Genomic DNA, 72,089 nt, shown 5'->3' with positions numbered 1-72,089 from the left:
TGATTGAGAGATGACTATTAGTAGACACATATTAAAGATGCCAGATTTGACAGTGTAAAGGCCTAGCAGTACATTCTTCTCTCCCAGATTCTTGTTTCTAATTCACCTCCGTCTCCCCCTGACAGACAGGCATACAGATAGTTCAAAGGAGCCTATACGCATCAGCTGACGAGGGTATCTGAAGCAATGCCTCACAGGAATACAGACTAGTCTAGACTGATACGCACCGGCCTGTTGCGAGTCGCCATCAGTGAGCTTCTCCGTTTTTCACGCTATTAGGATGACAAAGAAAACAAAATTGTATTTAATAATGTAATGTGTGTATATATACACACACAGCGAGAGGACTGCCTCCATATAACCCCATATTCTGTTACTCTCAAGAACTTGTGCTAAAGAAACTATATATATATATATATATATATATATATATATATATATATATATATATATAGTACCACTGATGGGTGGTGTAGGGGAAGGGGGGGTTTTTTTGGGGGTGAATGGGAAAACGTAACCAAGTACTTAAAACACTGATAAATGTTGCAACAGCAAAGAACAGAAGATTTATGGAAAAAAAAAAAAAAAATCTGAATATTACAACATAATTGTGTACACGCCGCTTATTTAGTGTTATGAACTTTTTTATAGTTGCAGCTGATTGGGGAACCTGTGTCGGCGTAGCTGAGTATTACGGCCAATGAGATAGAGGCTTCTCTGGAAATACAGTCAAAGAAATTAATTAAAATGACGTCATAAGCTCTAACGTCCAATAAAAACGCCAAAGAACGCCCAATTTTTTTTTTTTTTTTTTTTTTTTTAAAAAAGTAACAAATAGAAATTGTAGAAGAGTGGCTCGGTCAGCGAGTCAAATTTCTCAGTAAGTTATCCAATAGTAATGAAGTGTCAGAGAAGCTTCAGCAGCCAATCAGGTGTGAGTACTAGGTTGAGCCCAGCCTATAGCCGTACTGTTTGCTTAGCTATAGGACGACGTGTGTGTTGTGGGTATGAAACGTACTGTGTGAAAATAATTACAAATGCATTAATAATAAGATAACACATTCATATAGTTTTTATTCGTGTATCCTTTTGGGCCTAGTCTTCACATTTTTCTTTGGTTACGCGTACATTTGTGATGGTGAGTGAGTTCGGGTTGGGTTAAAATTGATGTTTGTTTGTTTTTTTTCTTGAATTAGGTAATAATATTAATAATATTTATAGAATATTTTTGGTTCTGGAGTCGCAATGAGATACATTTTGGACAGTAGCTGCTCGCTAGATTTCTGTTTTAATTTCGGATCGATGTTTTTATTTGTATTTTGATATGCAGTTTATTTTCATAATACTTTTTTGTATTTAGTGTATTTTATTAGGCTTTTACTAACATAAACCATTATTAGTAATATTAAATAATACTCATTCGTATGAGAATTAATATAATATCAACAGTTACTAGAAAAATAAAATAATCTGAACAATGGGGTTTAGTTGACTATCACAATTACGTTCAAATTTCGTCATTTGCTGATGCTATCCTTATGATAGAGGAAGCAATCACTTGGAGTGGGTTTGTTGTTACAATATTGAGTTTGAATCATTTCCTTCCAAGTTTTAAGCCGAATTCACTTCTGTACCTGTTGACAGTTTGTCTTTGGTTTTCTCATTCCAAAACCGTTGGCGCCATCTCCTAAAACGTTGTCATTCCACATCAATAACTGAAACTAGTTAGTCAGCACTACCACGATTAACACAATGTTGGGTATGGCAGTATCTCTGAGTATTTCTGGCGCACAGTATGGCTGGACAACAAGTAATTGTGTCGTCTATATCAATTACCTGCTAGCCTCTCTTCCCATTCAGGCTACTAGCTACAAGAAACCCTCACTGGGAGCCACTTCTCAGAGGAAGAAGACTGGCCCCAAGCCAGAGCTGACGGAGGAGATGAAACAGGAGATCCGGGAAGCGTTTGACCTCTTTGATACAGATGGATCCGGATACATTGATGTGAAGGAGCTAAAGGTAAAAACCTCAGTGGTTGGGTGATTGTGAAGGTATTGGTCTTTGCACACTAGTAACTGATGGTAGTTTTCAGTATACCTCATGCACTTTACAGTGAAGGTGCAGATTAGTAGTTGTGTTTACAGTAAGTTACAGTATTGCTTTTTAAGGATAATATGGTGAACACATTATATATGATGAAATCAAATATGGCATTAACAAATTTAAAAAAAAAAAAACAGGTTGTTTCAACACTAAGGTGATATTTAAATATTTAATCGGAGCAATCACGTACGCAACCCATAAAGTCAATAATAATAAAAACAAAACCTTAAGTCACTGTTGTGACGTTCATAGCACTGGAAAAATAACATTACAGAGGTGTAATGTGATCTCATTGCAAGTTCAGGGTTGTCTAATAAAGCTCATAATAAGTGGATCATGGTATCATTTTCTTTCTAGGTTGCTATGAGAGCACTGGGGTTTGAACCTAAAAAAGAAGAAATAAAGAAAATGATTGTGGAAATCGATAAGGAAGGGACTGGAAAGATAGACTTCAATGACTTTCTGGCAGTGATGACCCACAAAATGGTAAAATAAAATGCAACAGTAGGAACTGGTTGTAGGCCATATTCAAAAAATATATTTACATTTGGGTTATTCACTTATGGTTGGACAGATGTTAATATTGGTCTGATACTTGTTACATTTCCAGTTTCTCTTGTGGTCGTTAAAGCTGGTACATTTACATTTGCTGTGTTGGTCCAGTAGAAGGTATACCAGCTTAAACGTGTTTCTTCTTGTAGGTAGAAAAGGATTCAAAGGAGGAGATTCTAAAAGCCTTCCGCTTGTTTGATGATGATGAAACTGGGAAGATCTCATTCCGGAACCTAAAGAGAGTGGCGAAAGAGCTTGGAGAGAACCTGACGGACGAGGAGCTACAGGTTTGTCTTTGGCTCTGAACTGCTGTTTTTGTGTAAGAGTGTTGCAGCAGAAAACAAATCGGTCTATTAATGTACATGTTTGGCACAGCTGCAGTTCTCACAGTGCGCCACAGAAAATCACTTGGTGTAAAATGCTAATTTTTGCTTACGTTGTGCATATCTTTAGTGGCAGTGGCTTGTTCTACAAAGATATACATTTACACACTGTGTATAAGTTTCTGTTTCTTTCATATTGTAGGCAATTGGCTTTAACATTGTTTCCAGATAAAACAGTATATACGTTTTGACAAGGTCTACAATAGAGAACAATGATATTTTGTGGATGAAACACTTAACCTAAATGGCTTTCCAGTTACTTTTTTAACTTAACTTTTGGCAGGAGATGATCGATGAGGCTGACAGGGATGGAGATGGTGAGGTTAATGAACAGGAGTTCCTGCGCATCATGAAGAAGACCAGCCTGTATTAGCAAGAGAGATAGAGATAGATAGATAGAGCTTGCGAGTGCTGTGTCTTCAACTTCTCTTCCTTGTGTTTTTTGTGTTTATTTCGTTGTCAAAGAATACTCCCAGGTCTAGTTGCTGAACATGTTTAAAGGTGTACCGCTGTTTGAATTTAAACCTAATGTCTGCACCCCCATTTCTGAGGGAAAGAGCTTAAAGACATGTAATGACAGTCTGGTTTGAATGCGGCATGCATGGAGTTAAGATAAACGTTGTGCCAATCAAGTTCTGATCCGTTTTGGTGTGCCATCTTTCAATACAGAATAAAGGTAGGATGCCTTGATATATATTTAAATGTTGTGTGTACAGTATTGCCAACTTATATGTATTTTCATTTGTGTGTATCTTATTTTACATGACATGTTTTTACAGCTGCAAGTGCATTTGGTATTAAAATGTTGTTTTTAAGTCAAACAAGTGTAGTCCATTTTTTAGATGTAGCAGACCTGAAGGCACTAAGCTATCCCTGAATGTAATTGAATTGAGCGTTGGGAATTCGTTATAAATCAGCCACACAGGATAGATTGTGGTCTGCTGGGACCTAGAATGTGTGAGCTACACCCCTAGTTATATGCAGTCACTTTCATAGTAATACAAAATAGAAATTAAAAAAATAAATCAAAGCTGTGGTGTCCAGGTGCAAGATGGATGTAGTTTATAACACCAGAGCTTGGTGAAACAGTGGTTAATACAGACTTGTACAATGGCTGCATTTTATTCTTTAAAACCATAAGCATTACTTTGGCATTTGATCTTGCTTGTTCAGTAAGTGCTGGTAAAATGCTAAATATAGTCTTTCGACAAAACATGCTTCAGCCCATGCACATACATTTTTGCTATACACTGTCCCCAGTGTATATCTGTAGCAGTACTGACTTGTTCAGCCCAGGGAAAAGGACCTGATATGGGTAAGTGTCACATGACAGTTAATTCTTCTTATGAAATTGCCCCACTTACCAGATATGATTTCTGCTTTGAAACAAACAGTACCTTCTATATGCTGCCATATTACCTTGCATTATAGATTGTAGTGAAAGATGTGGTTTCTAACTGCTGGTTACTGGTACAGAAATTGCAATTAAATAAACATCCACAAAACATTTTATTTTTAAAACTATACAGATACAAGTAGATAGTACAAGGATATAACAGGAACAAGTTTATCATAAAAATTAAATGAAAAACACACAATGTTGTGTATCCGTGCATGCATATTCCATAAAAATGCCAGGTGGCAATTTCTAAGAAAAGCATCAGTTTTCATTTCTAACTTTGAAGCCGAACTAAGCAAAGCAGTGAGGCATTTCAAATTTTACTGGGTTACAGAAATCAAAGACTAGGGAGTTGTAACTAAATATCACAACAAATTAATTTAAGAGTCCCCCAGTTTTCCTCAATTATTTTTTCTTTCGTTAAGCTATTCAACAGTTTGGACCAGAAGAATCGTGTAGAATCTACTATTTTTGTTGTGAATGGAAAAATAACTTGGTTACAAAGCATGAAAGTACCTAAACTAAACAATCACATTTATTTATATAAGTAACAGATCTCTTACTGTCACAAAAAAGCACTTTCGGTTAAGTAGATTAATCAGATTAATTACTTGGTATTGAACAGATGAAATGTTGAAACATTTAGTCTTCAAAAAGTTTCCTGTGAAGTGCTAAACAGTTGATTTATAAAGCAATAACATCAGTAAGCTTACCAAAAATAATAAAAAAAAAACATCCATAACATTCAGACTTCACAGAGATTAGTCCCAGAATAATCATCCAGGAACAGGTACCCTGCCACATCCTATTTCCAAATGCTGTACAGTATAGTTCATTTATGCATTGTTTGCTGATATTGACTGCTCACAATAAAAACTACTGGCTTAATATGATAATAGTTTCTTATATAATGTTCCCATATATCTTAAAGATTGATAGATTACAAAAGTCAGTTGACCACTTTGAAATGCTTCTGCGGATACACAGACAATAAGACTTCCCAAGAAACACAAAACAACTTCCAGGAAACTGAGTTCAGCAACAACATCCAAATAATTTAGATTTGAGTAGTTACTTGAAAAGTGTTGCAAGTTAACCCTGTGTACAGCATGGGCTCTACATCTGTGGCCAGGGGTTTTGAATCACCCTATAAAATTAACAAATTATGTTTCATAAAGTCGAATTAAACCTTCTGGATAATGTTGACATATTTAATTAATTTGTAAATGTTTAATATTTTTTTGTTTTAGCAAGAAACTGGTTGGATCTTGTTTTGGGACAGAGGCAGAAGCTGCCACAACAGGCCCTGCAGCTCCACAGAGCGATATCCATACACCAGTGGGACCAGGGAGATTTCCTAGGTTAAAGATAGCAACGATGGTGATGTCTATACCATCCTTGTGTTTCAGGTTCTTAAAAATCTATCCATAAGCAAAGCAGCGGAGAGAAGATGAGCTGAAGGGCCTGCATACATGTCAGCAACATAGCAAGTAACCAAATAGCAGCCACAATGATCTTCTTTCTCCCCGAGCTAAGGATGGTCTCATACTGCAGTGGCCACTTGATGGCGATGCATCGGTCAACCGAGAAGGCTGTGGTGAAGACGACTGCCACTATACAGAAGTTGAAAGACAGAATGATGTAGATTAAACAATTAAGGAGCAGTGGAGTGAGGAGAAGCAGGTGGAAAAGTGCACAGTGCCGAGAAGCAGCTGCAAGTTATCGCAGATTAGGAGGTTGGCCAGAAGGATGTAGTGGAGCTTGTGCTGGACAGAGGGGTTCCTCATGATCTTGAAGAGCAGGGGTAGGCTCAGCAGAAGGTTCACTAGACAGCTAACGATGGTGATCACCAGCTTTATTTTGAAGAACAGGTCTGTTTTTATCTGCTCATACCAGACTCCCAGTCCCATTGCAGTTTTCCATCTTGCAGCAAAACTATAAAACAGATAACATGGACACAATTCACAAAAAGTAAAAAAAAAAAAAAAAAAAATACAAATAAAAAAAAAAAAAAAAAAAACAATTGATTTTTTTTGCAATCTACCCTATCCCCAGCTTTCAAGTAAACTTGCTATTTGTAGCCAAGTATAAGTTAGATTGGAGGTTTGCTTTTGATTCTTTGATGCGTAGCACATGCTTAAACATTATTTTTGACTCAAGACTTCTGTTCATTTATTTATCTGTATTCAATAAACTGCTGCTATTAACAGAACTTTCCTTGCTTCTAGTGTGGTTGTTCACAGTATGTCCTCGATCTCTCCAAACTAGTGTTGTGTTGCCAAAAGGATAACCAGCTGTTCCATATCACAGAACTTAAAAGTCTGCTTTCCTTCTGAAAGGTGCTTAAATATAAAAAGATTTTCTTTGTAAAACTAATCTGTGTCGCTCCAAAGCCAAACAATCAACTGTTTTAGATCATGTTCCAAAATGAGAAACAGACTGAATTAAAAGCTTAAATAATATAACCTTTTATTGGAGTTCAACAACATGTACAACACAGCTACAAAGGGATTATCCCAACAAGAACATTAAATCAGCTTTAAAGACACATTCACAGTATAAACATTGACTGGCTCCATAATAAAACATTTCCCACAATTGTCTTTACAAAAATGTTCTTTCCCTTTGAGTTTGAATTGAAGGTTATTACAAAAGTTTGTATGAGGGCTCAATTACTATTTTGTAACCTTTTTTGTGAAAATTTTTTTTAAAACTTAAGTTATGAATAAGTTGTACTTTCACTGGTCTTAAAAGTAATTAAGATCTATAGGCAAGAAATCAAAACAGCATGTGCAGGACTGAATCAAGAAAGGGATCTAGAAGAATGAGGTACATTTATGGATTGAAACCTTTAGAAAAGGTTAAAAGCAGTGGGAGTTGTTCATAAGCTGCCTCCCACAGATAGCTGCACTTCCTTGAAAACATGGGAGGGCAAAGAACAAAACTAGCCACTGTGCAGCGAGTTAAGACAATGCTTAAGACTCAAAGACGAGGCTAGGAGGCAAAGTCAGCACTGAGTTTACGCATGACGTCTCCATGGCTCATCCCCTCCAGCTCCTTTTTGGTCGAGCCGTAGCTCTCCTTGACAAAAGCAGCAAAAGGGTTGAGCTCAGTTCTGCCGGGAGTCACATTCTTCTGAGATGTCAACAGGACCAGCTGGCCAGTGCTGAGCACACACACAAAATGCTGCGTGTCCAGGGACTTGGAGTGGCGGCCAACTCTGTGGACGTAAAACAGCACTCATTCGCTAGAGAAGTCCTAATCCTCTCAAGATACAGCACTGACATCAACGTAGGGTAGAGGCAAGCCTCAGGATCCAAAAAGTGCTTACTTTCAAATTTGTGCAGATCAATTTCATATTAAAAATTAGTACAGTACAAAGGTAATGCTTTTTGGTGAAAATACAGTTGGACTCCAATTGCAGTTTGAGCCATTCCAGGTTTTAATGGCAAAAACACAACAGAACTTTGAAAAGCTCTAACTGCTCTGTAACTGGGGTCTTATTTCCATTCAAGCATGACCCTGAGTCACATCTCTTGGTAATATTTCAAGCAGTTCATACACACACTCTATACAGAGCCCATATCCAACAGGTTTTATAGGTGCCTCTACAAAATCAGGTTGGCTAACGAACTGGAACACCTGTTAATCTTGACTAATTAATCCAATAATTGGTTCAATTAAGTAACAGATTGGTTGAAATGAAAACCAGCAGCAGCTGGTAGCTCTCCTGGACCAGTGCTGGAGACACTTGCCATAGATCATATTCCTTGCATTTTCATTTAAAAAAGGCAAGGGCACAAATCACCATTTTAACTACTACTGTAGGTCTCGCCAAGTTCATTTTCCAGCTATAACTAAGTGCCACAAAACAATAATACCCTGTTAGCAATACCTTTATTTACAGCAAGTAACCCGCCACTCGTTTCAGTTTCTTTGGCAAATGGTTCATTCAATAATGTTTACTTGTAAAACATCCCTACCTAGGCTAAGGATAGATCATGCTTTCCAGTACCTGCAGAATCACACACTTTCTCAGAGAGCTCTATGCATGCGCATCTCTGCACCTCGACTCCACGCCGCTGCCCTGTCACACAGTACCCTGCAGTCTTCCTCATCTTCTTATTCCAGGGAGCTGCGGAGACAGAACGATGCTAGGATGGGATTCTTGTGTCTCAAATTAGGTTAATCAATTGTAAACAATAAAGCTTCCCACTTCAGGTTAACCCCCCCCCCCCTTCCCTTATTTTTAATCTCCGACTCAAACATGCCTGGTACTTCAAAGCAGACCCCTGCCTAAAATCCTTTCCTTTGGTTGCATAGTTAAAAAAATAAAAAACACAAAATGGCGATGTAAAGATCATTTCTCATTATCACTATTATCAAATGGTTTGGTTTTTACCATAGTCTACTGAATTTAAAATGAACACGATATGTAGAATCGTAGCAACACAATATCATAAATACCATAGTAAACGATAATCACGGCAACCCTAGGAATAACTATACCTTGCAATAGACTTTACAGTAAAGTAAACTAAAATATAATGGTCAACTAACTCAGCACCACATACCGAGAAGGACCGGTGCGTTTGTACCTTGCAATCAAAGATGCTGGAGTTGTAGAGAAGGTATAACCGCTTGCTCAGCTCTTCCCTCTTCTGTTTGAATCCCTTGACACAGGAAGAGCTTGGGTTTGAGAGATCACGAAGGAAACAACCTACTGTTCGACACTGTGGGTGTCTGAAAACGAAATCAAGAACAGAAAAAAAAAAATCATTAAAATTCAACAATGGTTATATTTAGATGATTTAGCACTATATACTGTACAGACTGGAATGTGGGGATGAATCTGGAAGGAACAAAGCCAGTACCTGCCAATTTTGTGTTGTGCCCTCAGCTCAGTCAGACTGACCACAAGAGTTCTCGCTGCAGGCTGGACGGGAGTCTGAACGGACACAATTTCCCTGGTGGTTGGAGCAGATCCCAGCTGTTTACCACTTCCTGGTCTCTGGGATGGGATCCTAAAAGATGGCTCATTTTGGTTGTTTTTAGATTCTGAAACCAAAAACACAACAGGGAGCTAATTATACTTCCATTCAGTAATAAGGCACTTGAGCAGAACAATGAGGAGACAGTTAAAACAAAACACAATACTTAAAACAAAAAAGCAGCATATCTGCACTAATTATATATTCAAAACGTCTTCAGACATATCTACTTTTCAAGGGAACAACTGGAATAGACGAATTACCCAAAAATGGAATCTGATAGATCACTGATTAGTGTAACCAAATAAAACTTCATCACTTGTTTTCTGAACACTACAAATTACACATGCCTTAGGGCATATTAGCTTGACATTGTTTAATACAGACATTCATCCTCACACTCCTCAAAACTCCCATCACTGTCAGAATTCACAGAATTCTTTCAACGCTTCTAGGTAAAGGCACAGCTTCCACTTATCAAACTCCTCATCCTCGCTCAAGTCGAGCGCAGCCCGGGCCTGGCGATGCTCCTTGCAGCTGGGTGCTTTTGTTACCTTTCGGTTCTTCTTGTCAGAAGAGCTTCTTCCCCCTTCGCTATCAGAGTCTGAGAGGTGGAGGTTGGGAAACACGGACATTACTGAGCGAGAGGTGGGTTTATACTTTTCACCCCCAGAATCTGGGCTGAGCAGGGCAGGCTCCCCCCCCCCCCCCCCCCCCCCCCACCCCCACCCCCACACTCTTTTTCCCCCAACATTTCATCGTCATAAATGTCATAACAAAAAACAAATTTGATCACACCAGTTAATTTGTTTAAAACTAGTGTCTTGTATTAAACAAAAATGAACTAACAGGACCGGCCCCAATATTTACAGGAAACTAACAGGATCATTAAAGACAGATGTGCATCAAATGTCCCCTGGCCTCAACATGGCAGCCAGTACCACAGTATTTAAAATAGATATTTTGCTCACCTCACAGATGCTTAATTATTGGGCTCATAGCTTCTTACCTCTTTTTCTGTTGTGTCCAGTCCACTGTGTTGGGACCAGCCCAATCTCCCTGCAACTGGACTGAAAATATCTTTTGTCTTGTCCTCCATGGATAGTCCTGTCCTCTCTCACTTGACGAGTTCCCTGGAATAATACACATATAGCGTTGTTTCTGGCACGCCATGTGTTTGTAGGTGCATCTTATTTGGGTTCTTGTATGGGGTATTATTTTGACTTCCCTGACTGCACATGTCACCCATGTTGCGGTTTGGTTGTTATCAGGAGTTAACTAATAACCAGGAAATATAGGAAATTAAACACATAAAAATACGTATACAACAAACATGCCTGTTTATGTGAGGAACTACAAGGTATCGATTACAGTATCCGTAATAATAAACTAATCTAGGACTACTGCAAACGGGGATATTATCCTTGGCTTTTGTTTTTATGTTGTGTCTTAAAAAACGCAGTCAGAACTTGCTTATACAGCGGGGAACTATCGCGCAAGAACAAGATACCTTTAAAAAAAAAAAAAAAAAAAACTTTAGTTTTGAGTTTGTAGGCAATCAATGACTTTCCCCTTTGCTGTACATTACTAGTCGTGTACAACAAACACCCGTGAATTACTATGTATTATTAAATACAGTGTTAGATTAATGTATCCATACATCTCTACTACGCATTTAAATGTTTTTGTAACAAAAACAATTTCGAAGCTGGCGTCGTGTGAAACACAGCCGTGTATAACCTCTTCGGAAAGCCTGTTACATTGGAATCGGATTTCTATGATTGAAAAACGTCACAGCACGTAAAAGTTTACAAGAAACAAGTTTCTAAACATCAACATTTATTCAAGAAGCTCCAGCAGATCTCACATTCAGATTAGTTATTTGCACATTTCAAACAATAAAAGTTAAAATGCATTAACGTAATATGGTAATATAGTATTTAAATAAAGACTATTTTAGACCTAGGTGGTGGTGCGTAAGGACCGTAAGTGACTGAATGGATGTTGAACGTATCTGTCAATAATCTCTGTGGTACACGTTTTGTGCACGCCCACCACAGGTAAGCGGTCAGTTTGCACGTGACCACCGTTGCTCTGCCTGAGTAGTCTTGAGGAAACATTCCACAGCCATTCTTGATGGGGATACTTCGCTTACAATGTCTGAGAAGTCATGCTGATAAAATTTTAATACTACAATTGCACATACGAACCTAAATAAATGTATCAAAGTGATAAGAATTTTAAATTAAGTGAAGGTAAGCTGTTGTGTCCACTCCTACAAATGATGCCTTTACTTAGATGTAGGATTCAATTCCCTTGTGAGTAGATCTTGTCAGTGGTGTTTTTTCTGCAAACGTTGCCATTCAAGACCCACCCCCGAGAATGTGTCAATGCAGCTAAGGCGGGATGAGCCGCGTTGTAAAAGCAGTCATTTTAACATGCATCATGCAACAGATCTGTCCGCTTTACCCTAACTGTTGCTCAGGAATTGGTTGCAGTTACACAGTTCTAATGCATCAATGTATGACTTACTGAAGTATTTTGTTAGCTACCTCTCAAAGGTTGCATATATGTGACGTTAAACATCAAGACAGATGCTGCTATAACAGCTTATCTTGTTTTTTCATGTCATATACTGAACATCGCCCTACTATGATAATTGAAAGGCACCTCTAAGCCATCTTTCAGTATCAATAGCTAATACCATTAGCAAGCAATGTTCTAGATATACCAGCTGACACCATGTGCAATATTAAAACACATCACTACGTTGTTCATGTATGCCAAAAGTGCATGCTGAGATTATATTTTGGTACATACTTTTATTGCCCATGTAGAATGCTCTCAAGGCTGTATGGCTGAGTTACTTCAGATACTAAATGCTTTCACCATAGGCATACTATAATAGTATATGTGCCATCTACAGATCTTTTACCCTAGAGTAATGTTATTTCACTTCTTCTGCAATGGATTGACCAGCATTGTTTTGGAATTTAAACAATCCTTCATAGGAATTTACAATGGATGTCTTTTTAATTTTTTTTTTTTTTTTTAGCACTGACATAAAATATGCCCTAGAATAAAATAGCATGCATATATATATATAAATTAAAAAAACGTTTTTTTAATTATATATAATTAGAAAAAACGTTTATTTTTTTATTTATTTTTTTACTTCAGAACAGCTTTGTTACATTTTTTTTATTTTTAAACTGGGGAGCAGGTAAGCAGCTTTGGAACCTAAGAAATGTCATCAGGAATACATTTACATTTTTAAAAGTATCTAAGACAATTTAACTTATGTTTAAAACGTGTTCATTTCCACCCAAAATTAAAATGCAGTGACAAATGTGACAAATGTAATTCAGTGGGTGTATAATAATAACAAATGACACAAACACCATATTTGTTTCCAATCATCTCTATTTACAGCAGCACATTTTAAAACATCTTTGAAGTCCAGGCCCCGCCTTTGCATGACATGCAGTTTAACATGGTTGATACGACTGCACTGGAAAAACTACATTAAATTTACGATTTAAAACTACAGGGCTATTTTAAGAGGCTCTCAAAAAAAAAAAAAAAAATAATTTACATGTATGCTGGGGAAAACTGGACCTGCCAGCCGCTAAATCTGCCGACTCCCATTTCCTAGAAATGCATTCCAAAATATGTACAACATAAGAATCAGTACTGCATTCGATAAAATGGCCACAAACAAACCAAAAATGTGATTTTCAACAGTAGCTTTGAGGCTTAACATCTGCACCCTATATAACACATCTGGTGGTGCAGACATCTTTCAGATCATGTGGGACATCTGCTTGTAGATTTTAAAAGGAAACACCAGAGTACAGACCCCGGAGGCCGAGCTATCTCTGGCAAAAAATAAAATAAAAACACACCACACAAACACAAAAAAAAAGTCACAAACCGCAAACATCTGTAGAAATAAGCACAAATCTACATAAGGCTACTCTTAAAACACATTCAAAAGACAAAATGAATTGACCACTCTTTACAAAACATTTCCCCGTAACAAAAAGATAAGCCACATACTTAAATTGTAGTTTTCCAGTGTAGTTCTTATCAAAAGCCAGTGCAGCAAAAGGTACACTAAGTCTCAAACCAGCAAAAATATTTAAATTAATTTTGAAAAGCAAAAAAATTTAAAATAGGATTTAAAAATACTTACCAGGGCCTTTCCACAAGAAGCATAGCCTGCAGATGGGATTGTTAACAAAAAAGCCTAAATAGCAACAGTAAATCTGTTACCAGAGATACATCATGTCAGTGATTTAAACCTTTGGACTAATAAAAGATGCATTCTATACAGCACTGTAAATGCTGAATAGAAACAGACATAGGGAAAGTTTGGTGACCCCCCCCCCCCCAGCAAGTACCAACCACAAGAGCACAGCATGGGCATTAGTTTGAGGAAGGCAATCTGCACTGGAAGCCTGGCAGAGCCAAGTGGCAATTACTTAGAGGGACTCCCATAAGCAACAAATTAGATTAGTATTTGTTTATTCTGTGCCCAGATGAAAAAAAGAGTTTCAACACATCAATAAAAAAGAACTAATTTACTGTGGGGTATATTTTGTTCATGAACAGTCCAACCTATTACATCTACTTTAAAGCTGAATATTTACAAATTTGGGAAGGGGGGTGGTTATCCTGGATCAAAGAAAACAGCACAATTTCTTAACAGGGTAAACAGGTAGTTTCCCCTGACATTTGAAAGGCTATGAAAAGGCTCCAACTTCAGGGGGGACAAAAAAAAAAAAAAAATCTGCAGGTTAGGATTTGAAATTTCTGTTAAAAAAAAAAAAAAAAAAAAAAAAGACAAACCCCCTTGCAGCTAGAAAGCTCTCTGGCAAATGAAGTCTCTTTCAACAAGGCTGCAGGAAAATGTGTTCACAATAAAAAACAAAGACAAAAGGAGAATGCAAGGACATGCTGGGAAACCACTGTTGCAGAGTCCCTGCTCAGGCGGTCTCCGTGGTCTCCAGTGCTTTGGGTTTGAGGAGATGTTCAGGTTTATTTCCAGCGCTGTGGTGCTCCCACATCTGTAGATAGAGCTTCTCCAGGTCCATGGTGTACTGCTTGGTGTTAAAAAGTGGACTGCAGATACGCTGCTTCCACACCTTGGCTCGGATTTTCTTCAAGCTGGTGAGAGAGAACAGGACAGCTGGTCAACAATATAGTTCTCAAATAAAAAAGGAATACGTTTTGCTCCTTAGCGATAGAGGACTTACTACTCCATATCTGTTCCCAGTTTGACTGCCACATCCTCATATTCTTGGCGGTTTTGAGCAATCAGCTCAGTGCAACCAAGGCAGGTGAGTTGGGATGCAGCTACTCGGGATGCCAGAGTCTCTCCTGGAAAAAGGGATTGTTGTTAACACTGGATACCATCTAGGTATTTTATTCCCTATTCCAAACTACAAACATATACCTTTATCAACAAATACATGTTAGTAATTACATAAAACAGAATACATCCTGATATCAATTTAAAACAGTTTGATACCTGGGTCATCAATGCTAGTGGAATGGTAATCATACTAGCTCTATTTCAGTGCAGTTTTTTTTAACCCTTTGCGGCCCGATGTCAGACCCTGTCCAACATCATCAAAAAGACGTAAAGTGCAAGTCTCTAGTCATTTTTTCTCCGGAAAAAGTCGAGAAAACCATTTAAAGGCAGAGTGAGACCAATAGGTGCCAAATGAAACCAAAAAAAAAAAAAAATGGGGCGTGCGAGTTATAGCCCTAGCAGCTGCACCACACGGAGGTAAGCAGACAAACAAAGGAGATAGCTGCTTCCGCATCCAACGCTCAGAGAATATCAGACATTTGCAGAGCTGTTATAGTAATAAAAGAATGACAAAGATCGCATTGTTGAGGAGTTTGGTGATAAAACGAGTGATCAGAAGATGATTTATTACTATGCACGTCTACAAACATGTATGTGAAAAATATAGTGAACACAGGGTGGGGCTTGGCTGGAGATGCAGTGCTGATGTTGCTTAGCATTGCAGTGCCCTTTAAACAGTTTTACTCAAGGAAAAAAAAATTAAAACAGCGCGTGTAAAAATAAACAGCGCATGTGAAAATAAATTGGACCGGACGTGCCTGACAGGCGCTGAATAAATGGACTGCAAAGGGTTAATTAAACAATACAGTTAGGAATGCATTTAAGGGAGTTCATCAGGCCACCCAGTATACCACTGCCTAAATTAAAGTCCTGTGTTAGTATCAACTGCTTGGAGTTGGGAATATTAAGAATGACACCTTGAGGTGAAAAATTACCTGGGAGAAACATCTTTCCACAGCTGATGACTGACTGTTTCCAAACTTGTCCTACCAGAACTAAAAAAAAAAAAAAAAAAAACTTCAACATCAAAACAGGAAAAGTAATCTACTCACAAGCATTTTCAAATCTACACCAAACACCATCTCCAAGCATTTAACTAATGCAGAAGTAGACTTACCATAAATCAAGATGAGATTAAGGACAGGCATTTAGTACACTTTAACCACTGTTAATTAACACAAAAAAGCAAAAATACACAACTTGGTGTAATTTAACTAATAATCTATCAAGACAAACCTATTTAAAAAGTACACATTCATGACAAAAGTATTGGCACCACTGCTTTAGTATTTTGTATGTGCTTCTTTTGCTTTAATTATATTATGGCTTTCAGATGTTTATGATCATTCTTAACTAGTATGTTACATCTTGGTTCTATTACATTTTTAAAATGTACACTTGTTTTAAACGTAGGAGGAGCCAACACGTTTGTCATGAACAAATATTAGAAATTGTGTGTGTGTGTGTGTGTATATATATATATATATATATATATATATATATATATATATAATATATATATATATATGTGTAATTTGTTCTGTTGTATTAATAGACAGCTAATGTTGACTAAATGCTTGTATTGAACTTGTAGTATTACTTATTTACCATTATATTGGTACCACTTGCTTGTTATTATTGCAACTGAAAAGTCAGCATACAAGACCTATTCTGACACTGGACATTGCAAACAAACAAGCACTTCACATTGAAGTAGACAAAATAAAAAGGAACTGAAATGGCACATTGCTAGCTGATGTAATGTATATTTTGTAAGTCACAGTTTATGTTTACAGAAAAGTTCTTTATCATATATACTATTGTTTATATAGTTAGTCCTTCAAAAATCTTGTTTACAAACATATTACCCGGCATGGTGACCATTGGTGTTCCAGCCCACAACACATCCATGCCTGTGGTATGCCCATTGCAAAGTGGGGTGTCCAGGCAAACATCTGCCAGCTGACCCCTGCGCACATGCTCCTCCTTTGGCGCAACAGGGGAGAAGATGATGCGGTTGGCTGGCAGTCCCATGTTCTGGGCATACTGCTGAATGTTGGGCTCCCCCACAGCAGGGAATCGCAGCAGCCACAGAACACTGTTTGGCACACGCTTCAGGATCTACAAGAAAACAAAACACACACAAAAGAGTCATGTCATCTCTGTTCAATATTACAAGGAACACCTGTAATGTCATCTTAAATCATAACACATTTCAACCTTACACCTATGTATCTCGGTACCAAAAACTGGTAAACAAGTACAAAGGAGCTCTAAATACTCACATTTGCCCACATCTGCAAAGTCTGGGGATCAATCTTGTACAGTTGGTTGAAGTTGCAGTACACAATTGCATCCTCAGGCAACCCGTACTGAGAACGTGTTGTCACAATGATGGAGCGAGGGACCTCCTCACCAGTTGCTGCCTTGTTATTAATCTGTGGGTATGTCAGAAAATATGCAATGTAAAACCAAGAAACAAAATACAGGAACTTGGAAATGTTTTTTGCAAAGCACACTAAGTGGCGTTCAAGACATACACTATGATAGCTCTGTATTTAACAGTGATATTTACCTGGGTTGTGGCAAGCCCATTGCTTACAGTGAAACCATTAATGGTGACCTGGATCTGGCCTTGGTTGATCATGTTAATGATGGCCTCAGCAGCTGTGTTCATGGGGATGACTGGCATTGAGAGAGCAGAGTTGCTGTCACTTTCCTGGCCATCAGGACACTTCAACTATAGAGGGATACAGCAGTAAGTAACACACAAGTCATACTCTGACAATAAAACTAAAAGAAAAAAATAAAATTCTGCACACCTTGATCACCTTCACATCTGGTAAACTGTCCAGGAAGGCCTTCAGATCAATCCCATTTAGAACAATGCGATTGTCAAATATTTGTCCGTTGGACTTGAAATCAATCACTGCCTTTTTCTGAAGGGCAAAATAAGAATGTTACCCAAAGAAAAACAACCTCTGAACTGTAAGTTTACCGTGCCAGATAAAATCCCAAGACTTTACCTTGAGGTGTGGGAACATGTTGGCATGGTCCCCAATAAAGAAAGAGTTGGGCATGTAAGCCAGTTTCTCAGAATACTGTTCTGCCACCTCTAGTGGAGACGTCTCTTTATCAGTGATGATGTAATCCATGAAGGGCGCACCACTTGTTCCAGGGTATCCCAGCCACATTGCCTGTGAAAAATAAAAAAAAGTTGAATCAAAGCATTACCCATAACTAAACCTCACAAAGAAACAAACAAAATGCAACTACATACTATAAAATATCTAAAATAATTTAGTTTCAATGGTCTGGCAGCAATAACTAGATCTATTTTGGAGTAGAAAACGAACAAAAATTACATTGATTATATTTATTCAGCAGCGTTACCTGTAACGGTGCAGCACGCAGAGCAAACAGCTCATTGCGTGCGCCCTTGGTGTAGCCATTCATGTTGATGAGAATGTGAATCCCGTCCTGGTGAATTCTGTCTGCTGCCTTTCCGTTACAAGGTATCTGGGGAACAACACAGGACAAGATGCTTGTTTTGATTATTTTTGGATGATTATTAATGTATATATTTTTAATTATAAACAGTTAGTCGTCTCTACCTGGGACAGGTCTGTGAAATGGTGCGACTCAGCCATCACTTTCACACGGAAATTAGTGCCATCATCAGGACTGAGCGCATAACAGAACACCTGAGGACAACAGAGCAAAAGACAGAGATTACCCCAAGGTCAACTTGACATTTAAAAAAAAAAAAAAAAAAATCCTCAAAAAGCAATGACCGAGTAAACAGGTGCTGTTTCCTCCTCTCACCTCAAATTTCTCTGAATTGTGCATGCCAGGGATGGACTGCATGAGATGGGAGGTCGGATGGTTTCCAAAATCAGAGCTGATGTAACCAATACGGAGACGGCCGTTGCTGGCCTTCAAATCCTTTGGGTGCTCATAAGGTGGCTTGTGAAGAACATTTATCTGTTGGGGGGGGGGAGAAAAAAAAAAAAACTTAAATCTACTGGAAACTTTAGCATCCCACAGCATACTCCAATGAGGAGTCTCAATAGGAGAGCAATAAAGCTTAGAAACAAGTGCAGGAAATCAGTCCATAAACTCCCTGTCTACAGAGCACAATGTTTTCACACACACCGACTTTTATTGATACACAGAAAAGTGCTTTAAATACTGATGGAAGTCCAGTCCTTACTTTGTCCAAACACAGGTTCCCGTGCCGCTCTGCGATGGCCTTACGGAAGGCATGAGACAGGGGGTACAGCATACTGTGGTGAGGATGCACAGAGGGAAGACGATTCTTGTCAAGCTGATCAGCCACAATGCTCACCAGCTTTTTCATTCTCTCATCGTAATCGGTCCAGTCACAGACAATCTGAGGGAACGGACACAGTTACAATAGGGAGAGCCTGTGGAGGACTGTTATATACACCCAATCTATGAACAGGATTCAACGTACAGCAACAATACAACTACATTCATTACTCTGACAGGGCATCCTGTGCAATATTTCAGCCTGAAAAAGTAATTGTACGAACTGTGACTTATTTCACTTTCACAAATGAACCATTGCAGTTCATAAGCAATTTAAAATTACAACTTCTGTTACATTTCTGGGAGTGATTATTGTGGACAGAAAAAACAACACCTGGAGCACTGAATTCTACTTTGCATTATTACACATTTGAAATCAAGACCAATAATGGATTCAAACCTTAACATACCTGCAGGCAGTGTGCCAGATTACAATAAGCATCTGGGAAATCAGGCTTCAGTTTCAGCGCAGTCCGATAAGAAGCAATGGCTTCAGGGATATTTCCAGAGTCCTGCAAAACAGATGTGTCAATACTCTACAGGTTAAATTCTTGCCAATTACAGATCATAATTTCAACAGGACTAATGCAACCATGCTCCTTGTGAAATAGCTGCACTTACTACCTTACCTAATTAACGGTCCTAATCAGAGTGCACAAAACCAGTTGCTAGTTTATTTCTGAAAGGTTCAAAACACTACAAATTTCCCCTCCCTCAAAGTTTCAATATTGAAATAATATTTTATGATGCTTCCAATACTGGATTCCATGTACATTAGTTCAAAGAAGTTAACTGTCTGGTTTTGAATCCAAGGAAACTAGTTAACCTTCAGACCACAACAAATAGAGAACATTTTGCCCTGGAACAAAGTACCTTATGAATGGAGGCAAGATTGCTGTGTGCATCTGCAAAGGCAGGGTTTATCTGGATGGCACGTGTGTAACACTGCAAAGCTCCCTGAATGTCTTGCATCTCTTTCAAAGTGTTGCCCATGTTGGAATAGGCATCAGCAAAGGTAGGGCTTATTCTGTAGGAGAAAATAAACAGTCCACAAGGTTTAAACATTTAAAAGGGATTTCAAAGCTTTTCATTTTGTATGACACTGATGTAGGCCAAACTTTTAAAAATAGTCTGACAACACAAATTAAGGTACGGTTCTTTGTGTCCTTCCCTTTGCTGAACTGTATTAAAGTGTTTGTTTCCATACCTGATGGCCTCCTTGTAATGCATTAGTGCCTCCTGCAACTTGCCCTGCTGCTGCAATACACTGGCCAAGTTTGAATGCGCTGCTGCAAACTCTGGGAACACCTGCAACCAAAGAAACATTTTGTCTAAGAGAACCAAGGCAAAATACAGACAAACAAAAGCAACATTACTTGCTGTACAGCAATTCTAGTATTCACTGCAAACTCTTATACCAAATATTTGAAAGACAGACAATTCTTTGCGGAAAATGTTCTCCCTTTCATCTCTACTAATTAGTCTCAGGAGTGACTGACGAACTTTACTAAAATTAACAAAAAGTAGGAGTACATTTTATCTTGAGAATAGGTCCCTCGATTTCAAAGAATATACAAGGTGTCAGGACTGCAGCATCCCCTACTTGCCATGCGGGCATTACTCTGGCACCGCTGAGGATCACAAACCAAGCCACCCAGTCAGGCACAACATCCCTCTTGGTGCAGATTTGCACAAATTTAGAAGTACAGCATGCATTTTCCAAGTCTGAAAAGCCAGGACATATTCAGCCCTCAGTCTTACCTCTAAGGCTTTCCTGTAGAGCCGCACTGCCTCCTCTATGTTGCCCTGCTCCCTCTTGATGTTGGCCAGGTTATTCAGGGAGTCAGCATGGGTGGGACACAGTCGTAGAGCTGTGTTGTAACACTCCTCTGCTTCAGCAACCTGAAGAGAAATTCACATTAGGATCCCCAAGAACCACATCCTTGCTATAAAATAACAATAATAATAATACAAAATATTTTTATAATAAAAAACACACACATGCCGACTATATACACATACCCACACTCAAACATGCATGTGGGTGTTTTTATTTTATGAGACACATACAAATGCTTCCTTTACAGCTGTCTGAACACACACACACCGTGTAGTTTCTTACATTGCCCTTCTCCTTGAGGGCGTTGGCCAGGTTACAATAGGCATCAGGGAAGTGTGGCTGCAGCTCGATGGCACGGCGGTATGTATCAATGGCTAGGTCAATCAAGCCCTGCTCATAATAAACACACGCCAGGTTCCCATGCACTACAGCATGGTTTGGGCTCAGACTGAGAGCTCGCAAGTAACCAGCAACAGCTCTATAGGAGAAACAAAGAGAAAATACTTTGGTATCTGCCTTCAAAAGGGGAAGTGTTTAAAATTAACACAAGCTTTAAAAAAAAAAAAAAAAAAAAAAAAAAAAACACCACAAAAACCCTCTTCTACAGGCGTGCAAAAAATACCTGTCAAAAATGCGGGCTTCTTTCAGCACGTTGCCCAAGTTAATATAGGCATCCAGGAAATTGGGATCTAAAGTTACAGCCTGAAAAACAAAATCAGTTTACCTGTTATTCAGGACACAATATTAATTCAGTTAACTTGTCATCATCTTTAAAATCCTGTTACAATGGATGTTACCATCTTAAATTAATATCAAATACCACTAGCCATTTCCTAGATTGCTTTGTGTGTTCCTTTCATTTCTGATTAAATTTAAGCCTCTTTATTCGCAAGCTGAAGTGACTCCTGTACTTGTATATTTGGAGGACAAATTCAGTGCTCCATGCACCAATACAGATCTTTGTGGCAAGCGAAACACAAATTAAAGTTGCATCCTTATCGTCTAGCTTTTCTGCTTACCTTTTCAAAGTGGTGAATGGCCAACCAGATCTCCCCCTGGGCGTTAAAGACACAGCCCAGGTTACTCCAAGCCACAGCAAAGTTTGGCTGAGTCTCAATGGCTTTCAGGTAGCAGGCCTTGATGTGTTAACAACGAGACCAGAGAAGCAGATGAAAAGGGGAAGTGTAGATTTTCAAAAACAATAGGAGATTGAATAAAAAAATAAAGGGAAGAAAGAAAACAGCTATTAGTATTCATTCTCCAAAAAGCAAAAAGTGAGCCTGCAGCATAGGCTAGCTTGCGCACGTATGTCACTGCCGCGCTAAGCTGCTTGCTTTTTCCTACGCTGCGCTGATCCGACCTGCACCCAGGCACAGGCACACATTCTTTAGTTATGGAGGATGTTTTGGAGTAGCAGCTTGCATTCTCCAGTTATACAGGAACTCTTATTAAATTTCCAACGTTAAAATTAGATGGTTAAGTATATTGGTTCCATGGATTACCAGTGTTTCCAGTAGAATTAAATAAATTAGATTTTAAATTCTTAAGCAAATACAAATTTTCATTTCAACTGGTTTAATGCTTGAAAGTTCATCTGCAATGGATTAATAAAAACCACCATGAATAGATGTTTTTTCTATTAAATCTTTCTGAACAATTCACAACCTCAAATGCAAGTTCTGTGCAAGGGTAACGGTCCCTGTAATGCAGGCGCAAAAACCCACGCTGGCGCATCTGCCGCTCGCTCGCTGCGCAGGCCACTCTAAATCGCTGGTGCAATCGCAGACTCTGCAAGTAAACCGCAGATTGGGTGCAGAAACCCCAAACCAGTTAGGCACACACTCTGTACTTCCAGCTTAAGGGACATGATGTAAAACCTACTTAGGAGCTGTCAGAAAATCACAGCTCCAGTGCATGAGAATTTGTCGCACACCAAGTTTAAGGGAGATTTACTTTTGGAGATTTGTTCTCTGCTAGTTAGGCACTGTGTTCTAATCTCCTTGACCAGCCAACTGTTCCTCAGTTTACTGGAAGGCCGCTGGGTGCCATACTAGCCCAAGACTGCATGCCAAGTCTGCAGTTTCCAGTGCAGAGATTTTTCGCATGCGCACGCTTTGAGCAATATTCGCTGCGCAGCCTTTGCGCTACTGCAGACTCACAGCGCATCAGCCCAGCAGAGCACTGCAAGTCCAAATAAAGAAGAAAAAAAAAAGAAAAAAAAGGAAAAAATAATTAACAAGCTGGAGAGTTAGAAGGTTTTTCTTTTTTGTTGTTGTTTTTATTTTGTATACTGTTTAACTATTGCCAATTTATCTTAAGGCTTTTACATGACTACTAACATTTAAAAAAGAAACAAAAAGTATACTACTGTTTTCAATTACTTGTTATGTTTTAGAAGCCACAAGATAGAAGAATTCAGGCATGGAGTGAAGTGTATTTGTTTCTTTTCGTGGCAGTTACAAACCCGTTACCATATTTTTCGACTTTGTCGGGGGCGGCCGGAGCTGGAAGAGGAGGTGAGGAGTGATGCTGCCCTAGAGTTCCTTTCAGCGAGGCACCTACGCTGGAATAGTTTCACCCACCTGAAACCTTCTAAATAACAATATCAGTTGTGAAAAAACCAAGAGAGACAAAATAAGAAAACAAGAGCGTTAGTAAGAGTCTGCAAATAGTACAGTATCTTTCTTTCGAAATACACAGAAAAAAACTAAAATGAAAAAAAAGTTACTTTGTTTCTCTAGAAGTTTCCGTCTTTTGGTTTCCATTCATGCAGTAAGAAATGGATTTGACTTTTTCAAAAGAAAAGAAAATGGTGGGGGGGCATGTACTTGGAAAGGGTAGGAAGAAAGGCTCTCATTGTCAATTTTAAACAAACACATTTAATTTTACATACACAAAAGGAGGGGGTTGGCTGGCTTGATCTTCCCAAATGAACTGACCACATGTAATTATTACGAATAACCAATCAATAAACTTTATGTTTTTGAACTTGTGTGTAATACCTGCATTCTTTTCTGTCCTGTTTTCTTGAATCCTGGCCAACGGATAGAAATCTGAATATGTAAAACTGAATCTAGATGCCTCCACAGCTCTGAAATAAAGAAGTCAGTGCTTGCTGCGTGCGCACTCTCTCACTATCCCAGTCGCTCTGAAGCGTGCAGTGAAGTGCAAAATGACGTTAGCTGTCTGCTTGGCTCAATGAGAATGGGCACAAACTCATCACATTCAAGAAAGGGACCTTTTTACAAATACCAATAGAAAGTTAGCCCTTTTTTTGGTTAGCTTTATATGAAAAGCTTTGACTCTCTCCCACGCCACAAAGTTTTCCCCAAAACAGAAATCTAGTCCTTTCTTTTGTAATTTAATAAAGATTCAATGAAAACTATTGACAGCTTCTGGCCATAAACGTTTGTGTGTGTGGGGGGGGGGGGGGGGGGGGGGGGGGGGGGGGGGGGGCAGGGGGGGGGGCGGGGGCGGGCATAGCGGGGGAATGTAAAAGGCCAGCACATGTCAATGTTCTTTTACTTTAAAATGCTTTATTTTTGTAAATGAGGGCATTGAAACCAGAGAAAAGCAAGTACAGGATTGGCTGGAGTTGGCAGGCTCAGCCAATCCCAACTCAGCGCCTCGGCTGCACGCCTGGGTCCTCAAACAGACAGCTACTCTGCGCGTACACTCCACAGGTCCCTGTGCAGGCGCGCGGGGCTCGGAACGACAGATCAGAGGGGTGCAGTCGGACAGACTGCCTCAGGCTCCTCCCCGTTCCTCACCCCTGTGGCACTGTATAAGATGGCTTGTAACCAGGAGTGTAAATAAAACACAACAGCCAATTCCACTAAGTTCACTCTACTCCCACTCTAATGGCAGCTAAAAAGCCAAGCAGCAAAAGCTTTTGCCATAATACATTATCTTTAGTTTTTGTTTTGTTTGCTGCTTTTGGCTGACAAAACTATAAGCCATCTTATTTCTTATAGCAAATTACTATATTTATCAGTCCATTTTATCACAAGACTAAACCAGCACCATCCTTCCAAGCTCAATCTGGAACTTGTCTTTTTATTTATACATGGGCGTATACTGATATTAGATTTTACTAGCCTTTCTTCCTGGTGTTTCTTCAGGTGTTGAAGTGGAGTGGCTAATGGGAATAGTGAGGACTTAAAATACAGGCGCTTTAACTTAGCTTTCAGGGACAGGGCTGGGTCTGTTTTTTATCTCTTTATAAATGTGCGTCAAAAGTCTTAAGCAAATTCCTTTTTTTTAAATTTTTTTTATCTCCAAGTGTTTTCTGCCCTTATCTCCAGCAGCCATGTTGTCCTACGCTGAGCAAAAGGTACATCTGGATTAGGAGGGTTCACATTCAGAAACACGCTGGCCATCCGTTTGAAGGGCAAAGGGAACCCTACTTAGTTAGGGTGAAGGGCAGGATTCATTTATTTTTTACCCTGCTAAGAACAGTGACAAGGAAGGAGGAGTGGGGAGCTGGCTGTGCACCGAGGCTTGTGTCCAGGTTTGCATCAGTTCTGCAGTTCAGACACTGCATTCGATTACCTCATCCTCAGCGAGAGACCTTCACATTTCCTCAACAGTGAATTACTGAGCTATTCAGCTGGCTGATTGTGTGCATGTTTTTTTTTCTTCTCTCAAATAAAAATAAATAAAAGCTCAAATTAACCAGGCCAGACCTACCTTAGCTTCTTCTAAGCGACCCAGGGCTTTGAGGAGATTCCCTAGGTCACTGCGAACACAATACAAATCCTGGAGAAAAACAACAAAAAACGAAATACAGCAGTTAGAAATTATCGCAGCAAATCTTAATTTGTGGACAAGTATTAATATCAAAAATGTAAAAATTACCAGATATTTCTTTTTTTTTTTTTTTAAAACGTGCTATACTAAAGTGTACTTTAAAGATCCCGCATTGACTTTAAAGGGCATTAGCACCACTGCATTAAACTGCACATTATACAATACAGGTACTGCAAGATTTGCTACTACATACAATTCTAGGGAGGGTCAGTACTGAGTGGAGTGCGTGATACTTGGTACTAACCGGGTTATACTGAAGAGCAGACACATAAGCCTGCACAGCTCCCTCCATGTCTCCTGCTGCCACCAGTGCTGCTGCCAGGTTGATGTATCCATCGATGAAGTCCGGTTTGAGCCTCAATGCATGCCGGTAGTGCTCAATGGCCTCCTGCAACTGCCCACGCTCCTTGTACACATTACCCAGGTTGGAGTAAGCCTCAGCCAGCATCGGGTTCTGCTTAATAGCCAGAGTGCTGAAATGCGCCGATCTGCAATGGGAGGACACACCCAAATTACAAACCTTGTGAATAAAGCTTCAAGTTCACACAAGTTAAAGCCTAGGGTTATACAAGGGTTGAGCTGAAATTGCTACTTGCCTAAGAGTTGGATGAAACTGAACTGCAGGTAGAAATATGATATCAGTCTGACATTTCTAATGTTACTGAACCCTTTACGTGCCTATGCAACAGTGTATTTCAAAAGACTTCTACTGCTGTTCATAACAAAAGTTATTTAAAAGTAATTAATAACGATGAATTAGTATTGTGAAAGGTTAGAACAAAAACAAGGACAAAACAGTATTGTGTACAGAGAGAGAGAGAGAGAGCTGAGCACTTCACAATAGAGCCAAAATACCAGTGTAGAAAACAGAGAGCAGGTGAAAAGATTAAGACGACAGCACGCCAATGCTCTGCGGGACAGAAAGAATTGTTTAGAACCGCAATCAAAGCACTGTGTCCTAGCACGGCAAACAAACAAGGAAACAGTTCGTAAAGCAATCCTAAGTATTTCCACTTTTTACCTGTCAAGTCGACGACATTGGAAGTGGATGGAGGACAGCAGCAGCAGAACACCTGTGTTGTCCGGCTCTTGTCTCCACAGCTGCATGCAGTGTCGCTCTGCAGCCTCAAAATCACCAGACTGGTACTCACGATGTGCCAGCTCTGCCAACCCTTGGAATGAAAGCACATGTTTTGTTGGTTCTGGAGCAGTCACCAACACATCCGAGGGGAAAACAACAAGTTAGAGAATGGAAAGAAATACAACCAAATAGAATGGAAAAACAAAACTAACATGCAGAAAAAACATGCTGTTAAAAGAAAAGTGGAGACTGATAAACTCATAAATAAAACAATTAACTGAACGCTGCAGGTCTGCATACAGGCCAGGGATAAATAATGCCCAACCAGTACACTACTGTGCCCATAAGACACTGTAGCTGGGCAACAGCCAAGTATCATCCCCTGGTTGCATCTCAAAGTATACAAGCAAGAAAGCACAAGAGGGATTGAAAGTTGGCATACAATGACAATGTAGCAAAAAGCACTGCACGTTATGCATATTTAGCATTCTAAAAATAACTGATATTAAAAAGAAAAAAATATAAGTACTGTAAATATACGTTTTTCCCTACTTTATGCAATCGGTTTGTAATGTTGCATTAGTAGCACAGATTCCTTTAACAGCGTTAGAACAGAGAAGGTTAGTGATCAGGTGCTCATAGTGGAAACAAGTTGTTCCTGACTGCTTAGCAGTTTGAACCTTTCCAGGCTTCATGAACTTAGCCTAGACATGCCTAAGCTTGGGTTACCACTCTGAGTCCTTATCAGTAGACGAGCTGGTTAGCACATACACCACCACCTGGACTGGTATCTTAGACAATGTAGCACCAATTTAGAGTGTCTTAAGAAAGCTTACATTGGTTTAAAGATACAACTCGCAAGATGAAATATGAGGGTCGAAAACTAGAACGGAGATGGTGTTGGCTAGATCATCGTATCCTAAATTTAACTGAAACTAAAATATTCCTAGATTTATTTTTGCTACCCTAGATAAAGGAATTAATCTTTCCCCTAATAGTCCCACCCTTGACACGGGCTCCTCTCGCAGCTGCAATGACTTCTTACATTTCTTTAAAAATAAAATACTACACATCAAAAATTTGATTCCATGCACTCTGTTAAAAAGGACTCCAGCACAATTTTACCAACTACACCTATTACAGCTACTATGGGGGCTTTTTCTTCGATTATTATGCAGAAACTGACACAGCTAGTTCATCATATGAGAGCTACTACATGCTCTCTTGATCCTATTCCTAACACAATTAAAAGATGTTTGTGGCATTAATACCCACATTTAAATTATAAATGTTTCACTTTGCTCTGGTATTGTTTTCTCAACCCTTATGGTAGCTGTGGTAAAGCCTGTGCTTAAGAAACACAATTTGGACCCTGAAGTCCTCAATAACTATAGGCCAACCTCAAGCCTACCATTCTTAGATAAGGTTCTAGACAGAGTTGTTGCAACTCAATGGTACATTCGAGAAGTTTCAGCATGGTTTTTGTGCTGCACATAGCACCGAGACGGCCTTTGACAGATTTGCTGATATGCTCATCTAGATCCAAGTACTGCCTTTGATACTGTACACCATTCCATGAATTGTCTTGAAAGCAAAGTAGGACTGTCTGGCCTTGCCCTATCCTGGTTTAAATCTCATCTTTCCGATAAGTTTCAGTTCGTCTCTATTGGGGAAGTAAAAATTGGTATTGGAAGTTGTCTGTGGTGTTCCACAGGGCTCCATTCTAGGTCCCTTCTTGTTTTCATTATATACGCTACCGTTAGGTGACATCCGCAGACACAGAGTGTACTTCCATTGCTATGATGATGATATAGAGCTATATTTGTCCCTAAAGACAGGAATTTCTTCTGCCTGGGTGTTTTTAGCTACTTGCCTTACAGACATCAAGCACTGGATGTCACAAAATTTTCTAATGTTGAATTCAGATAAAACAAAGGTTATGCTAGCGGGCTCACAGAACCAACTAAAAGTTAATGTGGTATTACATGAGCTCGACCCTTGGAAGTCTCTCAAAAACTTAAATATAGAAATTAATAGTTTGGGGTCATCTTTGATCCTGATCTCTCATTTGAGATTCATATTACTTCTATAATACAGATTACTTCTGTATCTGATGCCAAGAGACAAATGCATGCATGTCTAGAATGTATTATTGTAATGCACTTTTTTCTGGTGTCCCAAAATGTGCGGTATCCCGCTTGCAGTTTGTTCAGCATACCGAAATAGAATTCTTACTAAAAATCAGGAAAAGTGAATATGTTACCCCTGTTTTGGTCTATTTACAATGGCTCCCTGTCCAGTACAAAATTGATTTTAAGGTTTTGCTGTTAACTTACAAAGCCTTAAGTGGAGTAGCACCTAGTTATTTGCAGGAGTTACTGGCCGGATTTGCAGGAGTATCTTCCAAACCGGGGCTGCTGGTTATTTCTAGGATCAACAAAAGCACCATGGGAGGTAGGGCTTTTTCTTGTAGAGCTCCTAAATTATGGAATGCTCTGCCTTCGTTTGTTAGAGAAGATGGGACCCTTACAGGTTTCAAGTCATGACTAAAAACGCAGGCTTTCTTATCTTAGTGGGTTTTAACTTCAAATTTGCTGGTTTTGTATTCTATATAATGTGATTTAAATGTTCTAATTGTGCCAGTTGTATGTGTGACATGCTATACAAATGTATCGTGGTCTTTTTTTCTGCTATGCACTGTACAGTGCTTTGCGATACATCTGTATATAAAAAAAACGTCTATATAAATGCAATAAATAAAAATAAGTATTTAAAAAAAAGGTAGTTACAAAAGTTCAACAAAACCTGGAATGGTTCCAACTGCTTTGTAACCCGAGACATTTCCTTCCCTGCCAAATACTGTATTGGACAGTACTATAACACATACATGCTTTCAAAGTCATGCAAACAGAGAATGTAGACAACGGGGCAAAAAAACGTGATTTAAAAAAAAAAAACACATACAGGATTGACAGGTGGACTGGAAACTCCTAAATGTAATGAAACAAAACGTCTATGATGATTGATAATGCCAGCTAGAGTAACATTGATACCAGGGAAACCCCACCACCAAACAATGAAGATTTTCCAGAAAGCTCGATGAAGATCCACCACCACCTACGGTTCGGCATCTTGAACACTGAAATCACTCACAGGCCTTTTTTTTTTTTTTTTTTTTTTTTTTCCCCAGTAAACAAAGCCTGAAACTGGGCCTACCACATTTTCTGCGTTCTCACCCAGCCTTCGGTCACCGCCCTGTAATCTCGAATTTGGGCAACATCTGGGAATCTAAAATGCCTACAAATAATTTAAACCAAATTCTGATTCCAACTTCACAATACTAAATACCAAAGAAATGACTCAAAACCAGACAATTATATACATTACAGTGTCAAGATCCTCGAAGTAGGCTGTGCTGTTCTTCGAATCGGAAAGAAATGTAACTCAGCGTGAGTTCAGAAATTGGTTAGAATTGGAAAAACAAACATTTAATGAATACGATTTTAAAATATTTCATAAATACACCAGTTTTGATCCGAATTATATTTTCAAAGTATGCCTCTCCAGAATGCAGACATGCAAATATACCATAACATTTATTATTGAGATTAGTGGTCACAACAACCACTGAATTTATTTAGTCGGTGCAATTTAACAACTTACATATACTGCCTCTACAACAAAGCTGTGTGCGCACTAGCGTTTCTAAGCAGTTTAATTATTTTATTTAAGTATTATTATTGTATTACTATATTATTTACCTGTGCTGTCAGCCACGTTGCCAACTGAAGTTGCCATTCTGTCGATGTTGTACTTTTTTTAAATTCAGTAAACAAATAAAATGGATGAGAATATTTGTTGCTGTTTCTATGGTTTGTCGTTTACTTCCACACGGTAGAGGCCGCGGGTTCTTTTTTTCTGTAAGTTATTTATCTCGCTGATAAACTACCTTCCAACTAATAATATTTACTGTGGTATACCTCACCAACCAGTATTGTCGTGTACTATTAATCTAAGCTTTTCAATTTTTACTACTTTCGTTTTTGTATAGCAAAACGTCTGATATTTATACTACCAACCGCTTTGCTGATAAGTCGCAAATACACCTATGGCGTTAGCAAAATTCCGCTAGCATTATCAATGCCGAGCCCCTGAAATGGCGGATCATGCTGGCACTACTTCCGCTTACACATATAGTTCCAATAGTTGATCCGCAATAATGTTGAGAAAGTAATTCTCAGCATTGTTTTGTGGATTATTATTATTAAGGCGTACTTAAATGATTTTAATAGCAGTACATGTTAAGCTCCAAAGGGTTTTAAGTTCGTGAACATTTTTCCAGTTGCGTAGATGTATATGTTGACGATCTCAGTGTGTTAGGGTTAAGACGGGGCTGATGTATTACTCCGCGGTAGCATTGCGGCAATAGAAGCCACAGTGCGCATGTGCAAATGTGTACTATAGGGACTGCGTGACCCTGGTGCAAGTGAAAAGTAGGTAAACCAGTAAAATACTTAGAAAATATAAGAGATTAAACAAAAATAGCCATTGTTTTAAACAAGCTTGCACTAAAAGCTCGGTTTTATACTATGAAACGCGAATTATTAACCACTCCCTTTAATTTAAAACACAATGTGGTGTTTTTAAAGTATTTTGGTTTAGGCTAATAAGATAAAGTTTAACCGTATTAACCCATTTGCATGGAATCAGCATGTACCTGAAGCTGAAACTAAAATGAAAAGCATGTACACAAACTGGGGTGCACAACATGTAGTAAACAGTCAGCCAGGAATAATGCATTTAGCGTGGGGATAGCAAAGAAAACACTTGTAAAGCACACACACACACAAAAAATCTGTGGTACAGTAATATATAACATCGAATAGCGCCTCTGTTATGCTCACAGTTGTGTCAGATTGTGTGCTGGTTTCTTTCACTGGGAAGGTGGAGTCCACTAAGCACAATTTATTTGTGTCCTGAGCCAAATTCAAACGCAGGGGTGTGACGTCAAACCCGGAAGATGTAGCATACAGGGCTGTGGGGTATGAATGCGATCCTTGCGTATGTTTATTATAAATAAAAATATTTAACAAAACAGTTTATAAAGCAAAAAGGCACGTTAGCCAAAACAAAAGACAGAACAATAACTAAAACAAGTATCGCGCTGGTGTTGAACCAGCACGCATAGGAATTATTTTGTTAGTTTCCTTCTTTTACTGCCTCTCTGCTCACGTTCTCCACCCCTAAACACTGCAAGCACATGATTCAGTCAAAGCTGCAGGTCTTTTATATTGTGGTCGAGGGGTCAACTGGTATTGCCAGATGTACCACTCAACCACAACATTCGGCACGTGTTTCATCAAATGAGTGGTCAACAGCCAGTTTATCAATCACTCTGCTGACCACGCATTCTCACGATTGTATCTAAACGCGGCATTTTAACCCCATCCAAGCTATAAACAATAATACAACGGCGTGTTTTTACAAAATTAAACATTTAATTTGTAATAATATAATTATATATTATTATATTATTATTATTATTATTATTTTATTTATGTATTCGCGTCCCAATAATAATTATGGGAGAGGCGGGGTGTACCCCGTCACAAAGGGTGTATAGTAAATGTGCACCATTTAAATAAGCAGTTCAGCTATGTTCAAATTATTAAAAGTATTATTTTTACAGATTCTGTAAGAAAGTAATATTAATTGTTTTTAATACCGGTATATTCAGTGACCACAACTGCAATACCTTTTCCTGACACTAAGTGGCAGGCTTTGGGCACATATCTTAAAGTCAATATTTCATTGTAATTCATGTTTGAACCACCAGGGGGGACTGTTGTAAAGGTTTAGTCCCTAAAACATGAAGCCGATTGGACTTCTTTAGCTATTAGCTACTATTAGGTATTAGCTATTAGGTACTACACCGTAAAGAAGGTTGGTTCACACCTATTTAGGTCTCCCATGCTGGACAGAGAGGGTCCCTTTTGTGTTTGAACTTCAATTAACACAAGCTTTGCCACCCTTCTTGCTGCAGTTGTAGAAATGATAACTATATTAAACAGTTGGTGGATTTCTGTTTTTCTTATTTTACCATTGTAAAAACATAACAAAGTGTAATTAAGCATAGTGGAAGTATAATAAAACATAGGTAAGCATTGTAAAGCCCAGACTGCTGCATAGTGCACAGTATGACCATGGGAACACTGCAAAACTACAGTGCTGCAGTGCTGCTGTGGTACAATTTTATAAAGGTATTTATTCCCCTTTCTGTGTTTGTTTTTTATAGATGACCACAAATCTATGTCTATCGGTTCTTATATTTAGTTATACCATCTGAAAAGTGAATTTACCCCTTCTTTCTGGTATTGCCTTGAAAGCCCTGAAGGTAGTTTTGATGTGTTGAGGCATCATAAGAACTGCTAAAGTCAGATAACAGCAACACAATGAGACAGTGCAATATGCCTCTATTGCATTTTAATACTTAGTTCACTTGGTTATTGAACACACAATGTATCTGTGTGCTCCACTCCCAGTCTGCATTGGGAAAGGTGAGGCCTGTTCCCAGCCCTCAGTGTATAATTACATTTCTTTCAGAAAATGTGTTTATTTTTCCCAGGAGATGGCCAGGTCTTCTCCACGTATGGACAGAGGCTTTCAAACATGCTCCCCTCCCCCCATAAAGCAGCACCCAAACAGGCTGCTCACCTCTCTCACTGACCCCTCTATCACACTGAATCGAAAAACACCTACTTCAATCGGTGACCTCATCGCCACATTCTTTGGGTTTTCACTCGAAAACAGTGTTTAGAGCACAAAAATACTCTGAATGGGGCCAAACAAAGAAGGCTCGTCCTCTGGTGAGAGGGCCCAGTTTGCTTAACCATGTCCTTCCCAAACTGTAGGGCTCGCGATACCTGTTAAAGGAGCACTAACCGAGGGTATAAAATCACATTTCTTACCTCTTATTAGCACTAGCAACATTATCACGACCCCCATTTTGTGTGGATTTAGTTCTTTGTTTATACACAAATTTGGGATATGCAACTATTTCAATTACAACTCCAGAGATGAAAAGTTGCTGCAGCTGCTAATCCCCTATTAAATCCAGTGGCCTACAGTCACCTACAGCATAGGTACCCGGTTGCAGCAATTCTTCTATAGCATATTTTAATCAATAAAAAAAAGCGTTCCACCAAATATATTAATTTCTTCAAACAATCAAAAATCTAGAGGTAAAACAATGCTAGTGCCATCATCAGTGTATCAGGTATGCGTCTAATGAAGTGGCCACAGAGCTCTGACTGCTAATTTGTGTGAGTACCCTTGGAAATCAGTTCAGCAGTAGGTCTGTCCCAGATAATAAACAGTTAACATTTGTCTTGGGAAATGCTGCATTATTAGATGTGCAAGGTGATGTCATCTCCCTCTGCCTGGTTTGATATCTCCTGACGTCTTTTATCTTTGTGCAAATGTAGGGTGGTTGTTCAGGGAGGAGAAAAAAAGAAGCTCTCTGATTTGTTGGACCAGTGACATGTTGTATTTATTCTTGGTTCACACAGGCTCCGAAACTGGGCTATTCTGGGAGACGAAAAAGCCTAGATGAATTAATAAAGGCCAGTCTTTGTGGGCCTTTGTAAATATTTAATAAAAAACAGACCATCTTGTTTTGTTGGACGGATTTGTAGCGCCCTGAGTGTGTTTTAGTACAGTCAGGGTTTGCAGTCAGCTTTGCTGCAGTATACCTGTACACAACTGTCAAGTTGAATTCCAGGGTCTTTGTTTAACATGTATATGCCAAAGAAAAACAAGAACATTTATCCATTGTGAGCCCTGATTTTATCTACTGTAACTTCAATCAATTGGGTCTGTATTTTAAAGGCTGTACTGTACTGTACTGTAACACATCCTCACTATACTGTTTCTTTCCGTATTGGTTAATCTATTAGACACATTTACAAAAGACAGTTAATCTCAGGGACAGTTCATCTCAAAGGATTTTGCTTCCTAGTTTTGTATAAATATCTAAATAAAGAGTAGGCGGTAGAGATGGAACAATTATTCAATTACTGATCACCGTGGCTTTTATTATGAGAACCTCCTTGATCCATTAGCAGCCCCAGCACAGTAGATGGAACCTCGTGTGGCTAGCTATCCAGTAATACTTGCTTGTGCGTTGCTAGACTAAAGCTCTTCCGTTTGTTATGTGATGAGAAATGTCAGAACTAAACGAAAAAAAATCAGTGTTCTTGCTTTTTAGTAATAGTAACATTTTAGTCAATGCATATATTACAGTATATCTATAATAAGATGCACATGACATTTTCAGCTGCATTTAAAGGCTTTTTGTGAAGACTCTACATATTGCTTTTTCTTGTTGCTTTTGAATAATAAAGTGTTGTTCTCAGTGCATTTTGGATTATTTCCTGTCTGATATTCTATTATGAAATGTGTTGCTGATTGCACCTCTTACTAGAGGCCTGGGTTCAGTAATGTTGTTGAAGCTGACACCCTGGGATCCTTCAAGAAGCTGCTTGATGAGATTTTGGGATCAATAAGCTACTAACAACCAAACGAGCAAGATGGGCCGAATGGCCTCCTCTCGTTTGTAAACTTTCTTATGTTCTTATGTTCTAAAGTGGCTGCAGTTAATTATCGTTTTATACTGGAACTGTTACACTTCAGGGGATTGTGGAGCTTTGGGGTCGAAGTTTCTGGAGCAAAGAGCCCTGGGAAATGGAGTTATTTTATACAATGAAAAACAAAACAACAAATATGTCTGTGTGAAAGTGAACAAATAGCTCCTCAGTGCCCTGGCTCATTCTGTCACTGGGGGAGGTCATTGTTAGTTGTTAGTGTTTTATGACTTTCCGCCTTCCTAACTCTTGGGTTGGATGGTAGGCATGCCCTAATACTGGCCATTATAATAAACTAAACATTAGCTGGAGCCTCAACACAGGACCAGGAGGAACTAGCTCTTGTTAGTTTCTGTGTCTACCTTTTTTGGTATCTACTGGTAAATTTCTGTAAACCCAGGGCCGACCCCCAGATAACCTGCTTTCACTACATAACAGATTATTATAGGCCCTTATGCACCCTTAAATCACAAATACAACAAATCTGTACAGCACCTTTCAGAGCAGGAGCAGCCCCAGGGTGCTTCACATCAACATTACAACTGACTGGCTCACAAGGCACCATGCTTCCTCTCTTCAAGCAAGCACGCCCAATTCTGCACCGTGCCATTCAGTCCTGGACCTTTCTCAAACACAAATGTTCCAAATTGCATTGTTTTTTGTTTGTGGCCTTCTGTAAGGACCTCCAAAAACTATTTCACTTGTGCCACCTCCAGAGGTGAACTATAGAAGATTTAGTGAATTTGCTAGCTGCGCCATCTAGCCCAATGAAAGTTTGTTGCTGTGGGCTATTGTGGAGAGTGTTGAAAAAATATGGATTATTTTGATGTGTGGTACAGGTAGTCAATGGGCTGTTACCATCAGCTAAACTACCTTTAGGGAATGTAAACTATGTAGTGAACATACAACAATCAATTATATTGCAGTGTCAAATTAAGTATGATTGCAGGACAAGGCAGCATTAATATCCTAAACAGGTAATTTAGACTTGCTGGCTTTGCCATTTTGAATGCCATGTACAGAATGGGTAATGAGAGACAGCTGTCAGTGAGCTCTGATTGTGTCACTTTCAATGGTATTTGCTAAAAGGGCCTGTGACGGGGAACTGCCCCATCTATATGAATGTGTTTGGAACTGGCAGGGAGGGGGGTAAATTTCTCCCTGCCAGGAAAACATGTGAGAATGTGGCTGGAGCTCTAATTGAATGATTAGTAATTATTGATTAATTGGGCTCCAGCCACAGGGAATAAAAGCCAGGGGAGAGGGCCTGGCTGGCAGGTGTTCTTTTGTTTGGGAGTTTTCTTTGTGTTGGAGAGTTTTGTGTTTTAGAAGCAAGGAGTGTCTTGTTTTAAAAGAGTTGGAACCTGACCGTTTATTTTTTAAGTTCATTTAGATTATTTGTGTTTGAATCTCTTTCTGCTGGCCCTTGTGCCTGTTTATTTGATTATTTTATTTAATAAAAACTTTAGTTTTTGACTTTACATTGTCTCTGAGCCTCAGCCCTCTGTCATCCTGTCACAGGGCCAAACTAAATAAATTGAACTGAATAAAATACCCAGTTGGATGCTTGACTCGATATTCAAAGAGCCTTTTTGCCCATAGTTTATTCTCTTCCTTTTGCTCCTCAGACTGTTGTGTAGTGCTATTGAGAGCTGCACGTCTCATGTTGCCCAGTGATGCCAAGCCTGCCTACTTCAATGTACTCCAATACTACCGGGTTAAAGGTCAAGAAACCCGTGTCTTCATCAGCGCCAAAGCAAAGAGATGTGGTGTGCTTTTTGCGGGCCCAGTGATGTCAGAACAGGAGTTATTTCAGAATGGGGGGGGTGGGGGGTGTCAGTGGAGAGAGCTCGAGAGGTGCCACCGACCATGGGCAAAGTCTGTGTGAGGATAATGGTTAGACTGTTTGCAAGAAATGCAGTTCATTCAATCCAGGAGCCATATGGGCACTTCAAGCACATGCTGAACAGTATGATTTAGGAGTGACTGAAATGCAAGCAGGTTAAAACTAACCCACATGACTTCCATTTGAATACACCCACATGAGGCACGCAAAGCATTAATTTGACTTAAGGTATCTTGACTAAAGCTTTTATTTTATGTAGGCATCATACAAGTGACATTTCACATACACTTGAGATTTAACCCATGGTTCCAAACACAGGGATCAAAATGTAGTTTTTCAAATGCTCAAGCATCGTATATATATTATTATATATATATATATATATATATATATATATATATATATATATGCTGTGTGTGTGATATTTTTCCAACATATGCAAGTTATAAGGTTTCATTTCATGCATAAACTCCATCTTGAGATACATTTTTTTACCCCATTACCCTTAGAGGTTACATCTAATCTATCTGTTTTCAGGACCAATGGGATTTTGAATAAATATATTAAAACATGTTTAAAAATGGCACTGCTGTTGTTTTCTTTGTTTTCAGAGGGATTTCCAACATATGCAAGTTATAAGGTTTCATTTCATGCATAAACTCCATCTTGAGATACATTTTTTTACCCCATTACCCTTAGAGGTTACATCTAATCTATCTGTTTTCAGGACCAATGGGATTTTGAATAAATGTTCAAGAATATTAAAACGCATTATTATTGCTGGTTTATGTGGTCCAAATTACAGCACATTAGGATGATATTTCTAGAGAATTTACAGACACATTGGATGATATTGTTAGAGTCAATTTACAGTATGGTCAGGTGGGTAAAATGGCACTGCTGTTGTTTTCTTTGTTTTCAGAGGGATACGGCTGTCAGTTCAACCACTTAAAGCATTTAAGGTCTGCAGTACTACATACAGAAGAGAAATTCTCAATTTTTAATTCTGTCTAAGAATTAAATATTCAAAATTCTTGGATGTTGCATATCAGAGATTCTAAAACACAATGACTTAAGCAGGTATCCACAATGTGGCTGTTAGGAATGAAGAAAATGTCTGTTAGCTTGAAGTAATAACGAAATCCTTTGTCCACTGCATCCCGAAAATATAATCTTAAGTGTTTACTGTAAACATTTTTTATAATTTACCTTCCTGTAACTGGGGGATAAAGAGCACACTCAACAGTTGAAATAGAAAAACAGAAAGTACTAAGGAGCAAAAACCTCCGCATGGAGTTGGTAAATATAATGAATTTGTGAGTAAAGACTTAAATAATTCCTTTTGTAATCATCCTTTTTTTTGTTTTAAAAAAGTATTAGATTTTATTGCTTTTTTATTTCTTAAACACAGAAAGGACCTTACAAAGTACAATGCTGTTGCACTATTATTATGGTTATTTTGTAGTATGCTGCAAAGTTTCCAAATTACAGCACATTAGGATGATATTTCTAGAGAGGGACTCTGTATTGTAATGGTAGACTGCTAAAGGAACAACTTGTATTGAGTTCTGTTGTCAGTCACCCCCAGCAAGATCATGTTCTGAACACACTGCCTTGCTGAACAGAGTATCAATTTATTGGCACAAGTCTTTATCTACCTTTATTTTGCTATGGTGGAGTGACTTTGAAGTCTAACTTCTGTTCACCTGCTGCCATTTCAAAAACTCATACGTCCAGTAACAGATAATGCTGCTGATATGACTGCTGAAACTGGAGTCACCACTGTTTTCCTTGAACTTCTTACTTGTGATACCAGCAGCAGCTTAGACTATTTGTAGGAACTATAATTTCCTTTATGTTTTCACAATACAATGGTAGCTGAAATTTCCAACTGGTCAAATAGACATCCTTGAAAAGAAAAAAAAAAAAAAAATATATATATATATATATATATATATATATATAAAAAATCTAAAATATATAAACCCCACAAATAACTCCATTAGGGCTGCTGAGTTGAAGGAAGCAGGAAGCTGTGTGCCCTGCTGCCGAGCAGTCAAAAGTCTGTACTGTGTGTACCGATTTGTGTTTGTAGTCAGGGCTGTTCCTGCTTATGTGTAGTTAGCTCACCGAAGGGAGTTAGGCTTTTGTTTGTTTTTATGTATTTTGAAATTAAAAGTACATGTAAAAGCTCTTAACTGTCAGTCTGTGTGTTAGGTCTCATTATTAAAGAAGGGAAAGCGAGCAGTGAGGAGAGCTTCATCACATATGTGCTCCTTCAGTTATCCCGTCCTCTTTTTGGTTGCCACCTTCAGTATTAAATAGCGTTCCACTTTCAGTTCACAGACCGTCCCAAAACAATGGCAGTACTTATTGGATAGCCTATTGAGACACAGGCTATTTGAAGAAGGGATGCAAGCATTTCTGATATAGCAGCTGCAATGACAGAGAGAAAAGAGGGCACAGTGCCAAGAAGAGTTCAACCAGACAGCCATCACGTCTGGGGATCACCTTCAGGAAATGTTCAAACTTTCTCAATTTATTATAATGAGCACTTTTATGTTTTTTTTTTTTTTTTTTTTTCAATGATCAGCTTGGCTTGATAATCCCTAAATATGATCTGATGTTGGCTGTAAAGGTTACTGTATATTAACTATCCAATAAGAAACATGAACAACATTTGCTAATATGTTGGTATGCTAACTGTGTACAGTTTAAGTGGTGTTTTGGTTTATGAAATGTTTTGTGTTAATGATCCAATTTAAAAAATGTATATACTTTGTCAAACTGGTAAGTGTATAACATTAATAAAAGGGTAGCCAGGATGTATTGGACTTTAATCAACATTCATAAATCATTCTTCGTAGACTGCGTGTTTTTTAAAGGCTGACCCCCTGAGGAAGGCCGAAGGAGAGTTTTTTTTTTTTTCTAGACTGCAACAAATGCAGTTAGGATTTCTTACATCGTAGCCAGTGTCTTATTTTTTTGACAGCTATTTCCAGTTTATTGTCTGTAGTTTTTCCTGATTCAGCACAGGAATGCTCTGCTTCTTAAATGCTGATGAGTTTACCTTTTACAGAGCTACATGCTCTCTACAAGAGAGGTGCTATGGCATCCAGCTATTCCTTTTAAGCAGCTTTCTCGTGCTCACCTCGAGATGACATGTTTTCCCAGGATCCCTGAAGCTTCCTTACAGCCGCTGCTGAACAATAGCAGGAATAAATGGACTTTTCCAAACACTTTCACTGCAGCCAAGAACAGTGCTGTGAGGATCAGCTAAAGCAATATTATCCTTAATAACATGTACTGGTATTTGAGCTTATTATACAGAACCCCATACTCGCATGCAATCTGTAAACCAGTACGATTTTAGTATGGGGTTATGGGGTCAAAGTACCATGGGGTCAAAAATTTCCGCTGTGCGGCTCCACCATTATCCACCCAGCTCATGCAATTGTAGAACAGGCTTGGATTTGATCATCATGAAATAGGAATCTGAATTATGTTTGCTGTAAAGGTAACCACATATTAACTATCCAATAAAAAAAATCCCTAACATATTAGAAAGCTAAGTAGCCAATGGGGACAAGCTTCTATTAATATCACTTTTGTTATCTCTGGGAAATAAAAAGGTTTAGTCATGTCAGTAAGTTGCTGTACAGTGTTGAAATGTTCATGCATATGAAATACAGTAGCACAGCAGCATACAGAACACTGCATATTGTGTACATTTGCAGATCTCTTGTGTTTATTACACTGTATTGTACTGTACAGTATAGTATATTTTATTAATAAACTATATTGCAATCAATACAATATAATATTTTAAGTTTCACAGCAAAAGCAGAAACATTTGTTACACCAATAATGTTTTAGTCCTTTTTTTCCCAGGTTGTTGGTGAACTCTACTTTTGTCACCAGACCTTCTTTGGAACTGGTGTATGGCAAAAATGGTTGTTGTTACAAGAGTTACAAGAGTTACAAGAGTTGCCAAGATACACTTCTGAGTTCACTCCACATCTTAGGCAGACAGGACAGGATATGTGACTGATGCAGCAGATATTCTGAAAGCCTCACTCTACAATCCAATATCTATGTCTGCAGGCTTTCATTATTGCAAAGTCTCAAGTCCAGATAGGGATCCTGCCTCCTCCTTCCTCCCTCTTATCAGACCGAATCTCTTCAGCTTCTCTGTCCCTCAGCACTACCAGCCCAGGACTGCTCTGGGTCTACTGCAGAAACAGAGCTGGCTTGTTTTTGTAGCCATTGGCACTTTAATCTGCCAGAGAGATCTGTATCCCTGTATCCATGAAATAAAGAAATACAGAAAACAAAAGGACTTCTGTTTTTTTTTTTTTTTTTTCCTCTCACCTGTGGGGTTAGGAGGGGTATTTATAAAATAAAATAGAAGAAGCCTTCTGGGAAATATAAAGCATTTTATTAGTTTCCAAACAGGTTCTGTAATCTGTAGCTATTGAATGAAAAGACACGAGCCAGCCAAGGAAGATGGAAGTGGTGTGCTTATATCACAGAGGACAGGTCCTCTCACTGAAACCACCAAAATTGTTAAAATACCAATGTAAACTAAAAGAATGCCAGTTTTAGCCCCTGTCAGCAGGACTGAAGAAACATGGGCAATCTCTGTTCCTGTTGCCCAGCCAATTGTTTTTCTTTTTTTTCATCAGCTGACCTAAGCTACTGAACCCAGGATCCTAGAACCCAGCCTGGGGTGTCTCCTGCTGGACTCAATGGGCACCTCACTAGCAGTGGGAGTGAAAGCTGATGAGGTGAACCAGGCCCAGACCACTGTCCACCAGGAATGCAAAGGTCAGTGCAGATTGGCAAGGTGAAGGGAGTGGGATTCAAAACACACTTGCATGCCTTTAATCTAATTAGTATTTTGTCCCAATGCAAAATATACAACTGTTGCCAAACTAGAAATAAACTCCACACAGATTTGCTTTGGCGAAAGGAGGGGTATTTATTGGTCCATCCAAGAGTATTGTGTGAATCCGTCCCCAGGGCAAAAAGCTTTTAAATCAGGAGCAAGAAGTTGCTTTGCCTTTAAGCCATTCTCAAATGCTTTCCCTGACGGTAACCCTTTTAATAGAATCCTAACTCACTGTAGGATTAATTAGCATGTGATATAATTTCCCTGTGCTACCTGGGAACGCCACCAGAAGCAGTTCAAACCCTTGAATAACAAATGAACAAAGTGGATAATCACAAACTAAATACTGTCATCAAATAGATCCTTTTGGGTGGTTCAAAGTTTCTGATCAATGAAGTACATGACGATATCTCTCCCCCTGCCACGCCACCCATCAGTGCATCAAAGGAGTGCTAACTAAGAATTTTAAATGTGTTCTTATTATCACTTCCTCATCTTTTTCTTATGTAGGAAAACTTTCGTTTGAGTTATGCATCTCTTGCTGCTATTTCCTGGTACCTTATCACAAACTCACATTAGTGGGCTAGCTACAGTCAGACTGGGTGACTTACAGCACAGGTACCAGATACAAAGGTAGAAGTTGGATCTCTTTGTTAGTTTCAGTCACGATAGGCAATATAGCAGGTCTGACACACTTTGACAGAAAATTAAAATTAAAATTGTCATTCGGTTAACAATGCATAAAGTTATAGAGAACAGTGGTTCCAAAAAGCATACCTTAGTTTTAAACATTTGTGGCACCAGGAAAATCTACAGACAAGTCGAACATGTCAGTTTCTAAAGTACCTGCTATAGGACTATATTCACCTCCAAAAGCTTCCACACTTATACCTGTAAACTGAGTAACATCATCAACTGCTCAGGATGGCCAACAATATATTACAATTTCAATTGATCCAGACTTTATGTTTATTTGAGAAACCCCAGCCAAACTGCCATTAAAATCCTTATATTTTAATAAGAATTAAAATGAAAAAAAAAAAATAGCAATATTGCAAACCATTAACCCTCTTATACACATTTTAAACACAGGAGATGACCCCCTGCACCACTCAAAGGTTTCAAACATCCATCTAAAGCTTATAAAGGTGTCTGCACTCCTTTGGTGATTCTTGGATTTCTAATACCATATCAAGAATTATCTACAGACAATTATCTACTGGCGTGTTTGCTAATCCAACATATCTCCTGTAAAATCTCAGCAATGGTGCTGTAATAGTAGCGGGTGTGAAGTAGGGTTGTTTATTTTGTCCTTAACAACTACTAACTTTGATGTTAAAAACAAACCCATGCAAGAGAAAAGGAAGTGCTTTCATGTTGATGTCCAAGTCTTACATTTGAGTGCGCAAGCTTAACAGGAAGTGTTGCAACGGGCCCCTTGGTCACGGCAATCATGTTATCCAGATTAAATGAGGGGTTCTGTTTGAAAGGTCAGTGCAGGTGTCTGAACACAATAGAATGGCGCAAAAGGTTAATGGAGGTGCTTCACAGCATACCTGGGGTCAGGTTACAACAAGGGTTGGGAGGCAAGCCAGACCTAAAATGTTGGTGCTTGTGAATGACACCAGGTCAAAGCATTGTATGAGGGGGGCAAGGGGGGAGTTTCTCTGGAATATTGGCACATCACAAGTTTGGATTTGATTTAAATTATAAACTTCAAACAAAAAACAGTCATGAAGATAATTGATGTTTTCATTTTTAATTGATGTTTTTATTTTACAGCTTAAGCATGAGCTTGCATTGATTTTTATCATATGAGAGAGCAGACTTTAGGGTTAATGTCTCCAGTAAAATTCATATGACCCAAACCTCACAGATTCCCTTAGAAATACTAGTTATACTTCATCCATTTTTACATTGTTTCAGTACATTTCAACACAATCATTTTAAAGTTTATTTTTCTGCAGGTCTCCCAAAAGCACCTCTCCATAATCTCTACTTCAAAAGAACTCCTGCAGCCGTGTTATGGAAACAGCTATTAACTCAGTAAAAATAACGATTGTCTAAAATATTACTCCCAAGATATGAAACAATGAATCCTAATTATCTACCTGCCAGCTAACAAAACAACTACTGTGCTATCTGATAGTTAGGAACAGATCAGAAACAACGCTTAATCTTGTAACCAGAAGTTTTGTGTTCTAATAGCTTTTCTTTTTTCAAATCAAAATGTGCATCCAGGTTTTCAAAGATTGCTGATTGCAATTGTAGATTTTTCAAACCCATTATAAGAGCCTTGAATGGGATTCTCCATTTCTAATTCTGAAGAGCTGTATTAGAGATCTCAGTGAGCATTTTAATCATTGTTTACAAGACAACATAAGATACACATTTTCATTAGGAACTGTGCAATGCTTTGTGTTATTTATTATTAGATTTTACTACTTCCTCACTGCATACATAGGTTTACTAAATCATTTTTATCAGTTTATTACTCTAAGGAAGTAATCCAGGGTCAGACAGTCACACCTTAATTAGTGAGGAAGTATTCCCAATGGGGGAGACACAACGACCCTGTGGTTGCTAAGAAACTACATTTCCAATCGCCTAAAAGAGCAGTCCAGTTAATCAAAGAGATATTTGGACATATTACGGTGGTAATTTACAATAGGTTTCAATGAGTAACAAGTCACAATGACTATGGGCTACCTGTTTGGATGGGGGTTCTAATGAGGGTCAATACTAGGCCATTTCTTTGTTATTTCCCTTCTTTAATGGTTTGTTTGTATTTGGTAAATATAGCAACACACACACATTTATAAGCTGAATATAAGCTTCAATCAACTTCAAAGGGTCTTTCTTTAAACTAAGCTGAGCAGGGAGTTTATTGTGTTGTCACTTTATTAAACAGTATGCTGATTATATATGTAATTTCCTCTGTCATATATCTGCTACGCAATACCTACTCTGTGCATCTTCCTTCCACATACTACAGCTGTCTTTTGCTTCATCTGCTACACCTGGCCTATGCCATATCTTTCCTGTTCCCTGTGCTGTATCCACCTTGTGCAATATCTACCTGCTCTGTGTTATACTTATGTTGTGCTAGATTTGTTTTGTGCAGCATTTGCCCTAAGATATACTTGTCATGTACTATATCTTGCCTGGTTAAAACCTTCCGTGTTCTATATGTTCCATGTGCCATACCTGACCTGTGCTCTGCTTTCCCCATCTTTATGCAGTACCAGTCCCGTGTAACACTTGCTACTATATCAGTGCAGGTTGTGTTACACCATGTAAACTAATTTAAGACACATGTCTTTGATAACAACACTATACAGTTTTAATTTCTGAACAATAGACAGCTAAAACAATACTCTGGCTAAAAACTTGAAACTAGCAGAACGGCAGCCAATGCAAGCATGCTTTGCATTCTAGTTCTGACATCTGCCAACTTATGAGCCACACAGAACTTCAAACAAACTTATTAGTGGATTACAGTCTCTATATTTTTCACACTATAAAGTATTAAATAAATACTTATGACAAAGAAAAAAAAAACAGTGTTGTGGATTGGTATAGAGGGCTTCCAGGAATTCTTTGGGTTTTTCTGTAACTTTTCCAGTGTTTCTCTGACACTTCCCTTCAGGAACTTTGGACCGGAGCCTCTGCCTTTTTTCAAGGATAACACAGCCTCGTGACAAACAGCCGGTGAGGTGAGAGGTTCCCATACACCCCACTTTCAGCACCCAGTGAATACAGCATTAATTATTTCAAAATGATCTTTCCTTTGTTTAGGCCTCTTCATTCTTTCAATCAACCCAACAGGTGTCATAAACTGAAGAATTCAGCATACTGAACTAAATTTACTTTCACTTTTACTTTAAGTATCACTAGTCTTTTTTTCTAAAAGGAATATAATACAAGAAAACTGTAACTAAACAACAGCACCATATTTTAAGGCTCAAGCCTCCCATAGTCACATTCTTTACACTAAAATATAATTCATTGATGCATGTTTTAAAAGAAAATGCAGCATTCTGTGTTCTTCACTTTGTTAAACAGTACAGTACAGTTGTTCTGTTTTTTTTCAGTAAAGGTAATTTTGCGCTAACTATCCCTATTGGTACTAATACATTAATTGTGAGTTTTATTGCAGCTAATCACACTTCTCACATTAACTAGAACAGAATGTTTTGTTATAGGTAATATTCATACGCACATAAGTGAAACCGTAGCTAAGAAAATGCAAGAATCCATTGTATTTCAATTGGCTTTCATAACCTTAAAGCTGAAAGGGTGGATTTCTACTCCACCTCAGCTTTATGTGTGTGCAAGTTAACAGAACTTCTATCCAGTTTCATGAATTGTTGACATGATTATCAGTTTTCCTTTCTCTAAACTTCAGTCCAGTAAAATATAGATATTATGTTGGTAATGTAACCCTAGCCAACCTGGGACTCTACCCCCTGGGCCATATGGATGTTTACAGAAATAATGAAACAGCGTCCTCAAGTTTACAGGTATGACCAGGTTTTCAATCTGACCACTGAGAAAGCTTTTGGATCTAGAGACAAATCAAATGCATCTACAGCATGTCTGTGCATAAACTGATACTCCATGATGCTCCAAATGGGAAAGAATGGAATATCTTCCATTTAAATATTTCCTTAAACCTGTGTCATGAATTGTTAATATAACTACCCCGTTCCTTAATCTTAACTGTTGCTCTCAGCCAATAAATTTGTCTACAAGACTTGAAAGCTGGTTACCAAGTAAATACGTAAGAAGGACATTGTGCTAAAATTCTTTTGATTTACAGTATGAGTTACAGTAAATGGGTCTTTGGAAGGCAATGCAGTAGTGTGCACTACAATGACAATAATGAAGTACTTAGGGAAGCATGATGACAGTTACATCAGTAAATATAATGGGTATAATAGAACGACAGTGTAACTTTATCCTCTTTTGATGATGTCAGTGCACCATTAGCCATTGCAGAACCAGTCTGCTGGAACCCCAGTGCCCCATCACTTCTTTATGAGGGGTTGGGTTGTGTATTTGGAGCAGATTTAGACCACAAGGCACATGTAGAGATGACAAGAAGTTAGCGTTGTTTCTAAATTATCCACAATTCCTGAAGTGATGCCAGTCTGCAGTGAAAGGGGAGTTCTGACTGAGTAGCTCCTTTAAGGAGACACAGTCTCTCTCTACTACCCCCTTTATGAAAGCTCAGGAGTGCATAGAATATACAAAGAAACAATTAGAGGCACTTATGTAAGGGCCTTAATCTGCACATGTCTGTGTGTGTCCCTGAGGTATAACTTTCATATACAAGCAGTACAGGTCTGGGATTACTGAACCAATAGGCTCAATTTTAATTAGTTATTATGTGTCTGGGGTCTTATTAGGCCCCTTCTTAATGTAAATATGAAATTAAACGCATCATGTGTACAATGTCAGCCTTCATTTGGATGCAGATGGAGGTCACTTTTTTTAACTAGGGTGCAATTCGAGCAAGGATGAACTGTTCCATGTCTGAAAAGTCATTATGACAGTTAAAAATATTGCATGTTGCTTTGAAAAATGGTTCAATCGCTTTTGACAAAATACTTTTTTCCATGTCCAGCAGGGTCAGGAAACAGTACCAGTGGGTGATTGATTTATCACTCAGTGTTTGTTATTAATGAAACCTCTTTGTTTCACCAGCTCCCTGGTGAGTGAAGGGATTATCGCTTCAATAGCATTGAGGAGAGATGGACTCGAAGCACTTACCTTTCTGCTTGCCATAGCCATATTGTTATGTCAAGATCACAAGATACAATCTCTCACAATCTCGACATAATGGTTTGAAATGTCAAAATTCTAATATAAATTATACCCTCTCAGGACATTATTATTCGGCAAGGGTGTGTCTGCAAATTTTACCAGGAGTATGGAAGTATCTTCAAATTACCAATTTAGGAAATTAACAAAGATGATTTACTAACATCTGGTGAAAAAAAATGCGGTCAAATCAATCAGTTAAAATACCCTAGCACCAAATGTTTCCTAATCAAAACAATTAATTTGACTGCTTGTTTCCCACAGACTGGAAAGAGAGTATAAGCTGTCCCACTGTATGGACCTCATCAGTATTTAAACTAGGTTTACACCTCGTTCTTTAAACGATTTGCAGGTATTGTTTGTAGAAGTGACAATTGTTCACACTTTTCTGTCTCTGGTAAAAACCTGTTTTGGCCAATGTAAAACTTAACATTAACCCTATATTTCCAATTGTTATATTCTGTTTTCAGACACCAATATGGATATGCACATACAGTATGCATAATATAGACCAGTTGCACCTATATGGTGTATCTGCGCTCCATTAGTATTTTTTAGCCCATTTTAGAAAAAGAACACTTATTTACATTTGTTTACATTTTTTGTATTGTTTCCATGAGCCACAGTGGATTTTAGAGGTCAAACCTAAAACTGTTAGCAGCAACAAGATAACTGTTCAATGTATAAGGTCTTCAGAAAGGACATTTTAACTAAACTGGAGACAAATTATTGAAGAACAAATGTTCTTTAAAACGAGACATGATTGTGGGACTGCAGCTATCAAGCATGTCAATCGAATACCACAAGTCCTTTCACCACCTGTTTTGCCTGTTTAAACTGTTGTTCTTTTTGCATGTTTTTCTCCGGGGCAAGTAGAAAGTTGTGTTTCCAATAGGAAATGTTATTTGGCCTTTGCTGAGGGAACTCCCATGGAAGGCTGTGCTTGCTGTAGGCACAGTTTGTTTTCATTCTGCAGATAAATAAATCTGTTTGTAGGGAGGAGATGCAGGATACTGTTGCTGTAAAAATCCACAAGATTTATCTTGTAGGAAGTGTTAGGCTCTTAACTCAGCCGGTACAAAATAGGCTGCTGTAAAGTTCCGTATTATTTTTGACACTTCCACGAACAGAGCTGCCCATATGTCAGACATAACAGGAGCCTTGTTCTGTATAGTAGTAACACGTGTACATAGTGAAAAAGACAAATTGCTATTTTGTTGAGCTCAGAAAAACAAATGTTTGTACTCAAGAGTGATGCTTTTCCTTTTTAGAAAAATGTTTCTTACTGCACATTTCTAGACCTGACAATAAATCTTTGTGGGAATCCTGGGCTTCACTTTTAAAAAAAGATCTAATGGGTTTTTCTGCTCTGTATATACAGGACAGTATAGGTAAAGGCTAACACTAGGCAACGTTTTATGTTAACTTTTCAAACAACTAGTTGTGGATGAAATTTTCACACAAGTTACTCCATGCACAGAGTTCATGCATCAAAATCACATTGATTCAAATCACCTGAGTTGCTTCAACTCTATTGCTAGAAGGAAGTTGCCGGCAAGTGGCCTAGTGTTTCATAGGCTTTCAGTTTTACTCTGATCACTGAACAAATTCAAAATTGCAGTACATTGATAAAGAATTCATGTTTCTTCTTTAAAGTCAAAGAAAACCCCAAATGCAAGTGAAAGGAAGAATAAGCATTAACAGTAAATGCATTTGTATATTTTACAATATCATTAGCATTTATTTTCATATAAGCATGTTGTAAAGCTTTTAAAACCATTGTCTATATATTGCCCTGGCCTTGTAGGGAGTAATTAGCTTTTCATAGCTCAGTGTGCAGCTGTGATGCTTAGTAAGCTGTTTTGTACAAACCATAATTAACCCAATTAAAACTGGTTCTAAAACCATTTACTTTTGATAAAAGTGACATGCTATAACTTAAGGTAAAGTGTCACGGAATGCCTAATAACACATTATAGAAGTGAAACACTAGATTTTTTCAATTAAATTGCACAAGTTCTTAATGTTTCATCAGCCATTTGTTCTTTTCCAATAGCAACTTGTTGCTTATGTTACCCATTTAAATGGTAAATAAATCATTGAAACTATCTGTAAACATTGTGTGATTTTCCTGTGTTTAATGTAAGCTCTGAATCAACGCATGAACTTAAATTAAGCTTTACATAGCTGGTGTACCTCAGCTGTTCGCAATCACCAGCCTTGTCGTTCGACTTTGTGATGTATGGGTATAGCGCTTTGCTGCCTGTGAGAATTTAGCAAAATTCTTAAATGTAACTTCTTGTTATCTGGATTTCTGCTAACCATGGTGAAGTGAAGAAGAAATGCAGATGTTAACTGTTAATGCGATTTGTCTCCCACCATGCATCATGCTAGGAAAATAAGACCAAATTTGGTCAAGAAAATTACATAAGCTAGATGTATATTTGTGCTGTACGAAGTAATTTCTTTGCTCAGAAAAAAAAAAAAAAGAACATCTCTAATGCCATGAAAGCTCTGCACAGAAGAAAGTAACATCTACACTGATGCCAGCTCAGAACACCATCAACTGAGACCTGTGTGTGAGATCACCGTTGTATCACATTTGATTTGCTTTGCTTCTGTTTGTGGTTCTCTTTTTGATTGACTTTATCTGAAGAAAACTCATTGATTATTTTGAAAAGAAAATAAATCTTACGGTGTGTCCCTGGAAAACTGGAATTCCAGAAAGAATCAGGCTTCGCATGGTCTTCTTCACTGCAAAATCAAATAAGATTATGCAAGAATAAGACATGCTTATCTTTTAGATACTTACATTTTTAAGGAAAGTAATGATGATATTTTCTAAATATGCTTTTATATGTGGAGCACAGTGCTCAAAAAGAATGCATCTCAGCATGCACTTGAGTTCTAACCCTGTCGCACCCCCTAGCTAATGTCTCCTCCTTAGCCCTGCCTCAATATAGTGATCATTCTCACGTGCTGAGAACTGTCCATTCATTTCACATTGGTTCCAAGGCGCCCTTTCTATCTCAAAACTCTTCAACAGCTCTTACATCATCACACGGTTATGTATTCTGGAAACTGGTACCTCTTCTTAAGCCATTACTTTTACATAAAAAAATACCCTCTTTCAGTAAAAAAAGTCTGCTTTTTCATTTTCTGCAGAAAGAAGCCATACAAAGGACCCCAGAATCCAAGAGATTATATGTGTCTGTGTTCACTGAGGTGGATCCAATCATCTGTCCTGTTTGGGCTCCTTAGGAGGAGAAGCCTAGTCTTGTTATCTCTGATGGGGCTCAATGTTTATCAGATCTTTTAAATCTTTTTTACAAAACTTGCAGGAAATGAAGAGGCTCTGTGTTGTGCATGTTTTGAGTGAATAAAACACATGGATAATGTCAAGCAGGAACTGTTTATTTGAGTGTGTGTGAGGGTGAATGAAAATGTCTGAGTAAGTGTCTGTGTGTGCAGGATTATGTGTGTTGAAGTGTGGAAGTGTGTGTGTGAGAGAACATTTAAATGTGTTTGTACTGATGTGGTGTTGATGGGGACACTTGCCTCAGAAATCAGTTCAAAGCAGGGCTAAAGTTTACTGCATTGATCAAACACTGGATAACAGCACTAGTGTCGACTAATACTAAATAGTGTTTAGATCAGCGCATGAAAATATGCAAGGGTGCGCAAAAGAGTGGTGTGAAGGATGTTTGTATGTTTTTGTTTGAGTAGGGCAGTATCTTCACATCTGAACTGTTTGTCCAGTCTCATGCGCTTCAGTAGAACTAATTGACCTGAGGGAGAAAGGCTTTTAAAAAGGCAATCTGGGGTTTGTTTAGGTTGAGGAGTGCATGGGAGATTGTCTCAGAACAGAAATATATTAAATACCCAAGTACAAGTTGCTTTTATTGTCCATAATTAAGTGGCAATTAAGGAGCACTAAAATGCTCCAGTGTGTAATTATGCAGTATAAAACTGCAGTTTAAGATCACTAACATTAACATTCCACCTGAATTTTCCATGCAGTATGTTTGGTGAAAACTTTTTGTCCGGCACACCTCACTCCTGACTTGAACACCCCCTGACATTCAGCCCTGGGCCTCTCTCAAACTGATATTGGCAATTGTATTGTCCACTTGGGGCTTAGTGGCGACCCCAGGTTTCCAGAAGAAAAAGGTATTGGGCTTAGTGAATTACTATACCGCCCCACCATGCCCCTGAGTGACTTTGTTTTTTTATATGCGTTAGCTGGCGATTTCTATAAACAGACAGCCAAATGCAACTTCAGTGCCAATATCGCAGTTCCAGCTGCCACCCTGGACTTTCTAAAGCTAATCTCTTAAGCAAGAGATCTGTAATAAGAGTGTCTCTCCAGGAAAAGGATAACCAAACTGTATAGAATCCTGCACCTATCAGGCTTTTAATGTTAGCTCGCGTAGTTCAGGGGGCGTGCAGCAGGAGGCTTCCAATTTCCTGTCAATTAGTACCTATTTTCTATTTAAGCCCTGATCACTTGCACCTTCGCTGTCTAGCGTTTTGTTTTCCTCCTCCTCCCCTCCTCCACCTTTTCATATATGCCTTCGCATCGGTCGTCTCTGAGGGGCAAGTGATCTCACTTCCCCAACCTCAGGGCAGGCTTCAGCCTCCCTTGACCTTCAGGTGGGTTCTCACCATGTGAGTCAGAGTGGACCCCTGGCCACACTCTGTTCTTTCAAAGCTCCTGCGCTTATCTTGCCTCACTCAAGGCTCTGTTCTATACTCTGTCTCAGTTCGGGACGTGGCTACTCATGCTCCAGTCCCATACTAACTTCTCTGCCTTGTTCTTATCTCAGGTCCCAGGCAGCTTGAAGTCTTGGCCAATTGGGGGTCTAACGAGCTCCCCTTTACAGAAGTCTCAGTCGCTGGGTACCTCTCCCTCTCCATCTCCTTTCGTTTCCTGGTCTTCCGGGACTGTCTTCTTCTGAGGGGCGGCTTCCCCGGTCATAACCCTCATATGTGTTTTCAGTTGTTGGGTCCTTCGCCCCTGGGTCGTGTCGGCATCGCCGTCCTCAGTCAGTGACCACTTTCTGTATCCTGTCTTCGGTTGCAGGGTCCTTCGCCCCTGGGCTTGTGTCAACATTGCCGCCCTCAGTCAGTGACCATCCTTCTATCCGGTTTCGGTTGCTGGGTCCTTCGCCCCTGGGTTGTGTCAGCATCGCTGCCCTCAGTCGGTGACCACCTTCTATCCTAGCTTCCATGTCCAGCTTCGCTAGTCTGCTACTAGAGTGGGCCTCGCCTGCTCTTCTATCCTAGGTCTGGTTCTTTCTAGCCGGCACTCTGTCCTATTTACCGCTCCCTTCTGCTTCTTCTGCCCTATCACTACACCCCAGCTCACGCCCTGTGAACTACAACAATCAATCCTCTCTCCGGCTAGGACTCCAGCCAAAATTCCACTTGTTACTCCCCAATGACATCAGCACTTGACACCCCACCCTTTGGGTTCTCCGGTTGGTGTTTGCAGAAATTAGGTCATCACAGCCCTGAATCAGATGGGATCTATGTGGGCTGTGTGGTGTGTTTTGCTTCATTTTTTTTTTAATACAGAACTGTCCCAGTTCAAGAGAATGTAAACAGCCCCCTAGCTTCCCTGCTACGTGTGTATAAAAACTCTCTTTCTCTGGGGCTTGAGTCTGCGCCAGCCCGGTGACAGTGGCTCTCTCTCATCTGCTGGTTTATTACCCAGGCAGACAATGATCCTCATTATCCAAGAGCAGCACACACAGAGGAGAGCACTCACAGACACCAGCGAGCAGGACACACAACTCTTTTTTTTCGCCCATGTTTACTAATACACTGCCTACACTTCATCCAGTGCTTTCAAAACCCCAAACAATTTCATTCACACTGCTGGGAGAAGGAGGGGAGAGGGGGATATATTACATACATCACTACTCTTCTAAAGGAAGCTCTTTTTCCCAAATGGACAACCTTGAAAACTATTAACAAAACGAATTTACTGATGTACAATTATCTACTGTCTTACACATCAAGTGAGTTTCTTTGACATATAACAGAGAAGTTCAACACTGGGATGCCATTATATTCATAGTGTGTTAACCCACAGAAAGCAGAATCACCAACAGGCCACAGCTTTACCAACTATCAGCAGCACACTGCTACAGATGAGATGAAGGAACTGCAATATAATTACCAGTGTCTATTGGTTAATACCGTTCTAACACCACAGATATGCCATCCTACCACTGTGAAATATCATACCATTGTAGCTGTCCTTCTGTTGCCATTGGGCCATTCCATACCAACAACCAGAGCCGTTGCCAGACTGCCTTAGATTTTGCTAGAAAATTTCACCTGGGGGTTTTTGGGCCAGCTGAGTTCAGAAATGTTAATCCATTTTTTTTTTTAATTTCCTCTTTGTTCTATGGCAGGCAGGAGTTCAAGTTGACACACCCTGCAGGCGCTCAGGATTTATGAACAGCTCACATGACACTACCAACAATGATAGTTCACTGAGGACATACAGCCTGCGTACAAAAACACAAAATAAAACACAATACAAAATCTATAAAATAAAAGGTGCCGTAAAAACGGCATTCACTACTCTCTAATGCATGGAGGCCCCACTTGCTCACCTCGCTATACTTTATCGGGATCTACCATCCCCAAACTTATCATTATGTATCAACACAAACCCCGTCTTTGGCTGTCGTAGTTTTGGCTTCTTCTTTTGGCTCCAATCCCAGTTCACCATCACGGCGATTGGAGGATTTCAGCAACGTATTTCGGTCTCTATGTTCAGGGAACATGGACGATCTTCAGTCCGTTGTCCTTGGCTTTGCAGCAGCGCTGAGGTGAACAAACAGGACCTCTTTATACCTGACGAACACACCTACCTGCTGATTATCCACAGCTGGCAATCACACACAGCAGACAGGCTCTCTCAAGAGTGTCAGGTGCTTTATTAATTGTTTATAATAATTACACACATTTACGCAATACTATTTATAATATCTATGCAAAACCCACTCTTCATGTGCAGGGCTCCTGCACTGCTACAGTGACCCTGACCAGAAAAATCACCCTGGGCTCAGCTTAGACGAGTGTTAGGTAGGGGATACAGGTCCTAAAATGTTAGTATTGCTGTAAGAGCCGTAGCGACCACTGTTCCAAATTTTATGAAACACTTTTGGTTTCAAGTACCCCCCACTGGTCAAACTGCTCTGAAATTTGCATTTTTGGTGTTTCCCATGTGGGAGGGCTCCATGTTGATGGGATCTACAAGAATCAAGCAAAACAGTTTGGTGTTCTCTGATTTTGGATTTTTGGCACATTTTTGAAGTTGCATTTGTCATGTCACTTTGGAGAGGCTAAAGTACCACATAGTCCTAACTGAACTATTGTTATTCTTCAATCTTGCATTATCTGGGGTTAGATCTACACTAAAAAGTGACAGGGTGTGCTTCCAGTGGCACTAGTTTGGAGCTGAGGGTTTATGAACTTGTGTATGAAACTTCTTTCCTACAGTGACACATTTCAAACTACCAAAACCTCGGTTAGTTGCATTTTAAAAAGTATAAACTGATAGAAAACACAAAAAATTGATTACCATGGTAAACTTAAGAAACTTGTGGGGTGAACAACTTTTGGCGTCACTAGAATTTCATTTCTACTCCTATTGGAATCAAACAAAAAATCTCAGTTCTTGTGACAAGTATATAATTACGCAAAAAGGTATGGATCTTAAACATTTTAAAAGTTGCATGCAGAATGTGGTTGATTAATAACTGCTGTAGAAACCACAGATCATAAAGTTCAGTAATCATCAAATTTAAAATTGTTGCAGGCGTGAACTGGAATGGGGAGTGAGATTTTCTTCACAATGTTCTTCTCTTTCTTGTGATTTCTCTCCAACAAAAGAAAACTATTTTTTATAGGGTGTGGTGCCTACCTAAGGGGATAATTGATTGATTGGCAATCCATTCTTGAGAAAGCAATTTGCTGCATTCTCCTGGGCAGGCACTCCTGAAAGTCTTTGTAGTTTAAGTCTTCAGTGGCGGGGAACCTCTACCTTGCCACAATAGGCCAAGTCCTCTTTCTTCAGTATGCATGGAGCGGCGCATGGAGCATTGTTCAAAACCACATGGCAGCCACGCTGCATTGCCAAGATGGCGGAAGCCATGCGTATCCAAAGCAAATTTCAAATGGGGTTAATGACCAGTGGGAACTGTGGAAGAGTGGTCCCTAAGGTTCTTACAGCAATATTAACATTTTAGGACCTGCATCCCCTACAGGGTAATGGGTTGGGTTGAAGTTCGAATAAAACTTATCTCTTTGTCTGGCAACTTGCCAAAAGTAAGTTAGGTGCTTCTGGTATTTTTTTCTCCAAAACACTATTCATTACAAGTTAAATGAGGTGCTACACATGGTGGTAGAAAGTTGAGCCCAGGATGATTTTTCTGGTCAGGGTCACTTTTCACTTTAGTATGGCTTTTGCCAGGTCACAGTGCAAAGGGAAATTTAAAAAAAAAAAAAAAGATTCGCATTTCTGAACTCAGCTGGCCCAAAAAAACCCAGGGAAATTTTTCTAGCAAAATCTGAGATGGTTGGGCAACAAAATGCCCCTTTTCTAGTTGAGTTGGTGTGGAATGACCCCATTGCCTTTTAGTACAGAACCATTGCATTGTCACTGAAGATCATTAGTTTAGGGAAGACATTTGAAGACATTTACTTCAAAACTGTGTATTTACCCAACCAAATGACATAGTATAAATATTCCTTCAAACATGTCTGTCCACTAAAGACAAACCAAACCTTTCGGTAATCCTTCAGCACATTTGTTTAGTGAAATAGGATATATGTATATATATATATATATATATATATATATATATATATATATATATATATATATATATATATATATATATATATATATATATATATATCTGGTGACAAGTTTAAGCAACAACATTCCCTGTTGCTACATTTTCTTGAGGTGAAAGGTAAAACTGTAAAAGGTTATGAATAGGCATTCCTAAATATTGTTTGTCATATTTATTAGTCTTGGTGGACAGTATGTTTTTTAGATTGTGTTATAAATGAATGTACCTTTTAGGATTCCTGTAAGTTCAGGGGTGCAGGTGACCAGCAGGAGCTGGGAACAGGATAGTACATTTTGATTTCTTTTACTGGCTATTGAGATGGACTATAAACCTCAGAACAGGCTTACATAAATTAGATACATTTAAGATACTAGTGAAACATACATTAATTTCAAATGTAGTTTTTCTTAAATCAGAATAACCAGCCTCCAAACCAGCTTTGCAGTGCTTTCCAGCATGTCTACCTGAACAACCTACACTGGCAAGCTTAAACCAGCACTGGTCACTGTTGAAACTTCAACCAGGTTAGTTGAAATAGAAATTACCATTTAAATGCAAACATCATGTTTAAATCTAATTTACAAGGAGGAGGTAAAACTACAAAAGAAACCAAAAGCAGAAGGGGTTTTAATTAAAGACAGGAGTAAATGAGTTGACAATAAACTAAACCAACATTCCGATTTATTATAACACTGCATGAACCTAAATTCTTAACTAAATGTTTCTAATAGTTTTACCTCTGAATGTATTATAAATTTTGTGAAGTTTAGAAACAACATTGCCACAGAGAAATTCCTTTGCTCTGAACAACTAAAAACATTTCCCTAGTATAAGGGCAGAGTTACATGTAATGAGGTTCCATATAGATTTAAACAGCCTCCGAAATCAAATTAGTAAGATATACACATACAGTGCATTTATTTTGTCACTTACATGCATGATTCTGTGCTTGTATTACTGTGGTGTAGTTCACATAGATGAATGTGTGTTTTACTTGTGGGTGATGTAAGAGGTGTGTTTGACTGAGGGGATGTTGATTCAGAGGAGGGGAGACAATAGAGACTTTGTGCTTTTGAGATCTTTCACCCTGGAACTGATATGATTTTTATCTCATAAGATGTTACTTAGACAATCAAACATTTGTTTTTCTTACTCGCCTATAAAATCTTTGAAAAACAAGATGCGAAAGAGACGTTTCCCCTCAATGTGCTCAGATTTAAGTAGGCGCATATTTGCTATAACCCCCAAATACCCTTCCGGCCTCTTGGCAGTATGACGCAGGCCAGTTGAATTCGGCCTTAAAAGGTTGCCATGGACACTAAGACAGGAAAAGGGACCTGGCACACAGAGGCAGCCTTGGAGCTAAGAGCTGGGAAAGTGTTTGTTAATGGAGATAATCCCTTTTATTTCTTCACAGGAAATCCTAATTGCAGTCAGAAACCCAAATGAATGTCTGACAAGATTTGCTCTTACTGGCAATTTACCCCAAGATCTTGACTAACCCTCACCTCTCCTGCTGAACTACCTTCAACCCTACTAAATGAATAGTATCAGTGAATGTGTACAAATTACCCTGCCTCTTACAGTTTAAGGCCTCTATGTTTTTTGTTTTTTTTCCTGAGCAGCACTTTGGGTAGGAAAAAGAAACACACAGAAACTATGAAGAGAGATCAGAACTCTTGCAATCTGAATACCACAGCATACAGGAAGAGATTTGGTGATCACCAAAGGTTCGAGCTTGTTCGGCCCAGCTGGTGGGAGAAGATTGGCTGCTCTGCTGTCACAATGGGTCCTGGGGGTCAGCTTCCAGTTTCTTGGCTGTGACACTCGTTGAAGAGGCTGCAGCATTCCATTTTGTTGCGCTAATCGTCTCTTTATTAAAGTGTCACGCAATCTTCCTGCCTGCTTGTGCCGCGTTACAAAGTTAAACTAGTTCCTATTCTTCCTCTGCATGGCTCTGGGGGTTCCTGTAATCTTGTTAACTGATTGTTTAGCAGTGGCAATGGCTCTCAAGTGGGATTGGGTTACTCTCTCACAGAGATCAAGTCATACCCCCCCTCCCTCAGCACTGTGCTTTCAAAGAGCAAGAGACACCTGATCCTGGTAAAAGAACAAGGGCAGGAAAAGTAACAGTAACCCATTCCAGGACACCACTGCATGGTCAGTGTTTATGTGGAGAACGGCTTAAAGAAAAGGCTTCAGCTAATGAAAATTGCAGGAATTAATCAGGATCTGCGAAAGGAGTTGGGGATGGTCAAGAACCCTTCAGAAATAGGTTCATTTGAAAGAGTGTGATCAGAGTGTAGATAGGTGACTAATCTAGAGGTGTAACACTGAAATAGACTAGAACAGCTGTTAATACAAGTCAATATGTGGGATAGGGCAGGTGTTAATAGGGATAGGGCAGGTGTTAATAGGGATAGTGTGAAAGAGCTGGGTTTAAGGATGTTGTCAATTAGTATTGGGAATGGACTGGTTAAAATAGTATGTATTGCCTGGTGTTAAATTTGTGATTATAGAACTGATGTTAAAGATAGTGTTTTGTGCTGGAGTAGAGCTACTGTCAGAGCTGTATTAGCTGAGTTGGTGGCATTGCACTTATCACAGGTGATGCTGTCCTCAGCTGTGTGATTTAGAACACAGATTTAGTTCCATTTGGCCACATGGTTAGGGTGAATACTCACTGCTGTAGTGTGTTTCACACATTGTACGGTTGATTAAAATATAGCATCCATGACTATGAAGACTTTGAAAAGGGACTTCTAGTCTAAACGTGTGTCATTCATTATCCTTTTAGTATTTCTAAATTTAGATATACAACACACTATATATATATATATATATATAAACACGTAATAATACAGAAATAACAGGAATTTTTTCTTCTTGAATTTTTAAATTATTTTACTTTAAACTTTATTTACACACAAAAAGTGGGAAAATGGGAAAAATTGTGTTTTAACTGCATAAAAAATCTTCAGAAACATCACACTTACATTTAACAGTGTAGAGCTCTGTCTTTCTTTGACTCACAAGGGCACATGGACAGTAGCATGGACTTTGTGTGCATCATGACAATTTTTCTGAATTTCCACAACCATTAATATGGGGCTGGCACAGAACATGCTATTAAATAAACGTGGACTGGACTATCCTGAGTGATAGTATTGCATAACATCGTATATTTAAAAAAAAAACCCAAAAAACATTTTGACACAGACAGAACTAACACACTCCCAAACACTGTCTCTCGCACAGACACTTAGAAACGCAGACAAGCACTTTAATCAAGACCCCAGGAGGTGAGATGCTCCCTATTGTCTCGAAACAATCATTAGTGATGCTTAGTTTTGAAGTCATTCAGATTGCCGTGATGAAGGCGGTTAATACAGATAAGCGTATATATTAATTGCATCATGTTACTTTGTGCTTTCACTGCTGTCTGTTTGACCCTACACCAGCAACAGCAGTACATGCTTTTACTGCCAATTAGGGTTACAGGACAAGATCCAATTAGGATGACTAGGGTCACTTACATAACTGGATTAGGGAATCCAAGCAGAAAAAGGGCTTTATTATTTTTGGGAAGGATCACGCTTGTTGAAAATGATCAGAGAAAATAATTTGAAGACCTTTTTTTTTTTTTTTTTTTTTTTTTTTACAGGCTTCTCGAAGCCTTAAAGATGAAAGAAAGACATTATTCTATCAAAATATTTGTGATTCCGTTTTCTTTGTCATTAGGGTTCATAAGGTATTTTGAAATACAAATACCTTTCCCTTTTAAAAAATTATATTTTCTTTATTTGGTTATTTTATCCCTGTTTCTAAGTAAGTAAGTTCAGGAGAATCACAGTTGCCTTTAAGTCATTGAAAACAATGGCTAGTCAATATGGTTGTCATAGAGTTGCAGTATTACTACATATTCTACCGTTGAGAGTTTTTCAAGTTATCCAATACTTTTCTTTGCAGAGGAGTAGGTATAGCCACTGCGCAATGAGGAGGAAAAGGGGGGCTGGTGCCTGCTTGGGAATGCTGCTCCACCAAGGCTTTGATGTCAGGATTTATCATTAACTTACAGAGTTAATCCCATGGAAATAGAGAGATCTGACACTTTTTATTCTCCAAATCTCAGCAAACATGAACAACCCCCAACAAGAAGAAAAGCAACAGCCCCAGTCACTGATTAACTTCTAAATCTTTTCATTTAGCACAGATTAGCAGCTCTAAACGTGTGGGAAAATGGGACAGGAAGCCACAGGGACCCAGAAATGAATTGCACAGTGCAGACAGTGTCCCAGACATCATCTTTTCCAGAACTGGTCATTGTACAACAACAACCCTGAAGAGTCACTGCTGACATTCAATAATCCATTCAATATAGTCTACTCTGAAACAAGCTGCACCCATTCCATCCATGCCCCCACCTAATTGGATATGCACTGCATAACACATTACAGGCATCAGTGCCCTTCATAAAGTTACCCTTTTAACCCATTATATATAGAATATGGTATTGTGACAGGATGACGAGTGGTGACGTCAGGCCAGATGCAGAACAGAAAAATCAAAGGCAAGACACAAAACTAAATAAAAGGTTTAAACACAAAAACTCTGCTCACAGAGCAAAACAAATATTCAAACAAAAACAATTCACAAACACAAAACAAAACCTATATAGGTCAGGCTGGGCAATCACCTTCACTGTTCCTATATATTCTTTTACATTTAAATTGCTCTCTCTCCTCTCGCACTCCTGTTCTCCATTTCCAAACACCCACCTTGAGCAGGGAAAACTGCAGGGTTTTCACACAGGTGACAGGTTTCACACACCTTCTGCATAGGTTTTTAATATGGATGGGGGTCCCCATGCACACTGAAAAACATACGGCTCTTCACATCTAATAAAACAATTACAAAACTCGGCCTTGCCGTCATATATACAAATAAATAAAAAAATAAACAAACACAAAATAACACAGGGGTTCAGGGGGATACCCCTTTCTAAAAATAAACAAACAAATAATGTACAGGGCTCCTCGCCCTGTCACAGGTTTCATAATGAATATCCTTTCAAAGTGGACAAGCGGTTCTTTCCCTCTTCAAAATAGGGACAATAATCTTCTATACCTTTCTAAAGCTCAACCAATCAAGTGTCACTATGGTCCATGTTGACTGATGGTTGACTGTAAATCAGTATAAAAAAGTAATTTTACTGCAAAATATATTCAATATATAAACACATTGACATTATAAAATGTAACTAAAAGACATTCACTTTTTTATTTGTTCTAAAAGGTGTCAACAGCTTCCAATCGAAACTGAAATCAATGCTTTGGGTGTTGTCATATAGTTCAGCCTGGTTTCCATGAGGGTCATTGATATCAGCTGCACTTTGATAGATTGTGTGTCTGCCAGAGTTTCTTCATTTCCAGCTCTTGTGCTTGGTAAATGATAGCTCTTTGTTCCAGGGTCTGCAAAATAAGTAAAATGAAAAATCTGCTGCAGTACTTCCTCACATTATGAAAGGCTTTGCTTTCATTTTTGTTCTTTAATAAAACATGTACTGCTGAATTTCCTGTGCAGGTTTATATTGGCAAAGAAATTTCAAAACATTTTGACAGGCTTTTGCAAAGTAGATGTTTGACCTGATAGAAATAATTAGAACACTTTTCAATTCTACATACCACGGGGGTGGAGGAGAAATCAGTACTAACAGCCATGGATATACATTTCTCCTGGAATTGCTGCACTAGAGACTGCTTGGCTGGTTCTCAATAGAGGACAGACACAAGTAATGAAACTGGAAGTCTTGCTACAGTGATGCCTTCCCGTGCATGAGCAAACCTTCACAATAGATTTCTGCTTGTACATTAGCCCTCCAAAGATAGGAATACCCAGCAAACACAGCATAGCAGACATACTGTGGTGGGTTGCCGCATGGCTCAGCTGGTAAAGGAACAACTGTCATACAGTCCTATGGTTAGGAGAGCAAGATCTACTCTGGAGATTCCACAGGGAGCATCGCACTGGCTCTGGGTTAGAGAAGCAAAAGACAATATTGACTGTGTTACAGCAGACCTTACTGGCCAGGCATCCTCTGTATAGAGTCAATTGACCCACTGCCTTTCACTTCTTCTCAGCTCTTTTATGGATTGCTGCGGTGAGCACAATAATTGGATAGCATAAATTGGGGAAAAAAATGGAGGTAAACTAAATTTGTAACAACATTCCTGTGGAGAGACCCTAATCACCTGGTCTTCATGTGCAAGGCAGTAGCACGTCAATGATGAAGCAACGGTTCAGTGCTATGGTAACAAAAGGGCAGCTACAACGGCATGAGTCATTGATGGAATGGTGCCACAATGGTAGCATTTTCAGATTTTGACATGCCAGTTGCATGGCAAGGGTGCTATTGTAACAGGACTACAATATTTGTCTCAAATCCTTTGTGTGGTTTGCCCGATAGTATTTGTCAAGCTTTCCTGTAAAGAGGTGTTGTCTGTGCTTTGTTGCCTTTCTTCTGTATTCATCTCCACAAGACATGGTGCCCGTTGCAGTTCACTAGTCCAGGGGATGGGTTTAGCAGAAAGCACCAAAGGAAGCCTTGTGGTAGTCAGCAGGGCAGGCTGAAGGCTGTTCTTGTAATGCTGCTTGCCTCACCATGTTTTCTTTTGTAGAAACTAAAGAGACTTTATTTTAATTGATCTTGTTTTGAATGAATCTTTCAATTCTGTTGCTAATTCATCCATAATTTAAACATTCAATAACAAAATCTGTGTAAAATTAATACAAAGTCAGAAACAACCTTTGAGTGTGCTAACTCAGCACTATTGAATAATAACTTGAGCTCCATCACTCAATCTGGGCGTTAGTCTAGCTGACTAATTTCGAAGTCATGAGAAGCCCAAAATTGTTTAGTTATTAGATGAGAAGCTCAATCTTTTCATACATCCTGTCATCTACTATTCTGTCCTTCTCTCTCTTGCTCGTTGACATGTTGCCTGGAGCCGACTGCCCCAGGAACAGCCATGAATATAAAATTCATAGTTCTATTAGTACAGCTACAGATGAAAGACGTCCCAAAGATCTGCTATTCTGTGTTTCTGAATTCACAGAACATCAAGGGGCTTTGTCCTTCCAGTACCAGTAACATGATGTTTTACTGAGCAAGTGACAAGGAATTGATTTGCCAGATACACTATAACATAGGAGAAGTCTGTTAAAATATACTCACATATCACTGTACTAAAACTAGCCTCCTTCCTGCTTCCATTTTTCTATCACTCTCAGTATCACTCTCTCTCTCTCTGCACTGATCAAACACATCCCCACCTATTTGTGGTTCCAAACAGCTTTATTCTGCAGTCTGCTTCACGCTGAAGAAATCCCATTGACATGACATCATCACTTCATAGACAAGATTGTCCAATCTGTAGCATTTGAACTTTGATACACTTTCACTGGATTAATCTGATGCTATTTGGCACTGTGATCTCAACTTCCTTGATTGTACTGTATCTTTTGAATATGACTATTTACAGATCGGAACAAGTGCCAAGCATGTTTGAACTAGTTTTGTAGGTTTTCTAGTTAGAAGCACGCAATAGTCTTATTGATATTTCAAAAAGAGCAATAGTGTTTTATTTGTATTGATTTATCAGGGACACATACAATTATAACATAAGTGTCACTTGCATGTCACAAGATGCATTGCATTTTCAATTTAGCCAGTAGGCTAATTTCCATTGACAGTCCCCAGGCAGATATTGATGACAACTGTAATAAACCTCCATAGTACTTCTACTCTAAACTATAGCAATAACCTCCTATTGAATATTTGATTAAAAATACATACAACATTAAAATCATAAATTACCTATCAAAAGTACATAACAATCAACAGCTAACATAATCAAGTTATAGTACAATTTATAAAATATAAATATCCAATACACACAATTCACAGCTTTTACAAAGTGAGGAAAATGCACAGATGCCATTAAATGTAATATACTATGATTTTTTTTTTTGAGCTGGATTGAGAAAGGAGAGAAGGGATATATAACACAAGCAGAGGCACAGTGAACCTACCCATGATGCCCTGTGAACATGCCTCAAGCTTGCCCTGGAGGGCCCACGCTCTTTACCACTGGAGCCACTTTAGGGACCCCCTTAAAGGCAAACTTCATATCACCTACATTTTCATAAACTGCTTAATATCCTATTATGTATATATCATGTATAATTGTATATTATGGTTTATTATATTCTCCAGCCAGAACTGCTTCAGAAAAAAGTTGTCAAGGCTGATTTATTGAAGTGAAATAGGGAAGAATATTAATGTTGCACAGTGCTTCAGAGCTTACCAACCTCACTTCAGATAACCAGCCTTGGTGAGTCTTTTCAGAAGCAATGCTGCTGGAATAGCTAGTAAGCATGGTAAGCAGTACACACGTATTTGGGATATTAAAATGTTAAGAAATTAAATATTAGGAAAAGGTAGCTGAAAGTATCCCTTTGAGGGACGAGGGATGAGTTCTCCTTTGTATCAAATCCTTGGCTTCTCTTGAGTCTGCCTATAATGGTGCCCACTGCCAAATCTATTTGTGGTTTTGTCACTACTGCTATCTGAAAGCCATGTCTAGACCACCAAACCAATTTCTCATAGCCAGATTCAGCCTACTGTATACGAAAAGCCAGTACTAAGTTTTATATGTGGACTGACAGAGGTTTGCAGAAAATACATGACCCAGCTTCCCGCTGCTTGAGAAGAATGTAACTTTAACAGGGTTCCTATGTATCAAAACATTCAGACGGAATTAGTAAAGGAAACAGCTGAAGTACAGAAGGGTTGCACTAAGTCCCAATGGCCACACGTTCCTGGGTTTAGGTTGCCATGTATGTCCAGGTTACCTGACTGCAGAAGACAGCAGGGATTGACCTTGTATCTTTTAGGGAGCCAGGGAGCTCTGTCCAGTAGAGAACAGCTTTAAATTACAGATTGAAAATCACATTCACTTATACAATATCAGTGTATACCCCCATCAGAACCAGAAGCAGCCTACATCATTACAATGCCAACACAAACAGTATCCTCATATGACAACACAAGTGCCAAAGTGCTACAATGGATCCCCAGTGTGTACACCCTTGTGAAGACATTGGGATGTCAAAAACACAACTGTAGTCGGCTACACTCTTTGTACACTTTATACAGTGGAGCAGTTCGGCAAAGCAAGCTTATCACACTGTTACTCTAGGCAAATATATACTTGTTATAAAAATATATTGTAAAATGTCATTTGATTAAAATAGCACCATTAAAATTCATGTGATTGAAGAAACACTGAAACAGCTTCACCAGATAAATAAAATATAAAAAAAAAAATAAGTCTTAAGATCAATTGTTTTTTGTTGCAACAAAATGCTATTGAATACCGAGCTGGGTATCACATATGAGAGTACTGTATTTCAATTGAGGGGTCGGGTGACGTCATACATAGTGACACTAAAGGGTCAGTTAGTGTGGGCACTTCATTTTAACCCCAAGCTTGAATTACTGCTGACTTGCAGTTTCTTTGCCATCCGCTTTGGTTTATATTGAGTCAAATCTCCAGCTCCTAGATTGACCCCATTTTCTGAAAAAAAAAAAAAAAAAAAGTAATGTGAATTAAAACTAACAACACATTTGCACAGTTGCAGATAGAGCTGGGTGAATGGTTCTTAACTACTGTTTTTATGTGGTTTTTTTTGTGGTAAATGCTATGAGCATATTAATTGCTACCAATGTAATCTGTTAGTGAGATATCAACTTGCAACATTTAATTAAACACAGTGGCTTAAAAATTAGGGGTATGGACCTAAAAGCAGCAAACTTCTTTTTTTTTTTTTAAATAGAACTTACCAAGTACTTGCACTAATCAATCAGTTCTAGATTTGTGATGTTTTAAAAGCTTGGGCAGATAGCAGATAAGCATAGTGAATCATATAATTGGTTGCTATTTCCCTACAATTTAAGTATAACATAATATAGGAAGCATTAATTATGGGTTCTGGGGTCAGAAGTTCATAGCTATCCTTGCTAGCTATGAAATCTTGAATTATGAACTAAATTGCATCTTAAGACAATAAACATAGATTATATAAATAAATAGTTACCATGATATCTAACCAAAAGCTTTGAGAAAGCTACAGTATGCAAGTCATAAAGGTATTCCTGGTTAGGGTGTGTGTGTGTGTGTGTGTGTGTGTGTGTGTGTGTGTGTGTGTGTGTGTGTGTGTGTGTGTGTGTGTGTGTGTGTGCATTTTCTTTTTAAGGTGCTGTCTGTAAAAACAAGCATTTAACGACTGCACCTTGGCCTTATAAAAAATAAAAAAAACAAAAACAAAAGCAAAAACAAAAAAAACATTATAGAAACGACTGCAAATTTACACTTAAAATTGTCTTTTGTTAAAATCTATGAGAATTGTATCGCAGCAAATCTGTTGTTTATTTTTTTGTAATTTAATCTATTCACCAACCAACCATCCATCCATCCATCCATCCATCCATCCATCCCAACACCTTTTTTTTGTTATCCATCAACGTAAACTGATTCCCAGCGAGTTGAGTTACAAAGCAATTAAAGCGCCTGCCCCTTTAAATCCTATGTTCCTGCGCACGCGCGGCCCAGAAGCCGCAGGAAAGTTGGTGAAGAAGTTTTGAAAAGTTTATGTGGGGCTCAGTCTGAAAGAGACGACCGAAAATGTTAGCAGCCTAGTAAAGGGATTTCATTTTGTTATTGGGAATAAACTGGGATGCAACTGCAAAACACAACAAAACATACAAACAAAAAAGCGCAACTAAACAAATAATGTAAGTATTTACTCTTGTGTTTTACTAGAAATTGTTTATTATTTGTTTTAAGTTTTAAAGTGGCAATGTATTCAGTGTGACGGTGCAACATGGATTTTGAACAAATGAAAAAAAACAGAATTGAATATATCAATAGAATGTTGCTGTTTTGAGTGTATTTAAATGTATACATGATGTTTGTGTATATTTTAATCAAGAACATTTTGTAAACAGTGATTTTTTTTTTTTTTTTTTTTTTTTGTACGTCGATGGCAGGTGCCGACTCCTGGGACTGAAGTCAAATCACAGTTTATTAAATCTTTAGCATTTCGTTTTAGAAACAGTTATTTAATAAGTATATCGCATGTCTGGCGTGTTGCCGTATGGCAACTGTTTATATTTGAGGAGGATGCCTGTACTGTGTATTTTTTCTGTTAGGTACGATTGATGTTGAGAAGAGGTTAACAATAATTACGCAGTGTGTTAACTCGGAGTGGGACTGGCGCATTTAGTTGTAGTCACCTAGATTAGGCGCTCTATCGGCAGTTACACAGTTTTAATGTTTCATGGTAGATCCAGAGGACTTTTTAAAAGTCTGAGTGAGGTATTTTAGTACTGGAAGTTTTGTCACTACGTATCTGCAAACAGGATAATGCCTAAATCCATTCAACTTGACGGACCCAGTTAACTTTATATAACATCCATACAACCGAGTTTTGCATAATGGTTAAAAACAAAACAAAAACAAAGTAACCACAACCCAAACCTCTGTGTTTGACCCCATATTAAATAAACGTTTGATTGATCGGATTAAAAAAAAAAAATCCTTAGGGGTAATTGTTTTGTGTGTTGCTCCGCTTCGTCGGGAAATATCCCCCTCTGTTGTCGAAGAAGGCATCAGGAGCGTCTGTTAAGAGACTGTTCAAATGGGAAAGTGAAGAAAAGGTGTTTTGCAAAGGTTTAGTCACTTGCATTTTGTATACGCGCTGCGCTGCAAAGGTAACCGGTGTTGGTATTTCCAGGAAAGGTTCAATAGAGGAAGGAAAAAAAGGGAATGCCTCGTGAAAGTAGACAGTTAAAAGAAAAGCGACTGATAACTATTGCTTTGTTAAAAAAAAAAAAAAAAAAAAAAAAAATGTTTACGTCTCATGTCACGGTTTAAGCACTAGAGATTCGGTTAATGTTTGTCAAATTTGCTTTTGACCCAGTAACTTGCTTTTTCGTCTAAATTGAGTTGAATATCCAAAGGAATGGCCTTTTGTTTCTATGTGTGTGGCTACCAAAGGTGTGAGCAAGTTATGAAATTGTGTGTTGAGACCTGAAATGCCGTTTATTTTATAATGAGAAATTAGTAAGCCATGTGTAGTTCGAGCGTTAAAAAATGTAATATTGTGAAACCTGACCGGTACAAGTTTGTTTTGTTTTGAGTTTTTCTGTTCGTGTGACCTGCGAAAGGAAAGTACCAGCCATTACGCTGTGATGGGGCGCTTTCCTCATGTGTTTGGTTGACGCTAAACCTGCAGGCTTTTAACATTGAACAGTTATGCAATGATTTGCAGTTTGTCTAAAATGGAATTCTTGACTTAAGTATATTACAGAATTACGTGCACTAAATGATTAGAAACCAGGCATGGTTGACAGTCCCAGTAGTTAATTTTAGATTGTAGTAGAAGCTTCCTTCCAGTTCCTAGAACGTGTTGGTTGGTGACTCAGCTTTCACCTGTGAGCAAAGTAGACACGTGCGTTCTCTACTGCAGCAGCAAGTAGGTGGTTATAAAATGATCTCATCAAAAAAAAAAGCATAATAAATGTGAAACACCTTAAATATACATTGGTGTCTGGTGTTCAGATAGCATTTTTATATACTTTTTAATTGAATGTTCATCTTGTATGGAAAATGGTCCAGTAAAGCAGAGATCTAAGTGTGCGCATGGTAGCAAGGTTAGGATTGTTTTTTTCACAGGTAAAAACATCCAGGTTGGCAATTGACACTGAGTCACTAACTGTCTTATTTTTGTTTCAACTTGGACCTGGAAGAAAGCCTAAGCTAGGTTAAGTAACTGACACCTTTCTGTGATGCAAGAAAACACAAACCAGAGCAGGCAATTAAGATCAGTCCCAGATCTCGCAGCACCCAGCTCTAGTTTGCCTGCTCTGTCTGTCTGGACTGTGTTCTCCTTGTCATTTATACAGCTTTTTGTATTAGTGCTGTCTTGTTCAAAGAGGCACTTGGAATGTTTCAGCCTGTTTTTTTTGTTTTTTTTCTTTTTTACTTTGAAAAGTTGTGATTAGGGCTAAGAGATTAAGTTTAATTTGGTTTGTGTGGGTTTTGCTTGAATAAAGCATGAAATACTAAAGCTGTAATTGGAGGCTGCAAAGCTGAAACAGGCAGGCCAAAACCATCAGCTACAACAGAGCATTTAAGATTATTTGTACTGTTGGATGCTGTTATTCCCACCACCAAATATGTGATTTCCCAATATGGTATTTGCATATGGCTCCAGTTGTTGTTGTTGTTATTATTATATTCAAAATTAAATTGCTCTAGTGTACAAGAAAAATTGTTGTGAAATGCCACACGGTATGAGGATTGAAGTATAAAATTGTTTTCTTTTTCCACAGAGAGGGATGCAGAATTATTGGTGAACAGAGAGAGACTAAGCCACGACAATGAGACCATGAGAGGTTGTCCTTCGCCACAATGCTGATTAACTTGAACGTTGGAGCCAAGGAAAACCGCTTTCATGGAGTCTCTGCTACGATGTACGAGAAGAGCCCGGCTCTGACGGATATTACAGTCAAACCAATGGAAACGCAGCCCGTTCCTGCAACACTATTGGAATGCCCCACTCCGCCAGGGGGTGGAGGAGGAGGGAGGAGGAGGAGGACCCCCACCCCCTCTTGGGAGAACGGGGCCTCCGCTTTCGGCTCCCCGTTCTCCCGCCAAGATGTGACTCGGAGGTCCAAGCTGAGGAATTTTAACTGGGATGCTATTCCCAAGGATCGGATTTTGGGGAAGAACAGCGTGTGGAGCGATGCGCAGAGTGATGATTTTCAGATCGACACCACCAGCATGGAGGAGCTGTTTGGGAGGAAGGAGAGTGTGTCGCCGGCCGGGACGAACGTGGGCCGTTGGAGCTGGCGCTGCAGCTCGCCCATGGATACCAATAGTGAGAAGGTGAGCTACTTGGCTACGGTTACTGTGGTAAACTAAAACTAGTTGCTTTTTACCCAGTGTCCTCTGAATCAAGGTGTGCAAAGTTTACCATTTCATTTCAGGCCGAACCTTGTTTTAATTAACAACCAATAAGTTGAATGGCAGCTGCTTTGAGGTCATGGTGTGGTGATATAAATCAAAATATTAAATGGTGTGAGCGGGCTTTTAACCACAGGAGAGTCCACGTTGCACAATGGATTTACCCCAACAAATACATTGGTTTCAATAAACGCTTATCCTGTATTGACAAGAACATGTTCTAATGAAAGAGCAGAAGTCCAATCACAAGGAGATTATTATTATTAAACTACCTGCCTCTTGTTCCTTCTCAGAAAAACAAACTTTACTTGAATTGTCTTTTGTTTAGGTGCCAAGCTTGTCAATGCTTGAGTGATGTAGTGACAGTGCCTGCTGACTTGTGCTCTGTGTACGTTTTACTACATTGCATGTTCTTTGTAATGAATTGCAGGTGTCTCTGTTGGATGCAAAGAGGAGCATGAATGTGGGGATATTTCTAAGGCAGTTTAAAAGGTAAGGGCTGCTGGCTCCCATGGGTATCTCGGTGGTTTGAGATACACAGCTACTGTTAATGGCTGCAATGTAAACTTTAGTAATACTGTTATTGCTTGCTTTGTGTGTCGTTGGTACTTTTGAACCATTCTAACTTCTGTCTACATTGTATGAAAGGTTAATGCTTATTACAGAAAAAGAGGAAGGTTACAGGTGACCTTTTATAGGGCTTTTGTTAGACAGGAGTTATCAAGTTTAATGCATCAGTCACGGGTGTAAAGGGCACCTGACAGGCAGGCAGGCACACTCCCCAAGGCTTTTATACAGTGGCAGGTTGTGATTGTGTTATAGAAACTGGGGGGACTTGGATTAGCTGGCTCGGTTGTGTTTGAAAACGGGCTGCTGTGGCTTTAATGGAGTAAAGTTTGAAGCTTCTGTACACAACCCTTGTTGCTTTTACACATCATGGTTGGAGTCAGTTCGGGTCTGCTTAAATGTTGCTGCCTGTACACTTTGCATTGTTCTTTTTAGATTTGCATCCCACTGTGCCCTGCCCCACGGTTACAGTATATGGTCTTTT

The 72,089-nt window shown here is 38.8% G+C and overlaps 4 protein-coding genes and 1 long non-coding RNA gene across 9 annotated transcripts in view; 2 read left to right on the top strand and 3 right to left on the bottom strand.

Annotated features, from left to right (window-relative positions):
- The window catches only part of LOC121295893 (sterol-4-alpha-carboxylate 3-dehydrogenase, decarboxylating-like), a 4,386-nt gene extending 4,138 nt beyond the window's left edge, over positions 1 to 248 (bottom strand). Inside the window, exon 1 of the mRNA XM_041221016.1 lies at positions 228 to 248. Coding sequence (XP_041076950.1) covers positions 228 to 248 — 21 coding nt within the window. The remainder of the gene's footprint in view (positions 1 to 227) is intronic.
- Positions 249 to 965: 717 nt separating this feature from the next.
- On the top strand, positions 966 to 3,859 carry LOC121295179 (centrin-1). Its single transcript, XM_041219585.1, has 5 exons — positions 966 to 1,138; positions 1,861 to 2,019; positions 2,461 to 2,589; positions 2,805 to 2,942; positions 3,322 to 3,859. The coding sequence occupies exons 1-5, from the start codon at positions 1,136 to 1,138 to the stop codon at positions 3,409 to 3,411; spliced, it is 519 nt and encodes a 172-aa protein (XP_041075519.1). The 5' UTR covers positions 966 to 1,135; the 3' UTR covers positions 3,412 to 3,859.
- A 5,182-nt stretch (positions 3,860 to 9,041) lies between these two features.
- On the bottom strand, positions 9,042 to 10,108 carry LOC121295379. The gene is made up of 3 exons (XR_005946913.1): positions 9,983 to 10,108; positions 9,312 to 9,495; positions 9,042 to 9,180 (listed from the first exon to the last, which is right to left on the bottom strand). It is a non-coding gene; the product is annotated as an uncharacterized LOC121295379 (long non-coding RNA).
- Positions 10,109 to 14,249: 4,141 nt separating this feature from the next.
- LOC121295643 (UDP-N-acetylglucosamine--peptide N-acetylglucosaminyltransferase 110 kDa subunit-like) lies at positions 14,250 to 31,013 on the bottom strand. 5 transcript variants are annotated; one of them, XM_041220558.1, is made up of 23 exons: positions 30,629 to 31,013; positions 26,808 to 26,988; positions 26,031 to 26,274; positions 25,667 to 25,735; positions 21,997 to 22,113; positions 21,600 to 21,679; positions 21,245 to 21,455; positions 20,899 to 21,039; positions 20,345 to 20,445; positions 20,011 to 20,164; positions 19,548 to 19,649; positions 19,019 to 19,198; positions 18,631 to 18,789; positions 18,420 to 18,509; positions 18,199 to 18,324; positions 17,832 to 18,002; positions 17,628 to 17,744; positions 17,381 to 17,545; positions 17,091 to 17,243; positions 16,674 to 16,926; positions 15,741 to 15,800; positions 14,687 to 14,810; positions 14,250 to 14,597 (listed from the first exon to the last, which is right to left on the bottom strand). In XM_041220558.1, exons 1-23 carry the CDS (start codon positions 30,663 to 30,665, stop codon positions 14,417 to 14,419), a joined length of 3,216 nt encoding a protein of 1,071 aa, XP_041076492.1. In that variant the 5' UTR covers positions 30,666 to 31,013; the 3' UTR covers positions 14,250 to 14,416. The 5 variants fall into 5 exon arrangements, with proteins under 5 accessions (XP_041076492.1, XP_041076493.1, XP_041076494.1 ...); XM_041220559.1 differs by having other exon boundaries at positions 21,260 to 21,455; XM_041220560.1 differs by having other exon boundaries at positions 26,808 to 26,958.
- A 36,631-nt stretch (positions 31,014 to 67,644) lies between these two features.
- Positions 67,645 to 72,089, top strand: part of LOC121295891 (FH2 domain-containing protein 1-like) — a 14,637-nt gene continuing 10,192 nt past the window's right edge. Inside the window, exons 1-3 of the mRNA XM_041221013.1 lie at positions 67,645 to 67,803; positions 70,405 to 70,960; positions 71,469 to 71,530. Coding sequence (XP_041076947.1) covers positions 70,484 to 70,960; positions 71,469 to 71,530 — 539 coding nt within the window. The 5' untranslated portion in view covers positions 67,645 to 67,803; positions 70,405 to 70,483. The remainder of the gene's footprint in view (positions 67,804 to 70,404; positions 70,961 to 71,468; positions 71,531 to 72,089) is intronic.

The sequence above is a fragment of the Polyodon spathula genome, chromosome 20 (genome assembly GCF_017654505.1).
Source record: "Polyodon spathula isolate WHYD16114869_AA chromosome 20, ASM1765450v1, whole genome shotgun sequence".
In the NCBI taxonomy this organism is placed as follows: Eukaryota; Metazoa; Chordata; class Actinopteri; order Acipenseriformes; family Polyodontidae; genus Polyodon; species Polyodon spathula.
Note: the sequence above shows the minus strand (reverse complement) of the source record. Positions and strands in the feature narration are given on the sequence as shown.

Coding starts and splice junctions, on each gene's coding strand:
- LOC121295179 (XM_041219585.1), top strand. Junction 2,590..2,804: donor CAGTGATGACCCACAAAATG/GTAAAATAAAAT, acceptor TTCTTCTTGTAG/GTAGAAAAGGATTCAAAGGA. Junction 2,943..3,321: donor TGACGGACGAGGAGCTACAG/GTTTGTCTTTGG, acceptor AACTTTTGGCAG/GAGATGATCGATGAGGCTGA.
- LOC121295643 (XM_041220558.1), bottom strand. CDS start 30,665: ATGGCAACTTCAGTTGGCAACGTGGCTGACAGCACAG. Junction 26,989..30,628: donor CAACGTGGCTGACAGCACAG/GTAAATAATATA, acceptor TGACTGCTCCAG/AACCAACAAAACATGTGCTT. Junction 17,745..17,831: donor ACATGTTCCCACACCTCAAG/GTAAAGTCTTGG, acceptor TTTGCCCTTCAG/AAAAAGGCAGTGATTGATTT.